The sequence below is a fragment of the Dasypus novemcinctus genome, chromosome 4, assembly GCF_030445035.2.
Source record: "Dasypus novemcinctus isolate mDasNov1 chromosome 4, mDasNov1.1.hap2, whole genome shotgun sequence".
NCBI classification, from domain to species: Eukaryota; Metazoa; Chordata; class Mammalia; order Cingulata; family Dasypodidae; genus Dasypus; species Dasypus novemcinctus.
In genome coordinates this window covers 97,590,361-97,662,449 of record NC_080676.1, presented here as the reverse complement: position 1 = coordinate 97,662,449, position 72,089 = coordinate 97,590,361, and the positions used below count along the sequence as shown (strand labels likewise).

General features: G+C 36.9%; 1 pseudogene; it reads right to left on the bottom strand.

Annotated features, from left to right (window-relative positions):
* Positions 1–27,351: 27,351 nt before the first annotated feature.
* On the bottom strand, positions 27,352–29,466 carry LOC101426699 (PHD finger protein 20-like protein 1; annotated as a pseudogene).
* Between the last annotated feature and the right edge of the window lie 42,623 nt (positions 29,467–72,089).

Genomic DNA, 72,089 nt, shown 5'->3' with positions numbered 1-72,089 from the left:
TGGTCACTTGCACAGCCTCAGAACTGTAAGCTTTTAACCTAACAAATTCCCATTATAAAAGCCAACTCATTTCTGGTATATTGCAACCAGCAGTTTCTAGCAAACTAATCAGAGAGTGAGTAAAATAGTAAAGAGAAGGATGACATCAATAGGGAGATATAAAACATCACCAGGAAAAGTATCCCTTCAAAAACAACTAATGAAAGGACAGATCCCACTTGTGGTGGAAATCTGGAGGATGATGGAAACTGGAGAAGCATTCAATAAATGCTGAACTAGAAAGACTTCAAAACAGGTAGGAAATTTATGTCCCAGACCTGCCAATCAAGACTCCTCCACCTCACTTGGTCGATGAAGCTTAGGAGCCAGACATGGTCTTTGTCCAACCTGCTGGGAATGCAGATAATAGAGCCACACACAGCAAGTTAGAACTCCACACATATCCAGAAACAGGGACCCAATCTGCTAAGGTCCAGGGAAGAACACAAGAAGCTGAGAAGTGCCATATACAAAAGGCCCCAAGGGAAAAAGAGAAACAGACCACAGCAGAATTGTTGGTAAGAAGTACATACTCTCAGTCCAGTCAGTGATTGCTGGATTACCTAAGTGAAAAATGGATCTTTCTGGATGACTCATCAGGGACTGAACTGCTGTAAGACAAGAAGAAGTATAGAATTGAAAAGGGGGAAATAGGTGAGGAAGAGAATTCACACAAGTCATAGGCAATGGTAAAATTCTGCAAAATAAATAAACAGAACAGATAGGATTCTCAGAGAAGGAACAGAGAAAAGTAAGCTTTCTCCTGGAAGTAAAATAGTGGCATATAAAAGTTGTACCACATATATGGGCCAAGAATGGTTGCAAAAGAGCTAAAAAAAATTGAATATTTAAAGATGCTCTAACAGAGCACTTTGAATTGGACAAAGTACCAAAGAAGAGTTTTAACACAAAGCCAATCTGTAATAAAATACTAGACAAAAGGAAGAAACTGACCTTCATAGTTAGTGTATCAATATAATTAGATGCTCAGACATCAGCAAAAAAATTACAAGTCATACAAAGAAAAAGGAAGAAATGACCCAGTCAAAAGAACAAACTAAACTTTAGAGGAGATGCAGATTTTGGAAAAACTACTCAAAGATGTTCAAACTAATCCCCTAAATCCATTAAGGGACATGAAGGAAAACATGGATAGAAATAAACTAATGGTAGATATATAGATAAGGATGTTAAGAAGACAAAGGGTGAGAAAGAGAATAGAAAGTATATAACAAAATATAACAGAAATTATAGGGATGAATGCCACACTAATGGAGATTCAAAATATACCAGAGGAGATTTTCAGGAAGACAGCATTGGAGTAGGCAGGCAGGGCTCAACTCTTTCACAAAAACAGAGAAAGGGCAAAAACCTGGCCAAGGGACTAGCTTTGGGGCTCAGCAGACTAGGACAGTTCTCTGCAACCTCCAGGAGGATGAGGGACATAAAGAACCCAAAATTACAACCATGAGTTATTAAACCCCCATGGTGGCCCAAAAAGGCATGTATCCCACACACCCAAAATACACAGCTTGGGTAAAAACCCATGGTTCACTGTAGCTGACTGAGAGGGGAACAGATGCTTTCCTCATGGGAAGATGGAGGGTGTGGTGGAGGGTAGAAATTGCATTCTCTTCAGTGAATTTGGCAAGCAGAGCATGGTTTGATTCTTGGTTCTGGCCTGAAAAGAATCATGGGCAAGTGGAAGATGGAAGAAACTTCTCTATGGAAAGAATTACTGACAACAAAGTCTGCTAGCCAGCTGGGAAACTGCAGGAAAGAAAAATGGTTTAGATCTTTCTTGTCCCAAACCCTTGACCAATTCTGATAATTTAAACTGGGCAATATTAAAGACTCAGAATAAGGTGAAGCAAAAATCAAAGAAGAATTTGAAACAAAAACTACTAAACAAAAGAGGAAAAATTCACCATCAGAGTTAACTGACCAATGTATTCAGATCCATAGACATCAGCAAAAAATTATAAGCCATTCTAAGAAACAGGAAGAGATGGCACTGCCAAAAGGAACAAACCAAATATCCTAATTAGGTACAAGATTTAAGACAACTGATCAATGAAAATCACACAAATCTCCTAAGTCAATTCAAAAATTTGAAAGAAAATATGACCAAAGAGATAAAGGATATTAAGAACAAACTAGATGATCATGAAGAACAATCTGAAAGCTTGCAAAGAAAAATACCAGAGCTTATGGAAATGAAAGACACCATAGATGAGATTAAAACTTCATTAAGGCATATAACAGTAGATTTGAATTGATTGAGGACAGAATTAGTGATATCAAGTACAGAACATCTGAAATTGAAAAGAGAACAGAAAGAGAAAAGAATGGAAAAAATGGAACAGGGTTTCAGAGAATTGAATGGCAACACAAAAGCATACAAATATACATGGTATCAGTGTCCCAGAAGGAGAAGAAAACAGAAAATGGGTATATATTTGAGGAAATCATTAACAAAAATTTCCCAACCCTTATGAAAAACATAAATATAAATATCCAAGAAGGACAACACAACCTGAACAAAATAAATCGGAATATATCTTCACTGAGACACCTATTATTCAGAATAGCAAATATCAGAGATAAAGAGAGGATTTTGAAAGGAAAGAGGAAAAAAAAAGCAAGCCATCACATACTAGGGAATCTCAATAAGATTAAGTGCCAACTTCTCATCAGAAACCATGGAGGTGAGAAGAAAGGGATATGATCAATTTAAAGTACTGAAAGAGAAAAACTGCCAGCTAAGAAATCTATATCTGGCAAAATTGTCCTTCAAAAATAAGGAGGGGGAATCAGGTGTATCTCAGTGGTTGAGCACCTGCTTCACATGTACAAGGCCACAGGTTCAATCCCCAGGAATTCCTTTTTAAAAAGGAGGTAGAGTTGAAAACCTTCACAGAAAATAAAAAACTGAGCTCTTATTACCAACAAACAAGAATTTAAAAAGATACCAAAGAGAGTCTGCAGTCTGAAAGGATAAAACAAGGGCTAGAAACTTTCAGAAGAGTATATAAATGAAGATTATTAGGAAGGTTAAAGAAAAGAGTGAAAAAACAGACAATAGTAAGATATAACAACAGAAAGCAAAGATAAAATGGACAAAGTAATGACTTTCAAGTAAAAGCATTGAATGTTAATAGCTTGAATGCCCTAATCAAATTCAAAGACTAACAGACTAGATTTTTAAAAAAACAAAACAAAAACCCATGAGTTATGTAATTATTGTCTACAAAGGACTCATCTTAGATACAAGGACACAATCAGGCTGAAATTGAAGAGTGATATTTCATACAAATAGTAGCCAGAGAGAACGAGAGTAGTGATACTAATGTTGGATAAAGTAGGTTTTAAATGCAAAACTGTAATAAGATATGAAAAAGGTAATTATATATTAATAAAATGGACAATTCACCAAGAAGAAATAACTATAGTATAAATTGATGCATCTAATCTGGGTGTCCCAAGATATATGAGTCCCATACTGGCAAAGTGGAAGGAAAAAATAGACATTTCTACAATAATATTTGGAGACTTCAATACACCACTTTTAGCATTGGATGGAACATCTGGACAGGATGAATAAAGAAATAGAGAACTTGAATAATACGATAAATGAATTATACCTAACTAACATTTATAGAGCATTATACCCTGAAACAGCAGGGTATACTTTCTTTTCAAGAGCTCATGGATCCTTCTCCAAGATAGATCAGATATTGGATCACAACGCAGGTTTCAATAAATGTAAAAAGATTCAAATTATACAAAACACTTTCTCTGATCATAATGGAATGTAGCTGGAAATCAATAATGGGTTGAAAAATGAAAAAATTACAAATATATAGAGATTAAACAATACATTTTTAAATAATCAGTGGGTCAAAAAAATAACTTGCAAGAAAACTCAGCAAATATCTTGAAATGCATGAAAATGAAGACAAAACATATCAAAACCTATGGGACTCAGCAAAGGCAGTGCTAAGAAGGAAATATATAACCTCAATGCTTACATTAAAAAAGAAGAAAGTTAAAATTGAAGACCTGACTGGACACACAGGAAAATCAGACAAAAGATGCAAACTAATCCCAAACGAAGTTGAAGGAAAGAAGTAATAAAGATGAAAGCAGAAATAAGTGAAAATGAGAATAACAATGACAAAAAAAAAAGAAAATAGAGAATCAACAAAACCAAAATGTGGCTCTTTGAGACGATCAACAAAATTTTTAAAAAACCCTTACTAGATTGACAAAAAGAAAGAGAGAGAGAGAGAGAGAGAGAGAGAGAGAGAGAGAGAGAGAGAGAGAGAGAGAGAGAGAGAGAGAAGAGGATACAAATAAATAAATTCAGAAATGAAAGGGGAAATATTATGATTGACCCAGCAGAAAGAAGAGAGATCAAAAGAAGATACTATGAACAACTCTGTGCCTACAAAATAGACAACATAGATGAAAGGGACAACTTCCTAGAAACACACAAACAACCTACACTGACTTAGAAGAAATAGAACACATTAGCAAACCAATCATGAGTAAAGAGAATAATAAAGTCATTTAAAAAACCTCCCACAGATGAACAGTACATTGCCAGATGGCTTTTGTGGCAGTTTGATATTATTTATTAATCCCCCCCCAAAAAAAAACAAAGAGATAGATTGTGTTTGGAAATTGGTCTCTTCCTCTTGGTATGATATCCTTTGATGTATTAAAATCAAAGGTTTTAAGTTTACTTGCTTAAATCAGTTTATGGCTTTTGATTTAATCACTTCAGTAGGGCTTGACTCTGGTTGAGTCCCTGCCCCCTGGGTGGGCTGATATAAACAGTCACTCACTCAAGAAGACAAATGGAAGAAGAGAGAACTTGGTCATTTGGTCCTGCCATGTGACAGAAAGGAGAAGGTTCAAACACCTAAAGTCCCAGGGAGAGCAGCCATTTGCCTGACAGTTCACAGCTGAGCAGCTGAGAAAGCCTGGAAAGAAATGAGTCCTATGCCAGACTGCTAGAGGAAGCCTTGACTGATGAGCCGTATGCCAGTCTATAGCTAAGATTGGAAGAAGTTGGGTCCACAGACCCTTAAGAGGAAGAAGGAAGGAAAGACCAGGACAGACCACCTGCCATCTTGCTTCAACACATTATAGCTAACTTTAGTGAGATAGCTACCTTGAGTCAGACTCTTAGGTCCTTGGAGCTGTAAGTTTTCACCCCAAATAAATACCCTTTATAAAAGCCTGTAGATTTCTGGTCCTTTGCATCAGCACCCTTTTGGCTCACTAATACAGCTTTAGATGTAAATTCTACGAATTTTTCAAAGATGATCTAATACCAAACTTTCTCAAACTCCTCCAAAAAAATTGAATAGGAAGAAATGCTACCAAACCCTTTCTATGAAGCCATCAACATCCTAATACCAAAATAAGATAAAGACACTATGAGAAAAGGAAATTATAGACCAATATCTCTAATGAATATAGATGCAAAAATCCTCAGCAAAATACTTGCAAATTAAATCCAAAAGCACATTAAAATAATTATACACCTGCAATCAAGCAGATTTTATCCCAGATATTCAAGAGTGGTTCAAGTTAAGAAAATCAAATGATGTAATAAACCACATTAATAGATCAAAGAAGAAAAACCACATGATCCTCTTGATTGATGGAGAAAAGGCATTTGACAAAACACAACATCCTTTCTTGATAAAAATATTCCAAAAGTTAGGAATAGAAGGAAGCTTTCTAAATATGGTAATGTCCATTATGAAAAACCTACAGTGGGCATCATACTCAAAGGTGAAAGAAGAAAACTTTCCACTGAGATCAGGAAAAGACAAGGATACCTATGTCCCACTGTTATTCAATATTTGCTTGATGTTCTAGCTAGAACAACTAGGCTAGATAGGGAAATAAAGGCAGATGTGGAAGAAAGAGAACCCCATCCACTGCTGGTGGTGATGCAGAATGAGGCAATCATTTTTGAGAATGGTTTGGCAGTTCCTCAGGAAGCTAACTATAGAACTATAGAACTGCCATATGATCCAGGAATCCTACTGCTGGGCATTTACCCAGAAGAATTGAAAGCAGGACTATGATATGACCTAAGCAAATTGAGCAGACTCACAGAGCTAGAGTCTGGAAGATAGGTTATCAGGAGACAGAAACGAAATAGAGTGTGGTAGGCTGATGCTCAATATGGGAAAACCTATGATAAGGTGGAAGGAGGTGGTTTGGCAGTGGATGTGGGTGATAGTGGAGAAGGGATGTGAGCAGAGTTGTTGGTGCTGGATTATGAGGATGAGCAGGGTGGAGGATTGGGTTGGACTATCCATGGAAATTGGGGAGGCCTGGAGGAAGGAAGAGGTGAACTCTGGGGATTTGTAGGTCTGTGGTTAAAACTACAGTAGTGGGAATGTTCTTTTGGCAAACATGACAGGGGAGGGTTACTGGAGCAGGGTATCAGGAGTGAGGGGATGTGTGGGAAGGGGTGCACCTGGGGCATGCCTCTAAGAAATATGAATGTGTTCAAGTGGTCATGGGGTGTTAACTCGGTGGGTGGAGACCCAGATAATAACTGAAAAAAATGTTGAATTCCCACCCTTGGGCATCCTGTTACATTCCTTAATGGAGTGGTAAGAATCTCTAGAGTACACAGGCAGTACCTAGTGAAAGAGAACACACCAATACACCAGGTCCTTGATAATGATGTTTGTATTTATGAACTTCATTCTTGTGAAATTGAAACAGACTAGTATTATGTATTGCCTAAGAGTTACCTCCTGAAAGCCTCCTTGTTGCTCAAATGCAGCCTCTCTCCAAACCAAATTCAGCATATAAATGCACTACCTTCCCCCAGGCATGGGACATGACTCCAGAGATAAGTCTCCCTAGCACCATGGGATTATTACCAAGCACCAACTAGTGATGCATTTGGAGAAAGACATTGAACAAAAAGGAAAAATAGTAAATACTAATGAGTTTTTATAGCTAAGAGATTTCTAAGTGAATCTGGAGGTCATTCCAGAGATTATCATTACTCTAGTAATGGAAGAACTTGTAACAATGATATAAAGACAGTGGTCACCAGAAGTTCTGAGAGGAGGGGGGTAGAAGAATATTTGAAACATGGAGCATATTGGGGACATTGGAATTATTCTTCATGACATTGCAATGACAGATACAGGCCATTATACATTTTCTCAAAACTTATAATATTGTGCACTGCAAAGTGTAAACCATAATGTAAAATATAGACAATTATTAGTAGCAATGCTTCAATATGTGTTCATCAATTGGAACAAATGTAAGATGTTAATGGGAGAAAGTGTGGGAGGGGGAGGGGGGTGGGGTATATGGGAATTCCCTATATTTGAGATGCAACATTTATGAAATCTAAAGCTTTTTTAAAAATAAAAAAAATCGAAAAGTAAATAAAAGCACCCAAATAAGATAGGAAGAAGTAAACCTTTCACTATTCATTTTTTAATATGATCCTATATCTAGAAAATCCTTAAAAGTCCACAACAAAGCTAGATGAACTAATAGATGAGTTCAGCAAAGTGGCAGGATACAAGATTAATACACAAAAATCAGTAGTGTTTCTATACACTACTGATGAGCAATCTGAGAAGGAAATCAGAAAAATGATTAATTTATAATAACAATTAAATGTCAAATATTTAGGAACAAAATTAAGCAAGGACATAAAGGAACTGCATGTGGAACACTACAAAACATTACTAAAAGAAGCCAAATGAGACTTAAATAAATGAAAGGGCATTTCATGTTCATTTACTGGAAAACTAAATATTGTAAAGATGTCAATTCTATGATATATAGATTCAATGAACTCCTAATAGAAATCTCAACATCCTTTTTTGCAGAAATGGAAATGTCATTAACCAAATTTATTTGGAAGGGTAAAGGGCCCTGAATAGCAAAAAAAAAAAAAAAAAAAAAAAAAAAAACCTTAGAAAAGAACAAAGTTGGAGCATTCTCATTTAATGATTTTAAAACATATTATTTATAGCGATAAAATCAGCATGGTGCTGGTATAAAGATAGACATTTTGACCAATGGAACTTAGTCAAAAACTCAGAAATAGACCCTCGCATCTACAGTCAAGTGATTTTTGACAATGCTCTAAAGCCTAGCCATCTCACCAGAACAATCTATTCAACAAATCGTGCAGGAAATACTGTATATCCAAATCCAAAAGAAGGAAATAGGACCCCTCTCTCACACCTTAGACAAAAATTGACACCAAATGGTTCCAGGGCCTTTATAAAAGCTACAACCATAAAACTCATAAAAGAATATGTAGAAAAACATCTTCTAGATTTTGTGGTTGGTGGTAGTTTCTTAAACCTTTCACCAAAAGCATGAGCAATGAAAGAAAAAATAGATAAATGGGAACTCCTCAAAATTAAATGTTTTTTTTCTTCAGAATACTTTGTCAAGAAAGTAAAAAGGCAGCCTACTAAATGAGAGAAAATATTTGGAAACTGCCTATCTAATACAGGTTTGGTACACATGTTATATAAAGAGATCATGCAACTAAATGATAAAAATGTCACAAATGGACAAAGGACTGAATAGACATTTCACCACATTTCAGGAAATATAAATGGTCAAATGGCACATGAAGAAAACTGCTCAACATCACTAGCTATTAGGGAAATGTAGAACAAAACTACACTGAGATACTATTTCACACCTTACAGAAAGGCCATTGTTAAAAAAGAAAAGAAAAGAACAGAAAAATACAAGTGCTAAAAAAATGTGGAAAAACAGGAACACTCCTTTACTGTTAGTGGGAATGTAGAAGGGGGTCGTCTCTGTGGAAGACAGTTTGGCCATACCTCAAGAAGCTGAATATTTAACTGCTGTATGATCCACCAGTTCAATTACCAGGAATACATTCAGAAAAAATGAAAGCAGGTACACAAACTGATATTTGCACAGTGATGTTCATACATAATTATTCACAATTCCTAAAATATGGAACCAGCCCAAGTCCCCATTAACCAATGAATGGATAACATATGGTATATACATTCAATAGAATACTACTCATCTGTAAGAAGAAATGAAATTAGGATGCACAAGACAACATGAATGAACCTAGAGGATATTATGTTGAGTAAGATAAGCTAGACACAAAAGGACAAATATTGTATGGTCTCACTAATATGAAATAAATATGATGAATAAACTCTAGAGGTAAACTCTAGAGTATAGCTTACTAAGAAATAGAATGCGGGTTGAGAATGGAAGCAGATGCTTAATGTATGTTGCATTATATGTTGCAATAAGCTTACTTGTAAAAGTGTGATAATGAATAGGGTTGATAGTAACACATTATAGTTAATATAACTAACACTGCTATTTATAAATGTGATTGTGGCTGACAGGATTAGTCTAGGGATATAAATGTCAATTCAAAGGAAACTAGAGAATAATCTAGGAAATGCATAAGAGTGATTCTAATAATGAATGAAGATTGTGGTTAACACTATAAATATTAGAATGCTCTCCTTTTTACAAAGTGCTAAGGTGATAGATACATGGGAAAATTTCAGCTATTGTAACTTATGAATGATAGTTAACAATAATATTGTAATATTTTGCAGCAATGGCAAGAATTTCCATTGTAAGGGACAATAATAGGAGAGGATAAGGTGCATGGGATTTTTTTTCATTTTTGAGTAATGTAGTCATTCTAAAACTGACTGAGGTGATGACAGCACAACTCATGATGAAAATGAGAGCCATTGAGTGCACACTATGAGTGGCTTGTACAAACCATGGAACTGTGTAACAGTTAATCTTTTGGTGGAAGATGAACTGTGGTTAACACTTAACACCCTGTATTAGTATTATACACTTGTTACAGGCCATGACCCATAGTCCATCATCCACCACAGAGTTCAGTGATTAACAGAACAAATATGAGAACATACTCTTGTGAATGATAACAAATACATAACACTAATGTAGGGTGTTAGTAATTGCATCAGTTGAGGGAAAATATGCCAGGTGTAAGATATAAGCTATAGTTAATAGTAATATTTTGATGATGCTCTTCCATAGTTTGTGACAAATGTTTCACAATAATGCAAGGTGTTGGTGGTAGGGAGATATATGGGAGGCTTGTATGATGATATGCATGGTTTGTTTTGTAAGTTCACAACTTCTCCTATACACTTATTGTTTATATATTTTCATGTATAAATTATATACATCAATAAAATTTTATTTAGAAAGAAATACAGTAGAGGTCTACAATAGCACATTTGACAGAAGAATCAGTGAATTAGAAGACAGGACAATCAAAATCATACAGCCAGAAGAACAGATAGAGAAAACAATAGAAGATATTTAGCAGAGTCTCAGGGACTTGATATGAAAGAATGAAGTGTACAAACATACACATCATAGGAGTCCCAGAAGGAGAAAAATGGGAAAAGGGGTAGCAAAATATTTGAGGAATAATGGCCAAAAATTTCCCAACTCTTATGAAAGACATAAAATACATGTCCAAGAAGTGCAACATATTCCAAACAGAATAAACCCTAATAGATCTATTATGAAACAAATCCTAATCAGAATATCAACTATTATACCAAGATAAAAAGCAACTTGTCATGTACAAGGGATCATAAATGATACTAAGTGGCAATTTCTCATCCGAAACCATGGTGGTGTGAAGGTAGTGGTGTGATATATTTAAGGTGCTGAAAGAGAAAAACTGCCAGCTAAAAATTCTTTATTTGACAAACTGTCCTTTGAAAATCAGGGGAAGTTTAAAACATTTAGAAGTAAACAGAAACTGAGCAAGTTTGTCACCAAAAGACCTGCCTTAAAAGAATTGCTAAAAGGAATTCTTCAAATTGAAAGGAAAAGAATATAGAGGCTGAATTGGAGCAAAGTGAAGAAGTGAAGATCTTCTGTAAAGGTAGCTAAATGGGTAAATGCAAAACCCAATAATACTATATTCTCGATATATAACTCTACTCTTTAATTCCCATAGGAGTCAGAATACAATTGAATAAGAAAAAGTCGTATTTCCTGATAATGGATGTGCAAAATGGAAAGAGGTAATATGGGACAGAAACAATACAAAGAGGAGAAATGGAAGTATATGGGAATAGAGAACATGTATGCTACTGAAGTTAAGTTGGGGTTTTTTCAAATTAGTAGGTTATAGACCTAGAAATAGTTCTTTTCTTCAACAGAAAAGAATATTAAAAATATCCAGAAATAGAATTGAGAAATGGATCAGTTAGATATATCACAAAAGATCAAATATAGAGAGAAGGAAGCTGCATTAAAAAAAAGAGACAAAAACAATATGACATATAAAAACCAAAAGATAAAATGGCTGAAGTAAGTACTGCCTTCCTAGTAAAAATTCTGAATGTTAATAGATATTAATAGATTAAACTGCTCAATCAAAAGACACATGGTTGAATGGATTAAAAAAATATTATCCAAATATATGTTGTTTACAAGAGACTCACCTTAAACCCAAAGATATAAATAGTTAAAAGTGAAAAGGTTTATTACAAAGTTCTGCGAAGGGATGGTAATGATGATAGGACAACATTGTAAAAGTATTTTTTTAACAATGCTGAATTATATAAAAGAATATGGTTAAAAAGGGGGATATTTTAGGTTGTATAAATGTTGCTAGAATAAAAAATTCTAAGAAAACCACATATGATTGTATGAGTCAGTGAACCCTATTGTAAATGATGGACTAAAGTTAATAGTAAAATTATTATTTCATAAATTATAATAATTGTACCACACTAATGCAAGGAGTTAATAACAGAGTGTTATAAGGGAACTCAACTCTGTATTTTATGGATTTTATGCATGGTTTTTCTGTAATCCTATAACTTCTCTAATAAAATAAAATCAAGGAATAAAAAAAAAAGAGTAGAGAGAAGATATTTAGGAAGCAAATCAAAATGATTAAGTGTTATGGTTGTTGAAATACTAGGGATGACTCCAAACATGCTGCCTTAGATAATTAGTAGGAGGACAGTGCCTTCAACTGATATAGAGAATAAAAGAGAAGGAACTGCATAACTAAATCAATATTCTTGGCCCAGGAATACTGCCTTTGAAAATCATCATTGTAAAAAGAACCTTATATGCACTTAACTACTCTTATTCGTGCTATATCATTATACCAGTATTTTGTTTCCCAAAGGCAAAGATCTATTTTTATTCATCTAAAATGCAAAACAATTTGGAACACTTAATGGCAATGTTTCCTCATTAGCTCTACTAAAACTAAAAGACAAAACATATAAATAGCACTTCTTATAAAGCTATTTTGAAAGAACTATAACTCATTGGATTTCTCTCTCCTGCCAGATAATCCACAGTTGATCATTTTTGCACAATTTATCAAAAAATTATATTTCGTATCTGCAATGTGTAGAACATACCCAGTACTTGGCTTTAAGTTTCTCCTAGATATATGTATTTCTACTAAGCCAGTACCCATTATTTTTTCTTAAATCATGTCTGTCTGAACTGAAATATATTCCTTTCTGCTATATCAATCCCCTTAGACTTTTTATCCACTTTTTGATATTTGCCAATTCCACAGTTATATTTTTTACTAATTAAAAAGTCACTTCAATTTTTCTCCTATAAAATCAAAAGAAGCTTTGAATAATAACTTATGTTTAATCAAAATAATCAAATTTTGTGGAAGAAAGAAAAGCATTTTTCTTGGCTTATCCATCTAATTTACCAATAAATTGAATTATGTCAAACAATAGTCAAAAGACTGATGAAACACGGGCCATGTTTATTTCCCCTTCAAAATATGCACAGCACTGTTCTTGTTAGCAAAAACTCAAGTTTAAAACCTTTCTTTGTCTTTGAAATCCTTGTATTATCAAGGCCTCCTAACTGTAAAACAGCAGCAAACTTCCACATACTTCCACGCATGGCATTGAGCACTCCTTTGTTCTCTGAAGACAAATAATTTAAGGTCACTATGACCCACATTGAAGACAAAATACAGATTTCTTATTTTAAAAGAAATTAATTTCAAATTTGAATATAAAGATTGTTTTAAAAATTCACTTAGCTAAAATTAAATCTCTACTTAACAGAGTCATGTAGAACATGTTCTGGCTTTGGTATCTTCAAACTTTTTATTGAATAGATAGCCTTCCATTCACTTTCAACTGTGGCTCAGCATTTTCTACTTTTGTAATCAGCAAACATTTCATTTGTCATTTTGTTTTTCTTGAAAATACAGTTCTTTATTTTAACTATAATTTTCAGCATTATTGTTGTTCACTAAATGAATCTTCACATCCCTTGTTACATGGTCAGGAGAGAATATTTTTCTCATAACTTTTCTACTTTTACCTCTTTGACTGCCTGTCTTGTACACTTCAAATTTTAGATCTAATCTATATAGACATGTACTATTTACCCCTTTCTTATGAGTGGAATTGCTACACAGAAACAAATTTTGTGATTCTCCCCTCTGGCTCTTTATGCCTGGGGAATAGCCTATTAATTTCTAACACTTGACTGAGAATAAATTTATTTGTTTTCTTCTGGTAATGCAGCCTGGCTCTGTGGTTCTGTTTTGCTAGTGGACTCATTTGCCCTCATTGTCCTGATGGCATGCCATTTTTCCTGCATCTTCTCTAAGTTGTATGCTCTGTTCCACTTTCAGTTTCTGCCTCTAGCTAGGTTGTCCACACTCTGGATTCAAAACTTGTCTCCTTAATCACTTGTTGATCAAGGCACCTAATATTATCTCTTAAATTAATTTGAAAATAAACACTTTTCTTATTTTGCAATATATTAATTGGTTTTCAAGAGAGGACATTATGAGTTACAGAATAATGTTTGCCAACCTAATGTTCAATAATGTGAAATGTTGTTTTGGAAATAATAATGTCTATGACTAAGTTTACATATAATATACATAGTAAGTACTCTTGGTTCAGTCCCTGACTTCAACTACGTTGCTTCAGTCATATTCCCTCTGGCCACCATGTGGTTAAAGTAAACTTTATTTTTGGATCCTGCTTATCAAACCTGGCTTTTTTGGTGTTTGCTCATTCCATGCCATCCTCTCTCTTCTCAGGTTCTCTCTCATCTTCCTGCTTTGGCTTCTACTGTCCTGCTGGGTAATCAAACAAATCTCTAGATGCTGTGGTCTTGCTGCTCATCTCAGTAAAGGAAAAAAACAAATAACAGCTGCTGAAATTGTGAACCTTCCTTCCTGGTTGTCAAATTTAGTGAAAACAGATGCTTCAAGGAGTCGTTTGTAATTCAAGCAGGCACAAAGAAGACACCCCATATTTGCCAAAAACAGAGCAGTTTCTACTACATCAACTTAGCTTCCATCTTACACTCTGAAAGAAACACAGCATTCTTATTCTCCATGAAAGTCTCCAGAGCTATATTTTTGAAATAAAATCTTAATTTACACTAATAGCAAAAAAAGAATTCCATGAAAAGTGTATCTCTAGAATATTGTATGAGAAAAAAATTAATGATTGTAATGAAATGAATGAAATATTTTTAAATGTTAAGCATTCCTTCAATCTTCCAATAAGGTAAAATATTTCTGCCTATAAACCAGGGCAAGAATTAGAATGTGTGGGCTGCTACAAAGAATATTGAGCCAGCTAGTAAAAGATGCCAATTCCAGTTAAGTGACCATTGACAAATCATTTACTTCTCTAAACTTAATTTTTTCCTCAATGGTGAAATAAGGGGCATGGAATTTGAGAACACCTAAAGTCCTCTCCAGCGTTAATGTTCTATGATTCAGGGAGTTGCATGCCATTTTTTATATTGTCTTAGCAAATTATTTATAAAATAAAAGTCATTCTAATAAGGCCAAAACTTTAATAATATGTATTAAGAGAAAATGTTATTCAGTTTATCAAAATGTTACCTCTCCCCAGTTTTGTAGTAGCAGACTTTCAGCAGTTGGTTGTATCTATAGTTATTCTTGTCGATAACCAGCTATCTCAGTCTGTCAATACACACACACACAACAAAAACTTGAAACATCCATTCCTTGATTGGTGTCTTAGGGACAGGAAGAAAAAGTTAGCTATGTAGAATTTTATTTTTGTGACTATAATCCAATTAGAGCATTATAAAAGAAGCTATGTGGGACCTTTTGCATTTAGGGATGTGGAAAAACAGAAAGAGGATGACTGATTTCTTGGGATATCAGAGGAAAGAAAAATGCTGGGATGTGAAGCAATCTGAGCCTGGGTAGAAAAATAAGCATTGAAATGACAGAAAGTGAGAGGAGGGTAAATGAGAAGAGAATGTAGGATTACCTCTGAACTATAAGGAATCACAGCTATTAGAAGTTTTGTGTTTTTTTAAAGACTTATTTATTTATTTTTCCCTACACTTGCCCTTGCTCCTGCCTTCACCCCTGCCCTGATATTTTTGCTGTCTGTGTCCATTTGCTGTGTGATCTTGTATATCTATTTCTCTTTTTTGTTTTCTCTTCTTATCTTTCTCCTCTAGGGTTCAGAGGAATTTAAACCTGGAGTTCTCTGATGTGGAAAGAGTTTCCCTGTCAATTGTGCCACCTCAGTCCTGGTCTCTGCTATGATTCACTTTGACTCTCCCCTTCATCTCTCTTTTGTTGCATCATCATCTTGCTGCATGACTCACTTGCACGGGCACTTGGCTCACCAAGCGGGCACTGGCTCACCACACAGGTATGCTTTCTTTTCTTCTTTTTCACCATGAGGTCTCAGGGATTGAATCTGGGTTCTCCTATATGGTAGGCAGAGGTCTTATCAATTGAGCCACATCCACTTCCCAAAAATTTTTTCTTAATTCACATATATTTGTTGAAATATGAGGAAAATTGAAGTCACCTCTAGATTCCCTATCATCCTCAACACCCATTACAGGCAGCAAGATTGATGTGGTTCATCATAATCTATGACATTTACTAAGCTACAGTGTAAAAAATCGAAGCTTACATATAGTTAAATTCTCATGCTTTCATGGAGACATGCTCTTTGAATTTTTTGGGGGATCCAACCCATATGGAATTCTGGAGTTTAGCCAACACCCTAGAATTCTAGATTCTTACAAGATTGGTGCAAGTAGTGGAATCTTAAATCTCCTTTCTCTTATAGAAAGTACTTTCCGTTATTCCACTTCCCATCAAAACTTAATAAAACTGAGTAGGAATCAGGGTAGGCACTAGGTTGTGTATGAATCAAGTACAAGATAGCAGAAAAGTCTTCTTTGATTGAATTTGTATAATATTTTATTTTGCACAAGCAAATATTTTGCTTATACCTCCAAGGATTCTACCTAGATCACAAAGAGACCTTTTGGAAATGGGGGTGACAAACAAAAACAAAACAAAACAAAAAAGAAATGAAACAATATTCTTATAGTAATGAACAGACTTTCTGTCCCTAAAATATCACATGTGCATATTTCCTTCAAGAATCTGCTATAGTAATGCATAGCTGTTTGAAGACCATATACAGCGATCCTGAATGACAGCCAAATGCCATCCCTTTATAACTATCAACTTTAAAAAGGAATAAACAAGCATCTTTTCCTATTGCCTCTCCTTTGATTTACTTAGAATTTATTCAATTCCCTAAAAAAAAAAAAAAGGAATCAGGCTCAACTCTAAGACATGTTTTATACTTTCTGTCTTCAATATCTTTCTTCCATGTCATAGTTAAGCTCCCATGTAATAAGTCTTTTCCTTCCAAAACTCTACTGAAATTCCCATTGTGGGGATCACCAATGGCAACAGCATTGCTAAGTTTACTAGTCAATTCTCAGTTCTTATCTGACATACCCCAACAAGAATATTGGATCTGTTGATTACTCTCTACTAAGGGAAACCTATTTTTCACTTGGATTCTGGGAGACTACTCCTGATAGTTTTTCCTTTATCTTTTATCACTAATATCAATAATCTTTCTTCCTGTACTATTGGTTCATCATTTCCTCCACATCCTCAAAGCACCTCACCACTGAGTCCTGATATCTCTTCTCTATGTACATGTTTTAGTTTGCTAAAGCTGTTGAGAGCAAAACACCAGAAATGGATTGGCTTTTATATAGGAATTTATTATTAGAGTAAATGCTTTCAGTTCCAAGACTGTGAAAATGTCCAAATCAAGACATCATCTCTCACAAAAGGTTAGATGGTGGCAGATCCTGGACTCCTGCCAAATGGCAAAGCAACATACAGAAGATCTCTGCTTTCTCCTCCAGATTCACTTTGTCCCCTAGCTCAGCCATAGTTAATCAGGCAAATGGTTCACTCTTCCAGGGCCTCATCTCTTCAGCTTGGGGCTGCTCCAATGATTCTGGCCTCTGGCCTCTCTTTCATTCTCTGGAGGTTTCTCTGTCTTTCTGCAGCTGTAGGTGATCCTAGAGTCCTCTCTCATGTGACATGATAAAATGGTTCATGTCTCTCTTTATGTGAAACTCCAATAAAGGATTAAGACCCACCCTGGATCCCACTATCTAACCAAAGGCCCTGAAAGCAACCTGTTCAAATGTGATCTAATCAAAAGATTCTTTAGCTGAATGTAACCAAAAGGTCCTGCCACATAGAATAGGTTTACAGGCACAGAAATGGCTTAGCTTAAGAACATAATTTTCTGAAGTCCACAGATGACTCAAACCAACACATTACATCACTCCTTTATTTCATCCAATTACTAGGCTTAAAATATTATACATGCTTATAATGCTCAAATGTATATCTCCATCTGAGACCTCCATTTTGAACTCCAGAACTTTATATTCAATTGCCAATTCATTCTTTCCATTGAGAATTTAATAGACATCTCAAATTTAATGTTTCCAGAGCTGAAATTCTGATACTATTTCCCAGACCTGCACTACCTGTAGCCTTTCACAGATCAGTTAAAATCAATTCTATCCTTCTAGTTGCTCAAACCCAAAAATCTAAGAGTAAGCATTAATTGATTTCATTCTTGTACACACATTCCAATCTCAAGAAATCCCATGGAATTTACCTTCAGGATACATTCATATTCTGGTCTCTTTCAGCATCTCACTGCTATCACCCTGTACCAAGCACAACCATCTCTCCCCTTTATGATTGCAATAATCTTTTAAGTAATCTTCCTGTTTCCATCCTTTCCCTCATCTGGATTATCCTCCCAATATAGCAGTTACAATAATCTTTTTAAAACCCATTTCATATTATGATAAGCGTCTGCTCAAAATCTTTCAATGTTTTTTGTGTTACTCAAACTGAATGACAATGTCCTTACCAAGGACCACAAGACTCTGCAATATTTGGTCTTTAATAGTTCTCTGATCTTAACTCAGTCTACCCATTTTCTTAATTTCTCTTCTTGGAATTCTATTCTATCTACAAGACTCACTTCTTCATCTCCTTCAACTCATTTATAGTTGTAATTCTTTCAATCCTTGCTTTATTCTTCTCCAAAGACCTGAACATTTTTCAGTACACATAAGTGATTTACAGGTTTATTATGTTTATTGGTTGATAACTGCAATAAGGGCAAACATTACTGTCTGCATTGTTTAAGGCTATGGTGCCTCGTACAAAACAGGTACTCAATATTATTATAGAATAAATGAAAGAACAAATGAAGGAAGTGAAATTTCTATGGGGACTGACAAAATATCTGATAGAGTAATACTGACCACATGAAAAGACACATTTCCTGCTTACAACTGGAGTGGTCCAAGAAAATCCTAACTTGCCCCCTTTAAGTTCACTAAGAAGTAGGATTAACTGAATTATTCTTTGCTAACCATTTACTATGTTCCCATGGATACGGTCTGCTTCCTGTCATTCACACACTCATTCAATAATTCATTTATTCCTTCATTTAATATAGACATAGTAGGTACTAGGTCTCTATTTCAGCAGCTTCCTACTTCCCTACTTGGTCTAACATACATTTACTCTTGTATACCAGGCTATCTCTGGCTCCTAATCTATTGTCCATTTCCCACTTAAACTTGCTTTTTCAGCCTGCCTCAGTCTCTGTTTGATATTTCATTTCTTACTTTGTAAGTACATATGATCCCAACCAGATTGAAAAAGACCTTTGCTCAACTTTCTATGGCTCTATTCAGTATCTTTATACATTAAAACCCTTGGAATCTACCCAGGAAGTTGTCAAACTGAGGAAAAAATGAGCCATTATTACTATAATAAACACTCATTTTTAAAGTGACATCTACAATATGGGTTGGATAATAGTATCATCATTTACCAGATGAACAAACTAAGATCCAGGTTTGAACTGACTTTCTTAAGTTTATTTAGTTTGTACCTGCTGTAGCCATACTTCAGTGTTCATTATGCAGTGGTACATTGTCTCTTTAATCCAAATATTGCAACTCACAGTCCAGTATTTTTCCATTATATATGCAACCTTCCCTCATGTTTTAGGAATATACTGCTTCTTCACCTTTGGGCATTTAATAATCATTTATTCCTCACACTTCACTTCAAAATCTATTTCATATTCAGTAGTTTCATTATGCACACAGAACTTGCACCCAAAATGGAAATGCATCCTACCCTCTGCCAATAAAATATGTGAAACTTTCTAATGTTAGAAACAGTCAATCTCCACAATCTCCACAGCTATCTTTCATTTAATTAGTTCCTGACCAGCCCAAACAAGGTCTCACTCATAGCTTTATAATTGTTCTTCATCTGTTTTTGCTAGTATTTTCTTTTCCTCAGTTAAATTATTAATCTAGTTAGCAGGAAGGTAAATATAACAAAGGGACACTCAAATCCAGATAATATTTAAGTCCTCTGAATTTAGATTATGTCTAAGTAGAAAGACTTGTACCTTCTCCCTTTGGCCTCAAAAGAAAAGAAAGAATGCCTAAAAGTTCACAATATTCATACTGTACTTATTGAAAGTAGAATAATCTTTGAATATGTGCCAAGGTCATATTTTCCTTTTCACCTGAAATAATGGAAAGAGGCTCTCTGAATGTCTTTTAGTCTCTGGAGAAAGTAGTTGATTGTCACTTTGAATTTTTGCAATGACTAATTGCCTCACTTCATATAGCTTCTGATTCTGCAAGAAGGGAAATGGAGAAGGGATGAAAACCAAAACTTTTATCATAGTACCTATAGTGGTTGAAGCTGGATGTACCCCAGAAAAAAAAAATCTTAAATCTAATCCATTCCTGTGGGTGAAAAACCATTGTAAGTAGGATCTCATGATCAAGTTACTTCAGTTAAATTGTGTTCCACCTCAATCAGGATGGATCTTAATCCTATTACTGGAATCCTTTATTAGAGAATGAAATTCACACAGAGAGAAAGCCACAGAATTCAGAAGACTGTAATCAATGAGACTTGGAAGAGAAGAAAGATACCAACAGGTGCAGTCATGTGACATTAGCCAAGGATTGCTGGCAATCAACCTCTGGGAAGAAAGCATTGCCTTAATGATGCCTTGATTTGAATATTTTTCCAGCCTTGAAGCCATGAGTGATAAAAATTCTCATTGTTTCACCTGACCCATTTTATGGTATTTGTATTGAGCAGCCTAGGAAACTAAAACAGTGCTTTACTCCAGTGTCATAAAATGAGTCTTTGCCTAAAATGATTTGCTTAAAGTGAAGCTAATTAAATCCAAAATTGCAGGTTTGAAAATTCTGTAGTTTCTCTAAAGATTTCTTCTAAAATTAAATCAAATCTGTAATTTTTTATTTTAAAATTTGCAAACATCTCAACCAGTTAGAGAAGGAACAGAATAGTAAAGCAAAATATATTATAAGGAAGAAAATAATAAAACAAAAGAAGAAATTGCTCAGGGATGTACTCACCAAGTGCAATGTATGTCTCATGATGGAGGAGGTTGTTGCTATGGGGGGAGGAGTGGGGTTAAGAGGGTGGGGGGTATATGGGGTCCTCATATTTTTTTAATGTAACATTAAAAAAATAAAAAAGACAAAAAATAAATAAACCTATAATAGAGGGGATGAGAATAGCCAAAATTGGGTTTTCATCTGATCAAGGAAAATAAGAATAAGCAATCCTTGATAAAATATCAGCAAATCTAATCCACCAATGTATAAACATAATTATAAAGCACAACCAGTTGGGGTTTATTCCAGGTATGAAAGTCTGGTTCAACATTTGAAGATCAATTAATGTAATCCATAACATCAATGGACCATAGGAGAGAAATCATAGGATTATACCAAAGATTCAGGAAAAAAACACTTGAAAAAAATCCAATATTGATTAATGGAAAAAAAAAAAAAAAAAACAACCACACTCAGAAACTGAGCAGAGGGAATTTCCTCACTTAGTAATGAAAACATATACTAAAACCTACAACAAGCATCATACCTGATGGCCAATTTGATGTGTTTCCCCCTAACAATGGAAACAACCCAAGGATGTCCCCTCTCACCACTCCTTTTCAACATCATACTAGAAGTCCTAGCCAAAGCAGTAAGATAAGAAAAGCATAAAAAGTATACAGAAAAGTATGTATAAAAGTATACAAATGTTCATAGCTGTTTTACCCACTATTGTCTAAAATTGAAAGCAACCAAGATGTCTTTCAAAAGGTAAATGTGATGTCATACATCCATACAATGGGATATTATCCAGTACTAAAAATAAATGAGCTATCACTCCATGTAAAGATGAGGAAGCTTAAATGCATATTATAAATGAAAGAAGCCAATCTGAAAAGACTACATACTGTATGATTACAACTACATGAAATCCTGGAATAGGCAAAATTTTAGAGACAGTAAAAGGGTTAGTGGTTGCCAGGGATTCACAAGGAGTAGGGTGGGGAGGGATGACTGAAGTAGAGATGGATATTCTCTCTCTGACTCCTGAAATCATCACTTCTCCTTTTAAGGTCTCCAACTGATTGGGTGAGATGACAATCATTGCTGAAGGCAATCTTCTCAGTTGACTGTAGACATAATCAGCCAGAGATGTAATCAACTTAATGATGATTTAAGTCCACAAAGTGTACTCACAGTAGCAATTAAGCCAGTACTTGCTTGACCAAACAACTGAGCTCCACTACCTGGCCAAGTTGATTCATGAGCCTAACTGCTACACTAAGAACTTACATAATAGAAAAAAAGATATGGTCCCAAATATGTCCCACAAAGAATGTTGCAATTAGTTCATTGGATATAAGCAAAATTTGGAAATAATCCAAATGTCCATAACATATGAATGGTTTAAAAAAGTGTATATCACTTATTGCAGTGATGGAAAGCAAAATATCAAAAACAAAGCTTTTTCATTTTTTGATACGCCAATTTATTTTTACTTTAATTTTTCTAAATTAGTATGTATTCTATATTTAACCTCTAAACCATCACTATATCACATTTTACTATTAAAGGAACCTGGCAATATATTGGGCTTTATTTTCAGGGAGGTTTTGGACCACAGAGGCATTCAATAGTCATGGGGGAGGAATACTGGTGTGGGGTGTTATTGGTGGGGGGTGCATGGTTGGGAGGGAGTTCTCCAGGGCATATATACAGGGTGCAAAAAATGTTTGGATATTTTCATAATGGTTACAGTTGGGAACAATGGCTGGGGGAGTGCTGAGTCCCTGGCCAGGGGAGCTCTGTCGCATTCCCAAAGGAACAGCAACAATCCTCTGAGTGCAATGGCTAAGACCAATTAGGAAGGATGGTCCAACAATGAATTCTTGATGCTAATGACTATGCTTGTCAGCCTATGTGCCTTAAATAAGAACTAGGCCTAGAGCTGCAGGGTGCCTAAGAGTTACCTCCTGAGAGCCTCCATGTTGCTTAAATGTGGCCAGTCTCGAAGCCAAACTCAGCATGTAAATTCCCCCCAGCATGGGACATGACTCCTGGGGATGAGCCTCCCTGGCACCAAGGGATTACTACCAAGTAACAGCTGATGATGTGGATGGAGAACGACCTTGAATAAAAGGGTCAACTCAGACCAGCAGAATATCTCAGCCTACATGTAATATTAGGAGTTAAAAATGCTTTTTGACCCTGAATAAAAGGTGGGAATGGAAAGTACAAATGAGTTTATATGGTTATGAGTCTCCAAAAAAGAACCAGGAGGTCATCAGAGGGGTCACCCTTATGCACACCTCAGCAGAGTCCCAGAGACAGCTAAAGTAGATACAACCCCAGGTATTGGTTCTTCTGAGGGCTACAGAGACCCACAGGTTCTATGGTCATGGCAGATGGACTTCAGCACCATGTCAGTTGACCCTACTTTAGAGTTTGTGGTCCTGAGTGTGATGGAGTTGGATGCAGGTGTGATCTTTGTTCACAAACCTCTCCTGTCACTTTTATTGGACCTGTGGTTGGCACTGGGGTTTAGTGTATACTTGGGGACCTGAATCTCTGGACTGTCCATGTGATAGCCAGGCCCTCAGCCTCAACAGACTTGCAACTCCTACCCTCTGGTTTATTGGACTTACCCCAGCCAGCTAACAGGGAGGTGAAGGTCAACCACCATACCAGGGAGCCAAGAGTGCCTACAACTTCAAACAGAAGAATTGCATCCATCATACAAGTGGAGTCAAGGCACCCTTTCGATACAGGGGTGGAGTGGACATAGCCATCCCAGGGTCCACAGAATGGAAGAATAGAGTATGGACTATAGTGGACTTACTGATACTCTATTCTGAAACTAATGTGATTAGTAGTGGAAGTAAATGTAGCACTGAGATGGAGAAAGTGGACATGGTAGCTGCTGAGGGTGGGAATGGGAAGAAGAGATGTGATGTGGGGGCATTTTCAGGACTTGGAGGTGTCCTGGGTGGTACTGCAGGGACAATTACTGGACATTGTATGTCCTCCCATAGCCCACTGGGTGAACTGGGGGAGAGTGTAAACTGTAATGTGGACCATTGACCATGTGGTGCAGCAGTGCTCAGAGATGTATTCACCAAGTGCAATGAATGTCCCATGATGATGGAGGAAGTTGTGGTTATGGGAGGAGTGGGTGAGGGGGGTGGGGAGTATATGGGGACCTCATATTTTTTTAATGTAACATTAAAAATAAATAAATAAATTTTTTAAAAAGTATATATCCATAAAATAGAATACTACTCATAAATACAATAAGACAAATTTATTGATATATATAACAACAGAGATGCATCTCAAAAACATGAAAAAATCAGTGAAAGATGGTACAAAAGAGAACATATTCTATTATTCAATTTATTTAAAATCTAGAAATTCAAACTAATATATAGTGACAGAAAGTAATTTAATGGTTGCCTGTAGATAGTGGAGGGAGGCAGAGAATGGAGAAATGGGTTACCAAGGGATAACAAAGGGACCTAAAGAAGTTTGGGGGATAATGGTACCCTATTTTCATTTTGAAGATGATTTCATGAGTCTATATATATGCCAAAACACATCAAATTGTACGTTTTAAATACATACAGTTGATTATGTCAATTAAACCCAATAAAGCTGTTTAAAATAAGTGTACAGAATTTTTACCTCTAAAGTTTTATTTTGTGAATCCTGATTTCAACTTAAAATAAGTAATGATGAAATATTACCTATATAAACATAACAGACACTGAAATAAAGCTATGGTAGAGGTAGAGAATGAGAGATCAAGGTTTTTTTTTTTGTTAAGATATTTACATCATTTTACTAGTTGTAGTGAACATGCATTATTTAAAGTTAAGCTGAAGTAAGCAAATGTAACAAAAAAATTCAATAGTTAGGTTTAAATAAGATAGAATATATTCCTTTGTTCATTCTTTGTTCTTAGGCATAACATTTTTCAATCCTACTCACAATATATATGTCATCAAAAGTGTATATTGTCAAAATATTTGGAGTTTTGCAAATCTGTTACGTAAAATTGGTATTTTAGCATTTTTAAAGTTTTATGGAGGCATAAAACTATTATAGATAAATATGCAGATATTCTATTGTACAATATGCTCAATTTTTACTAATTGAACGCATTTGATAAAGTACCCAAATTAAGCTATAACACAGTATCAGCATTCTTCCAGAAGACTGCTTCTGACTCCACTCCCATCCACCCATGAGGACAAACACTATTATAACTTTTAAAAGCATAGGTTATTCTTTAATGTCCTACCCCATCCCCTCCCACACTTTCTCACATTAACAACAATCATTCATTAGTGCGGCATATTTGTTACTTTTTGATGAACCTATATTGAGGCAGTGCTACTAACCATGGATTACAGTTTACATTATAGTTTATGTTCTGTCCCACACAATTTTGTAAGTTATGACAAAATATACAATGGCCTATATCGATCAAGGCAATATCATGCAGGACAACTCCAATATCCCAAAAATGCCCCCATATTACACATATTCTTCCCTCTCCCATCCACCAGAACCTCTGGTGACCACTGCCTTTACATCAGTAATAAGAATTCTTCCATTGCTCGAATAATAATAAGTGTATATATAGTAGGAGAAGAATAAGTCTACTGTAGTCCATTATTCATTCCCCAATCTTGAGGATTTTGGGATGGTGATGCAGTGATGGAATGAACTGCTTCTAAATGAGAGGGGTTTTAGATCCCATGGGGCAGATGAATGGAGCTATCTTACTTGCAATTGCAAATACTCTCTGTTCCTTGGGATGGCCATTGTCCAACATCATCTCCTTATTAGTTGTCCTGGATGAGTCTAATGAACTGGAGAGTAGGTGCTGCATCTCTTGGGTATACACCTATCAAGTCTAGTACTAACTATAGGTTCAAACAGAAGGGGCAGAAGAGACTTGTGTAAGGAAAACACAAACGAGCCCCACTCTGTCACATTGGGGAACATAAATTCCAAAGAACAGCCTACTAGCAGGGTGCCAAACTCCTGAAGTGTCTACCCTGCCTATAGTGTCTGGATGTCTCTAGAACCTCAGAAGCCCCACTATTTGAGGCAATATTTACTGTGGTGGTCAATGAGATCCTGCTGAGAACGTGCATAAGTTTAACCTCTGGAATGACTTCTGGACCTCTCTTAGCCATAAAAACTCATTTGCATTTTTGGGACTTTGGAATTATCCTGAATGATTTGCAATGACAGATACAGGCCATTATATATCTTGTCATAACTTACAAAATTGTGTGGGAGAGAGTTTAAACTATAATTTAAACTATAATGTAAACTATAGTCCACACTTAGTGGCAATGTTCCAATATCTGTTCATCAATTGAAACAAATATACCACACTAATGAAGGATGTTGTTAATGTGGGAAAGTGTGGGAGAGGTAAGGAGTGGAGCATATGGAATCCCCTACATTTTTTACGTATCATTTATATAATCTACCTTTAAAAAACAAGCAAAAAAAAAACCAGTTGATCATAAAAATCAAACAAAAACCACCTCATTTGTATTGACTTTTTCCCCCTTTGGTCAATGCCTCTCTACCTTACTCATATTTCTCATGCTGGATTTCTTTTTCCTACTTTCATTTATTTTCTTGCTGGAGTGCATCCTCCATGAAGCTATCAAGGAAAAGTGGATGGACAATAATTTCTATGACTTGATATGCTTGGAAATATATATATTTTTAAAAGATTTATTTATTTATTTCTCTCCCCTTCCCCCTCCCCCCACCCCAGTTATCTGTTCTCTGTGTCTCTTTGCTGCATCTTGTTTCTTTGTCTGCCTCTGTTGTTGTCAGCAGCACGGGAATCTGTGTCTTTTTTCGTTGTTGTTCTTGCGTCATCTTGTTGTGTCAGCTCTCTGTGTGGGCAGCACCATTCCTGGGCAGGCTACACTTTCTTTCGCACTGGGTGGCTCTCATTATGGGGTGCACTTCTTGCGCGTGGGGGTCCCCTACGTGGGGGGCAACCCTGCGTGGCAGGGCACTCCTTGTGCACATCAGCACTGCGCATGGGCCAGCTCCACACGGGTCAAGGAGGTCCGGGGTTTGAATCGTGGACCTCCTATGTGGTAGACGGACGCCCTAACCACTGGGCCAAGTCTGTTTCCCTGCTTGGAAATATTTCATCCCACACTTTTGTCTTAATGATATGTTATTGGATATAAAATTCTAACTTTATTGTTATTTTCTTAAATATTTGAAGATATTTATGCCATCCTTTTCCTGCATCCAGAAATGCTATTTATAAGACTAATGCCAATCTGATTGTTGTTCTTTTGTAACAGATCTGTGTATTTGATTTTTTTTCCTTTTTTGAGATTTTCACATTAATTTATGTAACAATTTTTAAAATGGTGTGCCTGGCTGAGAAGGCATTCAATAAATTGTTTTATTCTCAGTTACACATTTAAGAACCTTAAGTCTTTTTTTAAGTACTACATGGTTACACATACATTTACCACAACAATCACCTGACAAAATTGCCCTTAGGCACCAATAGGCTATATTTTTCTCTGTAAACATGTTTTACAGTGCCAGAGAATGCCCAGAAGATCAAGGTAGTGGAGAAGAGCACCTTTCCAAAAATTCTAGGGAACTGTCTTTATAGTCTGAATAATCATGTTGTTTAGATTTTTTTTTTCTTCTTCTGTTTTGGTTTGTAGTGATCTGTGTCTCTCTTCTCTCTTCTTTCCTTATCTTTTTATTTTCTCTTACTGAATGTTGAGATTTTTTCTTCCAATTTCATTTTGTTTTCAATAGTCCTGGTGCTGTTGGAGTTCCTCTTCCATCAGTTACTGCTTTGAAAGAAGTGTTTGTCAGCATCTCTGTAGCTTCCTTTTCTTTCCTGGGGCCTTCATTATGGCAAGAGGGATTTGGAGCTAGTGGTGCTGCAACTCCTAAGCAACAATCTAAGAGGGAGGTAGGGTCCCAACCTCTCTAAGTGACAAGTATGCAACATCAGGCACCTCTGGTACTGAACACTCTTGCTAATTTGGCGAAGAGATAGAAAATACTTTCTTGTCAGTGGCTGGAGAGAGAGAAGAAACCTATTCTACAGTATCATCAGGCATAGGCAAGGTAGTTAACACTGAGATCCTCTTCATTTACCATGCTTGAAAAATCTGGGGGTTTCACAGGTTGTGATAAGCATCACATCCTTTACTTATATCAACTCTGGGGAAATTCGTGACTTAGCGGGTTTTATACACCCATACAATCTCCTAATTCAAGTTTGTATTTCTTTCTGTGAGCCTCCATTTAAGGCAGGAGTTCTTAACGAGGGGTCAATGAGCTTCAATTTAAATTTATAAAATAACAACATTATTTTGTGGGGATGTGTTGGTGCAAGTGTGATAGATTTATTAAATAATATATAGTATAGTGTGGACTTAGTAAAGGGTCTGTGGTTTTTACCTGACTAGCAAAGGGTCCGTGAAACAAAAAAGGTTAAGAAACCCTGCCTTAAGACAAAATAACAGTGCAGGTTTCTGATTGTTGGCAGAATTGCTAATGCTACCTTCATTTCTTTTTTCCTGACTTTGAAGTTTAGGTGAAATTGCCTGATCCAATATTGGAGCCATTTCACTGTAGTCTTTTTTTTTTTCCTAGCACCATCCACCCCAACAGCTTTGGATGCCAAAAACCAGTAATCTTATTAAGTCTTGCTCTCTTAGCCTTAAATGAATTGTCTTATTTTTCCTGTTGTTTGACAATGTGCTCTCTAGCTGTGGAAAGACCGTCTTTGGAAAGGTCTCTACATGGAGTCCTATAAATGTTCTCTAGATGTGGGCAGATCTTCTTTCTTCTCAACTTCTGATGTGGCTGTAGAAATTGGAAGTTTCTTCCTTCTCGGAAGGTACTTTCAACCATTTTCTCTCTTCTTTGTTTTTTATCTTTATTGCTGTTAAGGTGGTTCAAGATTTATTCCGTGTTTTATTTTTGGCTGCAGCTGCAGCAGCTGCTTTGACTAAAGCTATCCAGTTCTCACTTCCCATAGACTGGTTAAACGACCCAGCTGAGCAGACAGGACAACACCAGCTTAGTGGATGCTAGGATTTCACCTGTCCCTTAGCATCCTCAGCTATGATTTTAATGCACATTCTTTTAAAAACAACAAATTACTCCATCAAAAAACTGAACTGTAAACGTTCATTGTTATTTGCTTCAATCTTGGCAGTATAATAGCGACAGTCCATCCAACGAGCCAGAACTTCTCCGGCTTTAAAAGCAAAGAAATCTCCCTCATCTCTGAGCCCTTCTTTTCTTAGTGCTAGTCTCTCAAGGAGTGGCAATCTATTGCTATCCCAATTAATACATTCATTGTAACTCTAACGATGGCTCCAGCGCTCAAAATGAATCAACATCTTGCCTTCCTCATTGTCTCTTTCTTCAGTTCGTGATGGGTGCCATTTAGATACATTGTCCAGTGCCTCCAAACGAGTACCCATCTTAAAAAATGATTCCAAGACGATTTGGACGCTTTTTACTCATCTTGAGATCCTGTTCTTCAATGCTCTCTTTTTAAGACTCGGCCTCTTCTCCGCCCAGCAGCCTGGCCATTAGCGGCAAGCCAGGCAGCAGCAGGGCGGCCAGCCTCGGCCTGAGCCTCTGCACGCCGGGAAAGGGGCAGGAACGGAGTGAGGTGAGGCCTCGACGCTGGTCCCGGCGGAGGTGGCGCAGGAGGAAGCCAAGCCCTAACCCGGGAGCCCACTGGCATAGGGTGCACGCCGCTGTCTCCGCTGCGGCCGCCTCAGGTCAGCTCTGATCCGACGTCGGCTCGGTGACGTCAGCAGACCGCGACGCGCCTGAAGACAGCTCTAGTTTTTTTACATGTTGGGTGGAGGTATAAGTTGTTCACTTATAAAATTCTGTATAGAATTCTATATATTATTTTTGAAAATATCTATTTTTTTTCCCCAAACATGTCCCTTCCTTTATTTTTTTTCTTTCCCCCAGGGATTCCTGTTGATTGGTGTGGCTCTTTTACTATCTTCTGTATCCTTTTACAGTTTCCACACCCTGTTTTACTAATATTGCCTAATCCCGTTTTCTAGTTAACCACTTTCTGTAGTTTTATCATATTTGCTATCCAACTCATTTGGTAAGTTTTTTTTTTCAAGAATTATGTTTTGGTGTCCTGATTTCCATTTTATTTTTCTTCATTGCTTCTTGTTCCTGCTTCATATTTTCATGTCCTTCTTTCTCTCTAATGTCTATAAAGCGGTCTTGTTCTTTCCTTATCCATTGTACTTGTATATTCATTTCTTCCTCCCTTCCTTGTGTTTTTCCTTTCTTCCTTCCTTTCTCGCTCCCTCCCGTTTCCCTTTTTTTCTGCCTTTCTGTCTTTTTTTTTCTTTATCTTTTTAGTTTTCTGCATATGCTTCAAGTTGGGTTGATTTACTTGTGAGCTCATCGTATATTCCCTTTGTGCTCTTAGGTTACATGTCGGTTAATGTGTAGGAGGAAGGGTATTGGTGAAAATTTGGTTCTTAATTTATATCTTTCTAGGTAAATACAGATTTAAGTGTCACCAATGTCATTCTCCTTTTTCTTTATACCCCACCTACAAGTGTCCCCTGCTCCCTCCCTTAAGTTACTGCTTTTATCTGATGAAAATGCCCTCTGTGGTATTTGCCCAGAACATGGGGTGGGAGTGGTTCACAAAGAAGCAGGACTGGTATCTGAGCTGTTGTTGCTACTGACTCTTCACCCAGAGCAGGTTCTTGAGGTTACCTTAGATTGATGTTTCTGATATCTAGTCCTGTCAGCAAAAGCGCTGATAATGATTGATCTCTCCCAGATCAGTGTGGGAGAAAAAAGTTTTGTTTAGAAAGACTCTACTTGAAATGAAACCTCTACATCTACTGCTGCAGGCTTCCAGGCACATCCCTCCCTATCCCTGAAGTTTCCATAATGACAAACCAAAATATTTTTCCTCAGTTATTGAGCATAGCTCTAAGATTCATTAACCTCTCTGTAAATTTCATGGCACCTTTAACTTTGAATTCCAGCTTTTCCGGAAACCAAAATTTCCCCAAAATACTATCATTACTTCATGTCCATAACATTTAAAAATTTTCACTTATTTGTCACCCATTAGCCTGTAAGAGTAGGAATGTGTTTTATTAATTTTGCATGTCCTGCATCTATACCACCCTAGACCTTTCCAGGAATTTAATAAATATTTATATAATGCACAATCTATCCATGATTATATGGGGAAATTTTTGCTACAAGTGGAAAAGTATAAATTAAGGAAATACATTTCATGGGTATTGAGTGATATTTCTTAATATCTCAACCTTTATTTAACAAGAACACCTTCATATGAAGAAGGGAATTGAAGAAGATTTCTTTAATTCCCACTTCTAATTTACTTGATCATCTCTAAAGGTTTCTCATATTAGTAACATTTCCTATAGAAATACCTAATTGGTGGAATTGTTCAGGCAAATTGTTTTTTTTTTCCCCTCTTTTTTAATTAAACCACGTAGTTAGAGATTTGTATAGAACCTCTCTGTCTTAAGGGCTAGTTTAATAGCAAATAACTACATTTAATAAGAATATCTAGGAAACTTGTGCAAACTATAGGAAACAATTAAAATTATAAATACATGTGGGTAATTTAATGAATTACTTTGCTTAATAAGTGACAATACCTATGTATTATTTAAAATTGCATAAAACATTCAAGTTACTTAAAGTTACAGAAAATGGAGAGACTAAGCTAAATTAATGATGCTTGCTTATGGCTTAGCTTCCCTAACCTCTTTTTGTTAAGTAGAGTTGCAAACCTAAACCAGATTTTGGAGAAGAACGGGTTATTATGAATTAAAACAAGTTCCAGCAATAAGAGTAGAAATCTTCACACCAACATTATACAGTTCCTCTTCCTTGGAAAAGATCCCCATATTTTAATTTGCCAAGGAAAGGGATCTGCTGCTATATTTAGAAGTGTTTTAGGATGAAATTAGATGGAGTAAACAAGGTGGCAGGTTGGCAGTTTCTTCAACTAAAAAAAGAAAAAGCTCACAACTCAGCAACTAAAGGGAATCCTACCTTTGCTGCTTTCCCAGGCTCAGCTCCCTCTGGGAAAATAACTGGGAGAAATGCTAAGTGGCAGCCACCCAAACTCACTGCTCTATAGACTAAAGGATTGGGCAAACTGCCTTAGTAGAACCACCCAGAGAAAAAGATGGCATATACAAGAAACTCTTCCCTCCCCCATTCATCAAAAGCACAATCCCTCAGGGAAATATTCCTCTTAGGTTAAATGCCAGAACTGGAGAAATAGATAGGCCTACTTAAGATTCAACTTAATGTCCCATTTGAATATGTTGGTATATAAAAAACTGAAAAGGGGAATCTCTCAGAATGTGAAGGAGGGGATAGGAAAACAAAATCAAGGCAGGCAGATACACAGAACAAAAGACCAAATCTAACACTTGGTTTACAAAAACTTTCTACCATTGGCTAATAGTATAGGTTCTATGTAAGGAGCTTCAGGCAGTAAGAAAGTTGTGATTCTTTAGGAAATAAAAAAAGTTTTATTTTATGTTAGTGATGGTATTTCCTGGCCATTTTCATGTGTTTTCCTTGTTTTGCATTCCAACAAGAGACATTCCTTTTAAATTTGCTTTTCAATTAGAGTCCTCTATATTCAGAAACTCTCTATACTTTTATACATGATTTTCTTATGTGATAGGGTTGACAAACTCCTCGTTTTCATGGATTGATTCTAATCTTCTGGAGGAATCTTGAAGCACAGGACTGTAATGATGTTTGAAAGTTCTATTCCACGCCTCACCCCCTGCCCCACACACAACACACGCACAAACATTTTGACACCCAAACCTCTCTGCGGCCAAGTCACAGCCCACTCAGAAAATAGAGGTGTTCCGTTAGTATAGTATGAAATTAGCGGCTTACTTAAAGGAAATTTATTGGAGGAAGTTCTCTAGAAAAGAGTGTGAAGCACTATGTCCTTGAGAAAGACAAAATATTTAGTCCCCTTTCAATCCTTTATGGTACCCAGTTTGATTTCTGCCATTATAGCTCTATTGAGAAATATCCTAACAACAAAATGAGGGAGACACCTAAAAGAGATCAGGTCAAAGTGAGTGTTGATTGCTGATGGGAGCTTGTATCATCAAGAAAATCTTCCTGGCCTCTTCATTTAACAGATAATGGAAAGCATATATTGCATTTGAAGTCTCTCAAGTCTGATACTAGGTTATGTCCTGACTTCAAAGAATGAGGTCACTCCTTTTATCTGACTGCACATGAAGTCTCTGAGCGGTCATAAAATGATGAAAACATCATTTTATGGGGAAAAGGTAGTTTTTTAAAGGTGTTTACAACATAAAGCATATAAGAATAGATTGCATAATTGTGGACAAATTTAAAGGGCTGGGAACTTGCTGCTTTTTTTTTTTTGGTCAGAATCTTCAAATTATTTTCCTACCCTTAATGAGACTGTGGGTGCTGCACCTACTTAGAACAAAAACTGGTTAAATGACAACCTCATATAAATGACAAATTGATGGCAGAAAGCAGTATATGATCCAGGGAGTGTTAGACACCAGGCCACTCAGAGCCTGCCTGTTATTACTATACTCCAATGACTGCATCCAAAATGCTTATGATAGTGTGTAAAGTTCTACTTTAACACTGTAAGGCACTTTCTTATTCATTTTTAATTACCTTATGTAATATTATTTCAGCTTTGTGTTCTGATGACTTCTCCTCAATTGAGGTTATTTTTTTTTTTTGGCAGATTTCCCATGGGAATTACAAGAATATCAAGAAATGGTATACAGATAACAATGCTTAGAGTGATAAGAGTTTAAAGTTCAGTAGTTATAAATTAGCAATGAGGTAATGACATGTATTTACCAGAACAGCCCATGGCCAAATGTTCTTCCAACAATCATTGCATAACTATAGCTCTGGAACTTTGCTTCTGAGATTCAAATCATTTAAAATTATGCAAAATGAACTCATTGAAACAAGAGTTCTGCAGGGCAGAAAGATTGTTCATTTAAGCGGCAAGAGTGGAGAGGTCTGCAGAAAGAGCTTCAGAGCCCAACAAAAGCCCTATTGCCCACAGCCCTGGTTCCCTGGCCACCATAAGACCTATTTCAGTCATGAAGAAAAATACATCATGGACACCATCATGGATCCAGAATTTCTCCGTAAAAGAGGCTTTTGAGCTGCAAATTGCTTGGAAAGGGATTTGTATATGGGGATTAAAGACATGACTTGCAAGTACATGGGTTTTTCTTGTTTTGTATGATTTAAATCAACTAATATAGTGTTAGTAAGGCTCTAGGAAATACAAAAATTATGCCAAAAATACTCTGAAAGTATTATTTACCTGACTGATTGGTTGATGAACAAAGACAAAGATGCAATTATAAAAATATATAATGTGTTTACTTAAAAGGGACACAGGATTTCTAGAATAAGAATATGGGTTGTTTTTTACTTCCTAATGGTCAGATTCTTCTTTGTCCATATTAAGCTGTTAAAACCAATTACTCTAAGGACTTTATATAAATAATTTAGCCATAGTTAAATCGTTTACACCTACTGTAATTATTTTTATTATTTCACTGCTTTAAATTTGACATTGTTTGGGCATTCTATTGCATGCAAAAATATCTCTTATGGCAATAAATGATATTAATCTTAATTCTCATCAAAATAAAATAAAGTACATGAGGAAATGAAATAATTTTTTAAAAAAATTTATTGAAGTATATTACTCATACATAAACATACATAAACAATAAGTGTATAGTAATAGTTGTGAACTTATGAAACAAACATATATAACATCATGCAGGACTCTCATAACTTACCCAATACCTTGCATTGTTGTTAAACCTTTTAAATTAATGATTAAAGAGCACTGTTAAAATATTACTACTAATCAAAGTATTTTCCCAACCCACCATATTATTATTATCTTTATATCAGTTATATATGAACATACATAAACAATAAGTGCGTAGTAAATGTTGTGAACTTACAAAGCAAACAAACATGCATTACATCATATGGGGTACCAGCATCAACCCTCCATGAACACCTTACATTGTTGTGAGACATTTGTTACAAATTATGAAAGAATATTGCCAAAATCTTACTACTAATTATAGTCCTTATCTTACATTTAGTGTGTTTTTCCCCCATCCAACCCTATTATTATTTTTTAAATATATTTTTTTGTGACAGAAGTTGTAAACTTACAAAATAATCATGTACATCTGCAGAATTCCCAAACAACACCCCTCTATCAACACACCATACTGTGGTGGATCATTTGTTACAGATAATATCATCTGATTATTACCATGTCCATAGTATACATTTGGCTCACATTTTCCATACTACCCCATGATCAACACATTACATCTTTGGCATAGATGCAAGAATATTATATTACTACAGCTAACCACAGTCCATAGGTCACTCCAGTTGTTTTCCCCATGCTTCTCCACATTCCCACCACCCTGCAGTAGTAATGTATATTTGTTCTAACTCTCAAAGGACACTCTTGCATCTATACCATCAACCACAATTCTCATCCACCTCTTGATTTAGTAGGCTAATCTGTCCCTAGATTATTCTCTAGCATTCTGTCAATTGGCATTTACATACCTAGACTACCATTTTTAGCCACATGCCCATTTATAAAATAGCTGTTAGTCAGTATTAGTTACCATCACTCTATACATTTCCAAACTTTTACCCTAAAGCTAATCAAAATTTCCACATGGGAAGCAGATTTGGCTCAACTGATAGAGCACCCATCTACCATATAGGAGGTCCAGGGTTCAAACCAGGGCCTGACCAGTGTGCCGAGCTGGCCCGTGCTCAATGCTGACGCACTTAAGGAGTGCTGTGTCATGCAGGGGAGTACCCTGCATAGGGGAGCCCCATGCACAAGGAGTGCACCCTGCAAGGAGAGCTGCCCCATGTGAAAAAAAGTGCAGCCTGCCCAGGAGTGGTGCCGCATACATGGAGAGCTGATGCAGCAAGATGACACAAGAGAGATACAGATTCCTGGTGCTACTGACAAGAATGCAAGTGGATGCAGAAGAACACATAACAAATGGACACAGAGAGCAGACAATGGGGGGGGGGGGTGAAGAGGAGAGAAATAAATAAATCTTTAAAAAAACACTTTATTTTACAAAAAACAACACTTTTATATACATTAAACATAAGTCCTCCTCTTATCTCCTTTAAGAATCCACAACCTACCACCAGGTCTTGAAGATATTTTCCTACAATTTCTTCTAGAAGTTTTATGGATCTTGCTTTTATTCTTAGGTTTTTGATCCATTTTGAGTTAATTTTTGGATAAGGTGTGAGACAGGGTTCTCTTTCCTTCTTTTGGCTATGGATATCCCATTTTTTCAGCACCAATTGTTCAATGGACTGTTCTGCCTGAGCTGTGTGGGTTTGACAGGCTAGTAAAAAATCACTTCACGATACATATGAGGGTCTGTTTTTGAACCATCAGTATGACTCCATTAGTCTATGGGTCTGTCTTTATGCTAGTGCCATGCTGTTTTTACCACTATAGCCAGGAAATATGATTTAAAGTCTGAAGATGAGGGTTTGCTTTTCCTTTCTATGATGTTTCTAGTTATTCAGGACCCCTTACCCTTCCAAATAAATTTAATAATTGTGTTTACAATTTTTTTTAATGCTGGTGGAATTTTTATTGGGATTGCATTGTGTCTGTATATCAATTGAGTATATATAACATCTAATGATATTTAGTCTTCCAATCCATGAGCATGGAGTGTTCTTTCAGTTATTTAGGCCTTCCGTCCCCCCTTGTGGTTTTTTTGCATGCCGTCTGCTCTCTGTGTCCATTTGTTGTGCATTTCTGTGCCTGTATTTATTGATTTTATTCCCCTCCCCCCTTGTAGCTTGCTTGCTGTCTGCTCTCTGTGTCCATTCGCTGTACACTCTTCTGTGGTTTTTTTTCCTTGTCTCCCTTTTTGTTGTGACACCTTGCTGAGTCAGCTCTCTGTGAATTTGTGGGCCACTTCCCTTATTTAGGCTTTTTAAAATTTCTTTTAACATTGAGCCGCAGTTTTCTGAATACAAGTGCATTACATGATTGGTTAGGTTTATTCTTGATTATTTGAGTTTGATCTATCATGTTTTATTTTTACCACTCTTTTGACACTTTTAGTTACTTTTATTGCTATGAGCTTCATTTCTAGACTCTCTTCCAGGCCTCTCTCTCCTGTCTTTCTTGTTAGACTCTACCATACCCTTTAGTATTTCCTTAAAATCTGGTTTCTTGCTTAGACATTCTTTCAGTTTCTGTTTATCTGTGAAAATTCTAATCTTGCCATCATTTTTGAAAGACAGTTTTGCTGGATATAAGATTCTTAACTGGAAGTTTTTCTCTTCTAGTATCTTAAATATAACATACCACTGTCTTCTTGCCTCCATGGTTGCGGTGAAAAATCAGCACTTAATCATATTGGATATCCCTTATATGTTATGCATTGCTTTTCTCTCGCTGCTCTCAGAATTTGTCCATACCTTCCTGTTTCTTGGTGTGGATTGTTTTCTTTTGTTGGTGTCTTGGCATAAGACTTCCTAGAATATTTATTCTGGGTGCACTTTTTCTCTTTAGTTTAGGGCTCCCTGCCCTTTCTCCCTTGCTGGTTGTGAAGTAGGAGTCAAAGATGTAGTTGGTGCTATAAGCCTTGGAGGCTTGAACTGCCCTCACTGCAACAGGGACCAATGAAGCTTTTCCCAACTTTCCCCTTTGCCAGGGGTAGGGACAGAGTCACAGCTGTATGGAAGAATCCAAGTCATGCAGGCCTAGATTGTAGTTGCCCCAACTGATGAATCTTCCCACCCTTTCCTCCCTTGCCTGGAGCAGGCATGGAGCTGCCAGTGTGGGCAGCAATCTATGCAGTGTTGGTCTAAGAATACTGCAGTTGGTCCAGTAGACTTATGATTATTCAGTTTGTGCCAGCCAAAGGTACCACGGTTAGCTGGATAGACTGGTGCAGCTTCCACCAGGCCCTCCCTGCCAGAATCGGGGCTGAAACCAAGGTTAGGGTGAAAGAAAACCCAGTTCCTACCACTACTGTGATTTTCGATCAGCCTGGCTTCCCCTCATGCTGGCGGCAGAGTCAAAATGACATCAACCAGCCTTTTTCTGACTTGGGCAGATTCACACCCTAGGTGTTTTTAAGGTTATACCATAGCCAGCCAAGTCTACTAATCAGTAGTTGAAATCGGGGTCAACTGTCTCCTCCTCCCCTCTTTTTGGGAAATGGTGCTTCCAATTCCAGTCACAGAATAGGTCCTGGGGTGATTTGCACTGCCAAAGTAGGATAATCATGGGCCTCTGCAGCTTGGCCAGTAATCTCCTGGAGAGGCTGGTGCAGGTCCCCCCCAGCTTCCTCCCTGTCAGTGGTAGGGCTGGAGCCTAGGCTAGAGCTGCAATTTGATCTAGATGGGAAGAAATCGGTCCCTACTAGCACTGTGATTTTCAATCCACCCCACTTCTCTTCATGCCAGGTACACAGTTAAGGTGGTGGCTCCCAACTCTTTCTGACCTGGACAGGCTCAAACTTTAGCTGTTCTCAGAATTATACTTTAGCCTGCCCAACCATCTCTTCCTCTCCCATTTTTGGGAAGTGCAGCTTTCAATTCCAGCCATTGAACAACTCCTGCATCAGCTTGTGCCTCCAGTGGAGGATGGGCACTAGCTTCCATGGTATGGAGCACTCTACTTACAGATCTTCTCTGCAGATAGGCCAGTCTCCTCCTTCCATTCCTTCATGAATGTTGCAGGATGCACTTCTGGTCTTCTGGAGCCCCCAAACAGGTGCTTCAGCTAGCTCCAGAGAGCTCTGGGTGTTTACTAACTGCCCTGTAGCAGGAGGTGACTCTAGGAGCTCCTTACTTCACCACCAGCTTGCTGGATGTTTCCCAAAGGTCTATTTTTTAATTTAGTATGCCTGTAAAATAGGATGTTGGTCATTCTAGTGAACCTCAGACATGCAAATGATCCACTCAACTGCCAGAAGTACCTGTTTGTACTGAAATCTTTAGGTTGGGGGAAAAAAACTGGTCTTGAGGAGAAGAATCTACAAGTCCTTGCTAAAATAAGGGAGGAAATCTCTGATAGAAGTAATTGTTAAAGTTCACTCTTAAGATAATTAAAGAGAAGGGCCACAGTCTACATCAATCATCTATAACCAGCTTGTAAGGGGTTAGAAAGAAAGAAGAGTCCACCATTGAAAGAATTTCTTAAGTGTATAATACATAACATTCAAATATTTGTTTATTTTATTATTAGCCATCAGTTTCTCAGTAGAAATTAGTATTAATTTTCTTAGAACTAAAGAATGATGTATTTGCATTTAAGGGAAACATGACAAATGAATATGGGAAGTATATATATATATTCCTGCCCAGTTATGTTTGCCATTTAAAATAAACAATTTTAATGTAAATACAGTGGGAATAGCCAGTGAAAAGGGTTCTTGGGCTGCCTCACAGGTGATGTTAAATATGATTTAGACCTTGTTATTAGGGTGGGACCCTACATTTTCTTATCTAACCTCTTTTCAAATTCTATGCCTTGAAAGAAAATCCTCATAAAAGCAGGGTGTTATGGGGTTCTGGGAAGATGGTGCTGGAGTACATAGGCAGAGCTCAAATCTCTCACAAAAACAATGGTGAATAGCTCAAAAGCTGTCCAAGGGACCTGCATTGGAGGTCAGAAGATCACAACACTGCTTCACAATTCCCAGGTAGGTGAAGGACAGACAGCTGAAGAACCCAAAACAAAAAATATGAGTGATCAAACCCCCATGGTGGAAAAGAGGTGCTCCCCTCCTCCATCCACAAGATATTAAGTTGGGGTAAAACCCTTGTCTCACTGCAGACATATGAGTGGGGAACAAACATCTTCCTCCCTATCAGATATTTCTTCCTATCAGATGTTACAATGGAAAAGGGATGGGGTCAGGGTGGGAGGCTTCATTGAAATTATTTGGCCAACAGAAACCTCTTTAAATCTCAGCTCAGGCCAGCCAAAACACAAGAAAGCAGAGATTGAAAGAAAGGCCTCCATGCAAAAGAGCACTGACAATCACTGGCTGGTCTAGAAATTATACAGAGAAAAAACTTCTTTTAGAGGTATCTCTTAACCTGAATTCCTGGGAGAAAATATGTGCCCATTAGTGAGTCCCTGGTCCAATTTTGATAACTCAAGCTGGGCAATTTTAAAGACTTAGGAAAAATTGAACCAAATATCAAAGAGCGGTGGGGGAAAAAATAGGCAAGAAAGAGAGAAATTGGCCATCAGAGTAAATTCACCAACATATTCAAATGCCTAGACATCAGCAAAAAATAACAAACCACTCTTGGAAAGGTAGAGAAGTCCAAGCCAAATGAACAAATCCAAATTCCTAAAGAGATACAAAATTTTAAAAAATTAATCAATGATAATCACAAAACTCTACTAAATCAACTTAAAGAATTATAAGAAAATATGACTAAAGAGATTAAAGATATTAAGAAGACACTGGGTGAGCATAAAGAACAATTTGAAAGCCTGCAAAGAAAAGTAACAGAGCTTGTGGGAATGAAAGACATGCTGAATGAAATTAAAAATACATTAGAGACAACAACCACCAAGATGGTGGTAGAGTAAAAAGCTCCTAGAGTCAGCTCCTGCTACAGGGCAGTTAGGAAACACCCAGAGCTATCTGGACCTAGCTGAAACACCTATTTGGGGGCTCCAGGACACCAGAAAAGCATCCTTCAACAACCTTGAAAGACTGGAAGGAGGAGACTGCACATCTGCAGAGACAATTCATAAGTAGAGCACTCCATGCCACAGAGGTAGGGGGCCATCCTTACTAGAGGCACAAGCCACCTTGGGAGCTGTTCTGTGGCTGTAATTGAAACCTCTACTTCCCAAAAACAGGGCACCAACTTCAGCTACTATGAGTAAATTCAGCAGACTAAAGTATAATCCTGAGAACAGCTAAAGTTTGAACCTAACCAAGCCAAAAAGAGGCTGGGTAGCCGCTGTCTTAACAACACACCTGCAATGAGGGGATGAGGGGTGGACTTGTGCTTGTGGACGCTGGCTTTTTTCCATCCAGATCAGATTGCAGCTCCAACCTAAGTGCCAACCCCACCTCCAGCAGTGTGGAAGCTGGGGGAACCTACACCAATGTCTCCAGGACATTACCGGCCAAACCGCAGAGGCCTGTGATCATCCCACTTTGGCAGTGCAAGCTGCCCCAGGAGCTATTTTGAAGCTGGAATTGGAAGATCCATTTCCCAAAAACAAAGGAGGAGGAGCTAGTTGGCTGCCAATTTTAGCTACTGATTACTAGACTCAGCTGCTAAGGTATAACCCTAGGAGCAACAGGATGTGAATCTGTCCAAGTCTGAAAGAGTCTGGTGGCTGCCATTTTGACTCCGCTCCCAGTATGAGGGGAAGCCAGGCTGACCAAAAATCACAGTGACAGTAGGAACCAGTTTCTTTCACCCAGATCAGCCTGAAGTCCTAGCCTAGGCTTCAGCCCCACCTCTGGCAGGGAGGAAGCTGGTGGGTCCTGAACTAACCTATCCAGGTAACTGAAGGTACATTTTGCTGGCACAGACTGAATAATCAGAAGTCTACTGGAGCAACCATGGTCATCTTGGACCTGCATGGCATAGATTGCTGCACACTCTTGCAGCTCCATCCCTGCCCTAGGCAAGGGAGAAAGGTGTCTGAAGTTTCATTAGTTTCTTTGGGCAACTACAGTCTAGGCCTGCATGACTTGGATTCCTCCATACAGTTGTGACTCTGTCCCTACCCCTAGAAAAGGAGAAAGTTGGGAGAAGCTTCATTGATCCCTGGGGCAATGAGGGCAGCTTGAGCCTCCACAGCTTATAGCACCAATTACATCCTTGGCTCCTACTTCACAACCAGCAAGGGAGAAAGGGCAGGAAGTCCTAATCTGAAGAAAAAAACTGCACCCAGAATAAATACTCTAGGAAGCCAGATACAAAAACACCAACAAAAAATTTCAATCCACACCAAGAAACAGGAAGATATGGCCCAGTTAAAGAATCAAGATAACCCTCCAGATGACATCAAGGAGTTGAGACAACTTATCATTGATGTTCAAACAAATCTGCTTAGTAAATTCAGTGGTATGGCTAAAGAGATATAAGGATATTAAGAAGACACTGGATGAGCACAAGAAGAATTTGAAAGCATACATAGAAAAATAGCAGATCTTATGGGAATGAAAGGTTCAATAAATGAAATTTTAAAACGCTGGAATCACATAATAGCAGATTTGAGGAGGCAGAAGAAAGGGCTGGTGGGCTTGAAGAAATGGCCTCTGAAAGTGAACATACAAAAAAACAGATGAAGGAAAGAATGGAAAAAATTGAACAAGGTTTCAGGGAACTAAATGACAGGAAAAGATGTCCAAATATATGTTCCATGGGTGTCCCAGAAGAAGAGAAGGGAAAGGAGCAGAAGGAATATTTGAAGAAATAATGGTAGAAAATTTCCCAACCCTATTCAAGGACATAGATATCCAGTCCAAGAAGCACAACATATTCACATCCAGAAAAAATCTGAATACACCAATACTGAGACACAGACTAATCAGAATGTCAAGTGTCAAAGACAGAGAATTCTGAGAACAGTGAGAGAAAAGCAATGAGTAACATATAAGGGATATCCAATAAGATTAAGTGGTCTGTGGTTAGCAGTAATAATATAATATTCTTGCATTCATGTGAAAGATATACTGTCTTGATAATGGGGCAGTATGGAAAATATGTCCTAAATGTACACTATGGATGTGATAACAATCAGATGATATTATTGTATCTGTAATGAATGTTCCACCACAGTGTGTTGTGTTGATAGAGGGGTGTTGTTTGGGAATTCTGCACACTTGCATGACTGTTTTATTAGTTTACAACTTTTGTCATAAAAAACATATAAAAAAACAATAATAGGGTTGGTTGGGGGGGAAACACACCAAATGTAAGATAAAGACTATAATTAGTAGTAAGATTTTGACAATATTCTTTTATAATTTGAAACAAATATCTCACAACAGTGCAAGGTGTTGGTGGAGTGTTGATGTGTGGGATCCCTGTACAATGTAATGCATTTTTGCTTTGTAAGTTCACAACTTTTACTAAGCACTTATTGCTTATGTATATTCATATAAAAATGATATAAAGATATTAATAAAAATAGGATGGGTTGGGGGAAAATACTTTGATTAGTACTAATATTTTGACAATGCTCTTCAAACATTAGTTAAAAATGTTTAACAACAATATAAGGTATTTGTGGTAGGGTGAGCTATGGGAGTCCTGTAAGATGTTATATATGTTTGTTTCATAATTTCACAACTATTGCTATACACTTATTGTTTATGTATGTTTATATATTAGTGATATACTTCAGTCATTTTTTTAATTATGAAAAACAACAAAAACAAAAATACATTAGAGGCATATTAGAGCAGATTTCAGTTACTCAGAGATAGAATTAATGATTTCAAACACTGAAATCTGACCTGGAAAATACGGGAGTACAGAATGAAGAGAACGGGGAAAAATGGAACAGGGTTTCAGGGAATTGAATAACAACATGAAGTACACAAACATATGCATTGCTGGTGTCCTAGAAGAAGAGAATGGAAAAGGAACAGAGAGAATCTTTGAGGAAATAATGATTGAAAACATCCCAACCCTTAAGAAAGGCAAAAATATCAATATCCAAGAAAGACAACATACCATAAACAAAATAAATCCAAATAGACATACCCTGAGATGCCTTATATTCAGTATGACAAGTATCAGAGATAATGAGAGGATTCTAAGAGTAAGAAGAGTAAATCAAAACATCAGGAAGCAGATGTGGCTCAGGTAGTTTGGTGCCTGCCTCCTACATGGGTGGTCACAGGCTTGACTCCAAGTGCCCTTTAAAGAAGATGAACAAAGAACAGACATCAGGAAAAAACAATGAGCAAACAGCAAGCAAAACAATGAGCAGATGAGCAAAAATAATGAGCAGACATCAAACAAAAGGAATTGAGCAGAGAGCAGATGGTTCTCAAGCAGTTGGGTGTCTGCCTCCCACATGGGAGGTCCAGGTTCGGTTCTCAATGCCTCCTAAAGAAGAAACAAATAGACAATGAGCAAAAAAATAATGAGCAAACAGATGAGGGATCTGTCTTGTGGGGGAGGGGAGATGCAAAACATCACATAACAAGGAAACCTCTATAAGATTAAATGTTGAGCTTTCATCAGAAATCATGGAGATGAGAAGAGAGTGGTATGAGATATTTAAGGTCCGAAAGAGAAAAACTAGCAGCCAAGAATTCTGTATCCAGCAAATCTGTCCTTCAATAATGAGTGTGACTTCAAAGTCTTAACAGAAAAACAAAAACTGATAGAATGTTACTAAAAGACCAGAATTAAAAGAGATACTAAAAGGTGTATGCATCCTAAAAGCATAAAACAAGGGTGAAAAACATGGCAAATAGTGTAGAAACGAAGATTATTAAGAAGGGTAAATTGAAGGATTAAAGGCAGACAATTGTAAGATATGACAACAGAAAGCCAAAGAATAAAATGGATGAAGTAAGTAATGCCTTTACAGTGAAAACATCGAATGCTAATTACTTAAACTCCCCAATCAAAAGAAATAGACTGACAGAAACAACCAGGTTAAAAATAAAATGTTCAAAAAGATATTCCATTTGAAAAGTAACTAAAAAAGAGCTGAAGTAACAATATTAATATCAGAAAAAATAGATTTCAAATGCAAAAATTTATAAGGTTTGTAAAAGGTCATTGTATATTAATAAAAGGGGCAATTTACTGAGAAGAAATAAATATTTATGCACCTAACCTGAGTGCCCCAATATCCATGAGGCACACAATGGCAAAGTTGAAGGGAGAAATAGATGCCTCTACAATAAGAGTAGAAAACTTCGACACACCACTCTCAGTATTGGAAAGAACACCTGGACACAGGATAAATAAATAAACAGAGAGCTTGAATAATGTTATAAATGAACTATACCTAGAGGACATCTATAGAGCATGGCACCCCAAAACAGCAGGGTATAATTCTTTTCAAGTACTCATGGATCCTTCTCCAGAATAGACCATATGATGGATCACAAGACAAGACTCAATAAATTTTAAAAGATTCAAATTATATAAAACACTTTCTCTGATTTGATCTGCAAATCAGTAAAGGAAGGAAAAAGGGAAAATTCATAAATAGAGATTAAACAACACTCTCTTAAATAATTAGTAGGTCAAAGAAGAAACTGCAGAAGAATTCAGCAAATATCTGGAAATGAATGAATATGAGAATACAGCATATCAAAACCTATGGGACACTGCAAAAGCAGTGCTGAGAAGGAAATTTATAGCCCTCAATGATTACCTTAAAAATAGAAGAAAGAGCTAAAACTGACGATGAAATTGCACACCTAGAGGACCTAGAAAAAGAACAGCAAAGTAACCCCACACTAAGCCGATGGAAAGAAATATAAAGATCGGGGCAGAAATAAATGAAATCAAGAATTAAATAAATAAAAAAACAGAGAGAACCAACAAAACAAAAAGTTGATTCTTTGAGAAGAGCAACAAAATCAACAAACCCTTAGCTAGATGGACAAAGAATAAAAGAGAGATGATGCAAATAAATAAAATCAGAAATGAGAGGCGGAGCATTACCACTGACCTCATAGAAATAATAGAAGTCATAAGAGGATACTGTGAACAACTGTATGTCCAAAAACTAGACAATGTAGACAAGGTAGACAAATTCCTAGAAACACATGGACCATCTACATAGACCCTAGAAGAAATAGAAGACCTCGTCAAACCAATCACAAGTTAAGAGATTGAAGTGATCATGGAAAACCTGCCAAAGATGAAAAGCCCAGGCCCAGATGGCTTTACAGGTGAATACCACCAATTATTCAAATACTATCTAATACCAATCCTGCTCAAACTCTTCCAAAAGACATTGAGCAGGAAAAAATGCAACCAAACCATTTTATGAACTCAACATCATCCTAATACCAAAACCAGAAAAAAACACTAAGAAAAAAGAAAATTGCAAACCAATATCTGTAGTGAATATAGATGCAAAAATCCTTAACAATGTACAAACCAAATCCAAAAGCACATATAAAGAAATATGCACCAATAAACCCAATATAGTGGGTTTTATTCCAGGTATGCAAGGGTAGTTCAACACAAGAAAATCAATTAGTGTAAAATCACATTGATAAATTGAAGAAGATAAAACACATGATCTTCTCGATTGGTGCAGAAAAGGCATTTGACAAAATACAGCACCATTTTTTATTTAAAAAAAAAACAACCCCAAAAGATAGGAATAGGAGGAAGCTTTCTCAATTTGGTAATGTGCATATATAAAAAACCTACATCTAGCATTGTACCAAATGTTGAAAGATGGAAAGCTTTCCCACTGAGATCAGGAAAAAGACAAGGATATCCAATGTCACCACTATTATTCAATATTGTACTAGAAGTTCTACCTAGGGCAATTAGGTTAGATAAAGAATAAAAGACACCAAAATAGGAAAACTTGCACTATTCACTGATGATTAGATCCTTTATCTAGATGATCCTGAGAAATCAACAATAAAGCTTCTAGAGCTAATAGATGAGTTTAGCAAATTAGCAGAATGCAAGATTAATATGCAAAAATCAACAGCTTTGCCATTTTGCCCTTCATCACTGTAATAGGTGTTACCCTGTATGTACAGTGGCAGGGCAATTACTTTCATTTCTTCCTCAGTGTCCAAATCCTTTCTTTCCTTTTTTTTTCTAACTTTTATTTTTGTCTTCAAAAAAGTTTTAGATCACAGTAAAGTCACATATACAATTTAGGGAACTGCCATATATCCAATATCAAACCATTTTCCCCCTTCCCCAAAAATGATCTTTTTACATGTTCATGTTATATTTTCTGCAGCACATGAACAGATATGTGGTTTGCACTGGGGTTTGTGTGCAACCAGGAGACTTCAATCTCTGGACTGGCCATGTGCCAGCTGGTCTCTGAGCCTCAGCAGAGTTGCAGCTCCCACTCCCTGGTTTGTTGGATTTACACACAGGTAGGCTAACAAGGGGGTAAAGGATGTCAACCACCACACCAGGGTATCGAGAGTGCCTATAACTCCAAGCAGGAGAATCACATCCATCAACCGTGTGAGATCTAAGCCCCCTCTTGATATAGAGGTGGAATGGACATCGCCAACCCAGGGTCCACAGGATGGAGGAATAAAATATGGATTAGAGTGAACTTACTGGTATTCTACTATAGAATAGTAATGGAAAAAACTGTAGCATTGATCTGAAGAAAGTGGCCATGGTAGTTGCTGAGGGCAGGGAGAGGGAAGAAGAGACGAGATGTGGGGCATTTTCAGGACTTTGAGTTTTCCTAAATGATATTGCAGGGACAGGTGCTGGACATTATATATCCTGCCATAACCCACTGAATGTACTTGGGGAGAGTGTAAACTACAATGTAAATTATAATCCAGTGTTCCAAAATGTATTCACCAAATGCAATGAATGTGCCACAATGATGAAAGAGGTTGTTGACATGGGAAGAGGTGGGGGGTGGGAGTGGGGTATGTAGGAACCTCTTATATTTTTTAATGTAACATTTTTTGTGATCTACATATCTTTTAAAAAAGACAATTTAATAAAAAAATTTTTAAAACAATAAGCTTTCTATACACTACTGATATCCAATCTGAGGAGGAAACCAGAGAATAAATATTCCATTTATAATATCAACTAAAAGAATCAAATATTTAGGAATAAACTTTATGGAGAACATAAAGGACCATATTCAGAAAACCACAACACATTGCTAAAAGAAACCGAAGAAGACTTAAATAAATGGAAGGACATTCCGTGTTCATGGACTGGAATATTAAATATCATTAAGATATCAATCTTACCCAAACTGAATTATAGATTCAATGCAATCCCAATAAAAATCCCAACAGTCTTATTTACAAAAATAGAAAGGTGAATTATCAATTTTTATTTGGAAGGGTAAGGGACCCCAAATCACCAAAAAAAGGCTTAAAAAAAGAATGAAGATGGAGGGCCCTCACTTCCTGACTTTAAAGCATATTACTTAACTATAGTGGTAAAAGCAGTTTGGTACTGATATGAAAACCAACAGAGTAATGGAACCGAATTGAGAAATCAGGAATAGATCCTCACATCCACAATCAAGTGATTTTTGACAAGGCTGCCAACCCTCCCAGCTGGGCCAGAACTGTCTATTCAAAAAATGGTGCTGGGAGATCTATATAGTCATATCCAAAGAAAGAGGACCCCTATCTTACACTTTATACAAAAATTAACTCAAAATGGATTAAAAACCTATAAATAAAAGCAATAACCATAAAAATCCTAGAAGAAAATGTAGGAAAACATCTTCAAGATCATGTAGTAGGCAGGAGTTTCTTAAACCTTACACCCAAAGCACAAACTATAAAAGAAAATATAAATGCCTTCTCAAAATTAAACACTTTTGCACCTCAAAGAACTTTATCGAAAGGGCAAAAATGTAGATGACTCAATGTGAGAAAATATTTTGCAGACACATATCCATAAGGGCTTAATATCCATAGTATATAAAGAGATCATACAGTTCAACAATAAAAAGACAAAGGACCCGATTAAAAAATGGTCAAAAGACTAGAAAAGACAATTGTCCAAAGAAGAAATACAAATGGTAAAGAAACACATGAAAAAATGTTCAACATCACTAGCTTTTAGGGAAATGCAAATCAATAGTACAATGAGATATAATTTCTCACATTATACACTGGCCACTATTAAAAAGCTGAAAAGCTGTAAATGTTGGAGAGGATGTTGAGATATAGGAATGCTTACTCACTTTTGGTGGGAATATGGAATGGTAGAGCCGCTTTGGAGGACATTTTGGCAGTTCCTAAGGAAATAGAATATAGACTTGTCATGTGACCTGGCCAATATTATAACTAGGTATATACCCAATGTTCATAGTGGCAATATTCGCTGTTGCCAAAAGTTGGAAACAACCCAGGTGTCCACAACTGACGGATAAACAAATTGTGGTGTATACATATGATGGAATGTTATGCAGCAGTAAGAAGAAATGAAGTTGTGAAACATATGAAAACATGGATGAACCTGGAGGACATTATGTTGAGTGAAGACACAAAAAGGACAAATTCTGTACAATTGTGCTATTATGAGCTAAATATATTATGTAAACTCATGGAGTTAATAAATAGAATATAGGTCACCAGAAAACAGAATGAATGTAGAGAATGAAAAGCTAAGTACTCATCTGTGCAGAGTTGGTTAAAAGATTGTTTGAAAATCTTGGAAATGAATAGAAATAGTGAAAGCACATCATAGTGTGTGGAACTAGCAAAACTATTATATGGGTATGACAGTGATTGAAAGGGTAAGTCTAAGGTCATTTATATTACTAGAAGGAAAGCCAAAAAATGTGACATGAGACTGTGTAGCATAGTGAAATCTAATGTAAAATACGAATATGGGTGATATTACATATATAAGACTTTTTATGCAACATATATACAAATACGGTAGAGAGAAGGAAGCAGAATAGCAGCCATATGTGACAGGGGAAGTACAGCAAGATTGAGAGGTGATGACTTTTGTTTGTTTTTTGGTTTTGTTTTTTTTTTTGTTATTATTATTGCAATAATGAAAATGCTCTAAAAATGATTGAAGTGATGAATGCACAACCATGTGATTATATCAAATACCACTGATTGTACACTTTGAATGGATTTATGCTTTATTTACATATCAATAAACTGATTTGTTTTAAAAAATTAGGCTATTCTTTTTCTTGTCTTCCTCTAAAGGCCTTTGCATCCTGTAGCTGTCTTGGTACTTGAAATGATTAAATTTATATATACATACATATATATACACACACACACACATATTTACAGAAATACATATATAAATATTTACACATATATACATAGAGAGAGAGTTCAACTTTAGCTGCTTTACACACCTTAGATGCTCATAATTTTATATTTTATTTTAAGTCAGAAAAATGTGGAAAAAACAAAATTATTTTCACTTTAGATATGGAAAAACAGAAAAGTAAGACTGACATATATCTGTTATCACATGGCATGGTTGACTTGGATTGAAGTTCATGTCTGTGGGTTCCAGAGACCATACTTGTCCCAATAAAACACCTTCAACCAAAGGCAAATATCATAGAAAAATGATTAAATCCAAGAATTACAAAATATAAGTGTTTAGACATGCTTTATTATTCAATAACTGATGTATATTTTTCAATCAAATATTCATTCATTTATCCATTATTTGCCAAATGTGCATTGAGTTCCTGCTGTCTTCTAGACATTGTCTAGATGATGATATAGAAAAATAAATATATAGAGAAAACAAATATTTTAGTTGTGTATTTTCTAAAAGCAAAGTTAAAACTCATTTAGCATAGCTCTCTATGCACAACCAATGAGACATTAGCATTCATTAGCATTATCGGTCTGGGTGATTAGTATTTTTTGAATTGTAAGCAATGTATCATGTGTTAGAAAAGAAAGTGTTCCAACACAAAGAGTTTGCAGGTAACACCATCTAAACAAAGGACAGCAAGCATAGCAAAACAAAATGAAAAACTTAACCCATGTCCTCTAGAGATTCCTACCACAGTCTATATTATATAAGACTTCCTAATGTTTGTCTTACTAATTGTAACATGCAAAGGTTTTACCAAAACAAACCGGAGAAGAAGTTTTAAAATTGTAAGGATTCTTCAGTCTGATTCTTCCTTGGTGGCACAGTGTCCACTGTTGGAAATTGAATCATGTCCCCCACAAAAGGCATGTTCAGGTCCCAACTCCTGGTCTTGTGGGTATGAACCCATTAGTAAATAGGACATTTGAAGATGTTGTTTGTTAATGTGTGCCAGTCAGGGTGGGTGTATTAGTCAGTCAAAGAGGTGCTAATGCAAAATACCAGATATCTGTTGGCTTTTATAAAGGATATTTATTTGGTTGACTTTTATAAAGGGTATTTATTTGGGATAGAAGCTTACAGTTACCAGGTCTTAACACATAAGTTACTTCTCTCACTAAAGTCTGTTGCCACGTGTTGGAGCAAGATGGCTGCTGACATCTGCCAAGAGTTCAGGCTTCCTGGGTTTCTCTCTTCCTGGGGCTTGTTTCTCTCCAGGCTCTGCTGCTCTGCTCCTCTGAGTGCTTACTTCCTGAGGATTCCAGCAATAAAACCCCTTCTAACTCCTGTGCCTTGTCATTTTCTCTGTGAGTCCCTACCCACCAAGGGGATAGGGAGGCAACGTCCTATTGATGTGGTCCACTCAAAGCCTTAATCATTATTTAATCGACTAAAGATTGAAACCTCTGAATCCAGTAAAATCTAATATATGCAGACCAGTTCACAGACATAATCCAATGTCTATTTTTGGAATTCATAAATAATGCCAAAGTACTACAGTGGTCCTTAATCCAATACAGTATAAGCAAAGGAAATCTGACACAGAGAAGGAAAACCATGGGATTCAACCAGAAGCTGGAAGTTAACAGAATATGGAAGAGAAAGAAGATGCTGCCATGTACATTGCCATGCTATGAAAAAGCCAAAGTCCAAGGATCCAACAACAGTCATCCCAGAATGTCACAGTCTTTGGGGAGAAAGCATTGCCTTGCTGATGCCTGGATTTTGAGCTTGTCTTAGCTTCAAAAAGAAATGAATTTATATTGTTTAAGCCAATCCATTGTATGGTATTTATTTTAGTAGCTAGGAAACTAATATATCCATCCAACAATGGACTCCAACAGTATACATATACAAAATTCCTCAAAACTTATATTTTTGAGATGCTAGGAACTTACATTCATGCCTCCTCAGAGGCCATAAAAATCCTCTGAGCTGAAATGCCTGAAAATTGATTATTCCAATATGAAATTTATCTTTATTTCTTTCTAAAGTGTCTGGAAAACTGTTCTTTTTGCTTCCATACACTGGGAATATCTCACAAAAGTTTTTGTGATCTCTCAAATGTGAATTAGTTGGTGATGTAATTTATTAACAACAGGCTGCTGACCTCAAAGTCTGAATAACTAGCACATCCATTTCCTGTAAATAATTAAGAGTCATGACACTTACCAAGTAAACTGAGATCTGTGCATCAAAGTCAGAGAAGGCCCAGAGCAAGGCCTGACACTTGTATCACCATGAATACTTACTAGAAGTTACTTGAAAAAAAATTTTAAGGATGATTTTAAAAGTGAAATGCCCATGATTACTATCAGAGTGTCTGATAGTATTTTATTTTCCCCAGATTTTGGAATTATTTTACCACTCACAAATCTGATAAATTGTCTCATTTTATGTACACAGTGACCCTTTAGGGAAGAATAGATGCTAGTCTTTATTTTCCCCATTCAAAAGATGAGATAACACTCAATGAGATCAAGAGACTTGTCCATATTTGTTACTGATATGGACCCACAGCTGGAGCCAAGCCTGGGCATGCTAGGGCAATGGTGTCCCTGAAAAATTACCCTGGGGGATTTACCTTCAAAATGCCCTTAGGAAAATGATGAGGCATCCTAGTTTTCCGAAAGACTTCTAGCCAGAGTATCCATTACTGCTGGGAGAAACCAGAAGGTAAAAAAAGCGAAACTTCTGAGTATACCAAAAAGAAACTTCTTGAGGAAACTGAAATAAGCAGTGAGAACTTTCAACAACAGTTAGAATATTTGTGGAGCACTGAAATGCAGAGAAGCTTGCCAGAAATTTGGGAAGGGATTATGAAATTGTAAACCTAATCATAGTCCTCTTCTAAACAAAAAACCGAGACATACATTATAGATTTGGAAAACAGAGATGGGAGAAATCAGAATACAGGATCAGGTGGAACTTCAGATCTTCTCCTCCCACCTCTTCATTTTTATGGGGAGCCACCCGCTGTAAAACCTATTTACAACCTCCAACAACATGGCGGATTTCACAACCCTGCCCCACCATTTCCTCCTTCTTCTTCCTCTTTGTTTCTTTGTTCTCCCCTTCCCGCCACAAACTCTGGTGACTACAGCGATACACATGCGCAAGGCGCGAAACACTGCAGACCCGGCACGAGCTTTCAGCCAATTCCCTTCCTGGACGTCTGCCACATGCAAGACCAACCTATCACCTGTGGACACGTTCCCCTCCCTCAGTATATATTGTACTGCCCTACCCCCAATAAACAAGGCTTGATCAGAATCCTGTCTTGCCTCCATTCTTCTCATCCCTTACCCCCACTCCTTCCCACAGGTCCTAGAACTCGCCCCCACCAGTTCGGAGCAAGTGGCGCCCCACGTGGCTGGGGCCCAGGACAGGAGCAAGTCGACACTGCTATAAAAGCCAGCACTGGTGTTCTGAGACTACACTGAAGACCTGGGAATTCTTGGGCTGAAGACCTGAGCGACCGCCTAGGGCAGAGGCCCTGCGTGACTGACTTGGGCAGAAGACCTGAGCAACTGACTTGGGCAGAAGACCTGAGCTTCAGCTTGGGCACGTGTGATAGAGACCCTCGGGAGACCGCCTATCTTCCGAGGCCTCTGTAAGTGTAGACTTTACCATGGGGCAGGGCTCCTCTAGTGAGTGCTCCCTTTTCCTTCAAGGCCTTAAGGCTGCGCTTAAGACAAGAGGAGTAAAGGTTAATTTTAAAGAACTCTCTAAATTCTTTGCCTTCCCAAAAAAAAAAAAGTTTATCCCTGGTTTCCACAGGAAGGGAGCATTTACAACTCATAAAGGAGCTATAGCAGCTGAAAGGATTACAACACCATAAATGCAGAAAGGCAGTTAACCACAATCCTTTTATTGACTTCCTGCCCACCTGCGCCTGCTTACGAATGCCACCCAGGCATGTATCCCCTGCGGTGATAAACCATCCCCCCCCTTTTTTGCATAACCGGTCACCGAGAGGCAAACTGAGGGGCAAAACAATGAGGCAGATATTGAGGCAGATGGTGAGGTGAAGGTACTTCGTGTGCATTCCACTTTCCCCTTTAAATCTTTAAAAGAGCTTAAAACCACCGCCCCCACCTATGGGCCCACTGCTCCGTAACAGCCTCGGGAGATTATGAAGGCACTGTACAGCATATGAATTATAACCCTGGCCTATTCGCCCAAATTTAAACTGCAGCCCTTAGGGCCTGCAAAAGGTTGCCCACAAAAGAATGCTCTGCCTCCTCCCTCACTAATATTAAGCAGGGGCCAGAGTAACCCTTTTCAAATTTTGTAGGCAGATTGTGCACGGCTGCAGAAAGATTGTTTGGCGATACCAACACAGAAACAGACTATGTAAAGCAAATTGCCTTTGAAAATGCAAATGCGGCTTGTCAGGCCATGGTTAGACCTTATAGAATGAAGGAGGACTTCTCTGGTTACATCAGGCTTTGTCCTGAAATTAGCCCTGCCTACCAACAAGGCCTTTCTATGGCAGCCACTTTAAAAGAGGTTTTACAGCTGCAGCAAAAAAGAGCTTGTTTTAAGTGCGGTGATCCTGGCCATTTCACCTGAGACTGTCCCACCCCTGGTATTTAACACAAAGCCTAGTAGTGCCCCTAGAGTCTGTCCTCGTTGCCAACATGCAGGGCCAACCTCTCCCTCCCCATCAGGGAAATGGGAGGCAGGGCCAGCCACAGGCCCCAAAACCAAAACAAGCTTATGAGGCAATCAACTTTCTTCCAGCAAATGCCAGTCCCTTTCGCAACTCTTCAAACTCCCTGCTGTCTACATGACATGGGCTAGTGAGGGCTAATATAGTTCAGCCACTGGAAAGAGAGAAAAATGTGGCAACATTTGTGTTTTTTGTTTGTTTCCATGCTAATTCTAATTGGGCTTACTTAACCAAGATAATAAAATTAGTACCAAGTTTTTATCAAGGTCTAAAAGGAATTTTCAGTTTTAAATCAATAGTTTTCTCCAGAACTTCAAGTTTTAATATGGTCTTACAGTAATAATCCAAAAATGTGTGTTAATGGTCTGTCTAAACTGCAAAATAAAAACTTAACTACATTTATGCTGCTCAAGTTATTTTAATTGATTGCTGATAACTAATAAAGTTTCCAAGCACAAGCCTGCATATTACAGGTGACATGAATTCCAGAAGAAATCTTAAGAGGTACAATCTAAGATGTGTTATATAACAGAGGATTTAAAAGCAGCTATACCAAGAAAGTAAAGAATTATGAGTCAATTGTAAATACATTGTATGTTTCTGTTAATGTGTTGTAATTGTTTTGTGTTTGTCTGTCTGTTCATTCAATGTCAGTGTATATTGTGATACCTCCAGATGGTAAATATAAATTAGTAGATATTTTAAAAGAGGTCTATTCAAATGGCCAAAAATTAAATAAGCACTTATATTAATACTTAAGTTTATTATATTAATACATAAGTTTAAATGTTAATAAGATATCTACAATAATAAAAATTGTAAGTCTTGATTAACAAAATTACTATGCCTTTTCATAAAAAATGGTTCTTGCCTAGATTGAAATGAATAACTTATTTTTCTTCCCAGGATAATATGAAGGATGCAAAACTTAAATGAATATTTAAAAAGTTAAAAGTTTGTGACTATGCTACCTGAAATTTAATAAGTTTTGCAAAAAGGTGTATTTTGTCCTAAAGTAGGATGGCTAATTTTCATAAACTCTTGGAACTTAATTTGCATGTGGCAAATTGTAGAAGGTATTGTAATAACTTTAAGTAAGGGAATGTGTTCTGTAAAGGTAAAAATTTGTCTTAAAATGATATAATTATAGTCTATATGGTTATAAATAATTATAAAAGGTCTTAAGAAGCATCTTTTACATTAAAGTGTTTAAGTGGCTAATTCCAAAAGGTCATTATTAAACAAACCTGAATTAATAATTATAATAAAAGGTAATTTTATTACAGGAAAGATTGGCAGCAACCAGCCTCCCCTGCCAACTTGCTTCTAGAAAACTGTTTCTGATATTGCATGCTACTAAGTATTTAAAGTAAAAAGAAAAGTTCATTATTTTGATAAGCTTGTTTAGTGTTCACGGTATTATGTTATAACAAGTTTGCTTGATAACTTCATATGTGGGCTATAGTAAATGTGTTTTTATTATTAAGGAAACAGGAAATGATTTTGTCCTAAGATAAAATGATTGGTTATTAAGAAAGAGTAAAATATGGAACAAAACCTGAGTGAATACTAAAAGTGCAGAAGGTTCGTGAAAAAAGGAATTTTTATAGTTAAAGTTGAATAAGATTTGATGGGTCTATCTATAAAATTTTAAAGGCTTTAATATCAAGTAGTATGCTGATGCAAAGTTGAAAATTTTTATTCTTTCTCAAGGTCTCTCATCATTAATCTGTTTTGGTAAAAGTTCTTATCCTCAATAATCAGTATACAAAGAAAGTCTGTCTTGTCAAGATAGCTTCTCGTGCTTCTTGTGCTTATCGTTTCCTTGGTGTTCCAACAGGGGAAGGTTTTGTCTCTTTTGAAGGAACGTAATGTTCAGAACTGCTTTCTCAAAACCTAATCCTGAACAGTAGCCTTTTATTCCAAACTAATTATAAGATATTTGTTCTTTTACCTTGAAAAAAAATTAAAGTAATAATTGAGTTCATTTAATATGTTATAAGTTACATAAAAGGTGTTTTACACTGTTATAAAATTAACAAGTTTTTCTTTCCTTAAACCCTCTATTAATTAAAGTCATATGAATGAAAGGTTTCTATAAATGCTTAAGAGTGTATAAAGTTACCAATATTTCAGCATAATATTAAAGAAAAGTACAATATGGTTAATTATGGTTTTAATTATTATGAAAGAGTATGTGTCACAGAAACAACCTCTTATCATAGATTAAAGTGACAACACTAGTATGCAGCAATCCCAAACACTGCTAGTTTGTTGCAAAAAGTTAAAGTCCAGCTGTATTGCTATCACTTTGTTTTAAAACTTGCTAAGACTCTCTTTAGTGTCTTCTTAGACAATCAAGCCAGCTGCATTCCCCTATCTGTAAAAAACCCAACAATAGACTTCTGCAGTGCTTTTCAGGGCTGTGTGCATAGCCCAGTCATCTTGTACAGTATTTACAGATAGCAATAGTAATAAAAAAGCAGCATACATTATTTCTCAAAAAGAACAGGTTTAGCAAATTCCTTATCCATCTGCTCAATGCACAGAGCTTTCAGCCATCATTAAAGTTTTTACAAATGTTTTAAGAGCCCTTGAATGTTGTCTCTGACTCTAAATATGTAAGTCTTACTGTCAAGCATATTGAAACAGCTCATATCTTTGCTGCTAATGAGTTATCTCAACTTTTCGCTGACTTGCAACTTGTCATTAGGTTAAGACCTATTTACATTACTCATATATCTCTCATACCTCTTTGCCTAGTCCTATGACAGCAAATAATGCTCAAGCTGATTTATTAGTAGGGTGTTTACAAGGTGCTCATGCTCTAACTCACATTAATGCTAAAGGCCTGCGAAATAAATATCAAAAGTTAATAAAACTACAGGCACAAACAATTATTCACGCTTGTCCTACTTGTGGACCACTAACAGCGGTGCCTTTTCAGGCTGGAACTAATCCCAGAGGCCTGACTCCTAATCAATTAAGGTAGATGGATGTTACTCACATACCATCCTTTGGCAAACTACAATATGTTCATGTTTATATTGACATTTATTCTCATTTTATGTGGGCTACTGCTCAAAGCGAGGAATGGTTTCATCATGTTCACTCACACCTCTGGTCTGCTTTTGCTGTAATGGGATGCCCTTTGACAATTAAAACTAATAATAGACCTTCCTACATTAGTAAATCCTTTGAATCTTTCCTTTTAAAATATGGTATTCAATATGTTGCTAATATTCCTTATAATCCTACAGGTAAAACCATAGTTGAATGCAGCCATCATACCCTAAAAACTATGCTTTTAAAACAAAAAGGAGGAAATAATGGTATTATGACACCAAAAGATTAATTGGCAAAAGCTTTACTTACTTTAAATTTTCTTAATGTTTACAATTCATTAACACCTGTGGAATGTCACTTAGAAAATGTCAAACATCTACAGTAGACACAGGAAATGAAGATCAACCAATATTCTAGAAAGACATTTTAAGCAATGAATGGAAAAAAAGGCAGGATTAAAGTAAGGGGGTGAGGCTATGCTCTTATCATTTCAGAAAATGGAGAACAAATTTAGTTATCTGCAAAAAGGATTAAACCCCAGAATGAAGAGATGGAGTCTTCTACAACTTCTGATGATGATAATTGTTAAGTAATAAGGAAGCTGTCAGTAATTACACTTATTAGGCCTATATACCTAACCCCCCATTACTTAGAGTGTTAACCTGGAAAAATCCATTCTTTCATATATATCTAAATAAAACCCATATATTCCCTATACCAATTGATAATCAATTGCCAATTAAACCCTATAAAGAAAAAGAATCGATAATCTCATATTATCATTTGATTATCAATGCTTATGCATTGGTAACCATCCTTCCTGTATGTATGTTAAAAATTGGGCCATAACTATCTTTAAAAATAATAATACTCAGTTTATTGTGACTTTATTTCCCTCTTATGATTTAATCATGACTAAAAATCCTACTTATGATTGTCCGCAAAAAGACAGTAGGGATAAAGAAGGATGGCAAGAATGCCATATAGGAAGAAAATCTGTCATTTTTAATGATTCCTATGGAATAGTGTGGGAAAGTGCCCCTATGGGGAGTCCCATTGAATATAATGACAGATTTATTTGGCATGGTCTAAATAGTAAAGGACAACAAAAAATAATTTTTACTAAAAATAAGTGTTTGGAAACAGAAAGGGAAATGGATCCCTTCTCCATGGTGTAATATTACATCTATACACAAGCAGAAGAATCTGTGGAAAGTTTTTCTAGGAATAGCTCCTCCTATAGAATGGATTGGGAATAATAGTAAGAATGGTCAATATCTGCATTTAACTCAAATTCATCTTCAGGCATGTGTAAGAGATCCTTATGTGTTTGTGGTTGGAAAATTAACTATAACCCAAAAATGCTCTATTCTATAAAAATGAGGCCTTACATCCTAGTAGCCATTACCCCGCAACTAACATACTATGGAGAAGGCAAACTAAAAATTTTTACTATCCCCATCTGTGTCAAAGAGAGCCGCCTTCCTCCCTATATTGGTAAAAACTTAGCCTCACAGGTTCAGTCACTGCAGCTGCCACAGCAGGTGGTGCTCTTGGTCATGGCCTCATCAGCTTGCAATACTTTAAACAACAACGACAAATTAGCCTAGAATCCAGAGCACAGTCTCTTGACTCTCTGCAGCAGCAACTAACATCCCTTGCCCAAGTAGTCCTTCAAAACCGCAGGGCCCTTAACTTACTCACAGCTGAAAAAAGGGGGAACTTGCCTTTTCCTCCAGGAGGAATGCTGCTACTATATAAATGAATCTGGTATTGTTGAGCAAAATGTTAAGAAGTTGCGAGAATTGCGGGAAGGAATACTGCCCTCCCAATCAACCTCCTCCTTATCCTCCTGGCTCACTTCCCCTCTCGTGACCTGGCTAGGTCCCCTCCTCAGCCCCCTAATCACTTTCCTTTTAATCTGTACATTTGCGCCTTGCCTCCTTAAATTTCTCCAAGAAAGGATGAAGCAAATCTCTGTCCACATGATGTATCTTGTCGCTGTTCATCAATACCAGCTTATCCGGACTGGAGAACAAACAACCAATCTTTGAAAATGCAAATTTCTTATGTTACCTTATCACCAGCCTGTATTCTAATAGTGTTTCCTTTCCTTGCCTGTTTTCCCTGCCCATGAACACCACGGCCCCTATCACGGCTTAACCTTCTCTGTTTAATTGATATCGCTGAATGGCTTCAGTAAGGGATTTAGCAGCTCATAAGGGCAGCGGGCACCCTGGCTTAAACAGACCAGGGCGGGTGTGGCCTCACCCACTAATCTCAGTATGTCATGCATGTCATGCGTGGTATAGAGCTCCCTGTTATAGCTTGCTATATTTGCCAGTCGTTTGTCGCTGAGGTGCTGGTCTGGTTAGCCAATGATGGGCAACTGGGCTGACCCATCAGTCAACCTAAGACAGGGACGTGCCCTTTTGCTGCCACGATTCCCAATGACAGGTAAGACTGATCACTTAACGGGTGCAGCCCCGACCTAAGACAGGCACAGCCCCCCCCCAGTACGGAGGCACCTTGCAGTCGCACGTCACCACTGAGTATAAGCCCTGCCCTAACTGAGCCATCGCCAGCTGTTCTTTTCTTCAGTTCATAGCACATTAAACAGAGAAGGGGGACCTGTGGGGAGCCACCCGCTGTAAAACCTATTTACAGCCTCCAACAACATGGCAGATTTCACAACCCTGCCCTGCCATTTCCTCCTTCTTCTTCCTCTTTGTTTCTTTGTTCTCCCCTTCCCGCCACAAACTCTGGTGACCACAGCAATACGCATGCGCAAGGCGCAAAACTCTGCAGACCCGGCGCGAACTTTCAGTCAATTCCCTTCCTGGACGTCTGCCACACGCAAGACCAACCTATCACCTGTGGACACGTTCCCTTCCCTCAGTATAAATTGTACTGCCCTAACCCCAATAAACGAGGCTTGATCAGAATCCTGTCTTGCCTCCATTCTTCTCATCCCCTACCCTCGCTCCTTCCCACAGGTCCTAGAACTTGCCCCCGCCAGTTCGGAGCAATTTTACAGGTGAGGAAAATAAATATAATAGTAAAAGTCTAAGCAGATTGCAAAATTCAGACCACAAGTTAGTTAGTAGCAGAACTCAGCCTGGAAACCAGATCCTCTGAGTTCTAATCCAATGCTCTTCCTACCACTCAACCCTATCTTCCTGCCACATACAGGAAGTTAATTAATATTTCTACAACTTCTTCCCAGGTCCCTAGATTTTCAGCCTTAGAGATACTGGGGGGGGTGGAGGGGGGGTCTTTCATTTCTGTCCTTCTCAGGACTGCCATGCTTAGGACTGAGGATTTTTAGAAAAAGTGGAATAGCCTAGCATTGATGTATAAAATAGCCATTATCCCTACACATTTGAAAGGTGACAAATTCATATCTCTGTTTTATTCATGACTTAGATCAAAAGAATAGAGTTCTTACAAAGCTTCTTCACAAGAAGTAGTATATGTCCAAAAAATTATCTGTTCTGCTCACTGACTAATCAGGTAAAGCATCCATGAATATATAATTCAAGGGAGGTAAATTTTATTATGTCTTGGCAAAAATACAGTGATTTTGGCAGATATATGGAATTTCAGGGGTTTTCCCAGTATCAAATAAAGGGTTGTTTTCTTGGTAGAAAAGAGGAATGGCAGGTATTTTTGTGATTTCCCTCTAATTTATTTATCATTTCATGAGAAGATCCAAAAAAAAAAAACAACTGAGGTGCCACAGAAGTTGCCATTAGTAATCATATAAGCATGTATACTTTGATAACAGAGACATAAACATTATAGAAAATATATATTTTAAATGCTCTACATTGTTGCTGAGGGAATTTGGCAAATTAACTTAATTGTTGCCCTGAGAACACAGCTGGAATGAAAAATGAAAATCAAAGACCCCCCATCAATGACTCAGTTCAGAAATGCATCTCATAAAAAGAACCTTTGAAATGAAAACTATAAAAATAATAGTCTATAGAGAAAAGTTGCATTATATAATTATGAAGTAGGTACAATTATGTGTAAAGGGAGTATTTTTTGTTTGTGACATAGTGCTATACACTCAGTGGGTGCTCGAGAAACATTTGCAGAATAATCTAAATGAATCTGCAATAGCAATGAAAATATATATTGCCAGGAAAATAGTTAGATACACATAGTTGTAACATCTGTTGAGTGATTATTCTGTGCCAGCTACTATAGTAGTGTACTTAAATGTACATTTAATGTACATTAAATATTAAACAGATCAAAAGAATAGAGTTCTAATGTTTAAATGCACTATCCCATTGTAAGTCTGTAAGGTAGATACTGATAATTATACTTATTTTATAGCTGAAAAAAAGGAGATTCCGAGAAAATAATAATTTGCCAAAGTTTACTGAAATAGTGTTAAAGCTGCAAAGTAAATCCAAGCCTCAGAACTCCAAAGACCGTCTCAACCACTAAACCGTACTCATTTCCTTCATTCTCCATACTTAGGTAAACAAATTTCAGGCATGCTTCTTTCTTAGTAGCTTTAAAAAGAAATAATTCTTGCTATTTTCATTTTAATAATATATGCAAACAAGTGTCCTTTGCCATTCAAAATTGCCAGGTATAAAATCTAAAGGAGACAAAATCATGCATGGTCAAACAAGCCTATAGTTTCACAAATACATTAAACTGTGTAATTTGTTATATCTGATTATTGCATTATTAGACATATTAATAATATGAATAGTCCAAGTAAAGTGTCATCTCCAGACTATGTTGTCTCTTGTTTATTCTCAAGCTAGCCTCTCTATACTGCACCAAATGTTTCATAATTTAGACCTTTAGAGAAGCTGAATGTAACTAAAACATGAAACAGTTTTGGCATATTAAACTAATCAGACTTTTCTGCACCAGATAAGCAGCCAACCTGCAGAAGCCACTGTGATGTCTTCACTCTGACGGCCTTACCATCACATATTCTCATCTTCAGTTCCTGAAGGAATCATCTTCGTCTTGAGATAATGTGCTCTACAGTCATATAAATCACAGGGAGATACTCTTGAGATTACCTATTGGTTCTGTTATTGTTTCTTAGACTTAGAATTGTTTCCTTGGTGACTTTTTCCATCTTTAAAAAATTTAAAGTAAAACTGAAAAGCAAAAACCAGTGTTCTGACTCAGATACACATTAAATTTATTTACAATAAATTACACTATAATTAAATTTATTGAAAGGTTCTTTGGTCTTGAGAAACTTCTGAAATTCTGTGAGAAATTCATTCATTAAAAAAACTTAATTTACCAAAGACCTACTGACTTTCACCCATGTGCAAAATGCAGAGCTGGACTTTTGTCCTTTTGTTCACTGATCACTATGTTTAGTTTCTTTTTTGCCTTAGATATCATTAAAATGATATCATTACTAAAACATTTTAAATATATAGAATATCTATAAGGAAATAATTTTTAAATCACCTATTATCTCATGATTCTAAAAGAGTAATAGATATTTCATTGAGAGTCTTAATGCAGGTGTGTGTGTGTATGTGCATGGTCTATAGCTAAACTGAAATGACATTGGCATTACTTAGAGTATGTTTTCCTCACTCATCTATGTAGCAAATCACTTTTGCATGTTTTCTTTCTATAACTGCTTATAAAATTACCTGAGAACTTAGCAGCTTCAGACAATGGACATTTATGATCTCACGGTTTCTGTGGATCAAGAACATGGGTATGACTAGATTGGTTCTCAAGATCATGGTGCCTCACAAGGCTGTGATCAAGGTGGCATAAAGGGCCGTAGTCATCTCAAGGCTCAATTAGGGCACGATCTAAATCCAAGTTCTCTCAATGGGGGTTGACAAGATTCAGTTTCTTACTGGTCTTTGCCTGAAAGTCACCTTCAGTTCCTTGGCTCATGGGACTTTTCTTTTTTTTTTTTTAATTTTTTTATTTTTTATTGACTTTGTAATAATATTACATTAAAAATATATATGTGAGGTCCCATTCAACCCCACCCCCCCACCCCCCAACAACACTCGTTCCCATCATCATGACACATCCATTGGATTTGGTAAGTACATCTTTGGGCACCTCTGCACCTCATATACATTGGTTCACATCATGGCCCATACTCTCCTCTATTCCATCAAGTGGGCCCTGTGAGGATTTACAATGTCCGGTGATTACCTCTGAAGCACCATCCAGGGCAGCTCCATGTCCCGAAGACGCCTCCACCTCTCATCTCTTCCTGCCTTTCCCCATACCCTTTGTCCATTATGTCCACTTTTCCCAATCCAATGACTTTTCTTAAAGTGACTCAAAACATGGCAGCTTGCTTTATCAGTGCTACATAGTAAGAAGAGTCAGAGAAAGAGCACAGGCAAGGTGGACATCACAATCTTTCAAAACCTAATTTCTGAAGAGATATACTATCACTTTTGTGACATTCCATACATCTGAAGCAAATCACTAAGACCATTCCACACTCAAATATTATACAGGGTTTGAATACCAGGAGGAGTTCATATGGGGAGCATATGTAGGCATGTAAACTTACTTTTACATATATTCTTTTACACACTGTTATTTCCTTTGGTTAAATTCCTTTTAGATAAATTCTGACAAGAATTACTTGTTAAAGACAAGTACAAAATTTAAGGCTTTTTAAGCATTCTTCCAAATATCATTCCAGAATTATTTGCTAATATACAATCGCATTAGCAACACATGAGAGGAAATCCCATTTCTGAAAATCCTCACCAATACAGGATATTATCATTGCTTTAACCACTTCAATACTTTGATGAAAGTGTCTTGTTTTAATTTTAAATTCTTTTACAACTTAAGAGGTTGAGGCTTTTTCATATGTTTATGAGCCATTTAGTTTTCTTCCATTATGAATTGCTCACATCCACTACATATTTTCTTGTTGAGTTAGTGGGGTTTTTTTTCCCTTGTTAATTTGTAAGAGGTTTTTATATACTAAGGATATTATAATTTTTCTATCTTGCATAAAGTTCATATTGATTTCATGTTTCTTATTTGCCTTTTTAGTAAATAAAAGTCTGTCTTTATATACTAATGCATGTGTATGTCATTGAACTATAATAAGGCAGAGTATTACTCACTAGAATTCCAAAGATGCTGTTTCCTACAAAACAACCACAACATAAGAACAACAAAATACATTTAGAGATGGAAACATTCAGTTCTTGCAAAGGACCCATAAAAGCAGAACTACACAGAAACTGAATTTATGAAAGAGAATGGAGAGAGAATGATGCACCTAGAAGCAATCTAGCATAAAGGTGAGGAGTCTGTGGAGTGAGAGAGAAGAATGGTTTGTGTAACTGCCACACAATGTGAAACTTTGGAAAGAGAGAGGAAATAGGAGCAGTAAAATTACACTTATTACTGACACTCTAAATAAAACCTATAGTACAAGCTACATTATTTAGCAAAGATTCTAGAGTTAAATCTGTATTTTTTTTGATGCAACACTGAATTGAGAATGGCTAAAAGTGAGCTAATGTTGTTCAGTTTAAAGGAGATTTTAATCAGAATGTCAATTTGTCTATCCTATTTGTTACAAATATTGACCCAATTACACTAGACAATATTGGAGGATACTATTTATTCTCAGAATTAAAGTTCCAATTAGCCAATTTGATACATAAATTGAATTTCATTAATGGAGTATACAAGTAATTAACCAAACTGATCAACTCTTTTTCCTTTAAATATTGTAATCACCTTAACAAATACATGCCATTCTTCTCACTATTTAGAGAGAGCTTTTGTTCTTTTACACATTTGTCCAAGGCACAATTTCAGTATCATATTTTTAACCTTTAACTAAGATAAGGTTTATTGTAATTTTAATTGTTTTATTACAGTTTAAAATTATTCTTATTAGGAATGGAGCTGTGTTTTCAAACTTACAGCAATTTATTTCACCTTGAAAGCTAATATAAAGTTTCAACCCAAAGCATAAGGCAATTTAACACACTCAGAAAAGATGGAAGATTGAACACATATACCCATCTTATCTCCTTCCAAACTGTGAATAAATGGTGGTATAAACACGTGATGGAATACTAAACAGCTATCAAAATAGGGAAAGATTATTGTTATATATTGTTTTGGACTGATCTATGTAATAAGTGAAAAAAGCAAGGGAGAAAGAGGTATATATATGGCATGATAATTTATTTAAGGTAGGAAGGTATATAAGTGAATATATATATATATAATTTTTTAAAATAAATAAAAGAATAAACCAAAACTAATGAACAATGACTAACAGAGGAGATAAAAGGAACAGAATGGGCAAGGAAGTTATATTCTTAGAATATGACTTATTTTGTAGTTTTGGATTGGAACCGTATAAATGTTTTATATAAAAATAAATAAAATTAAAAGCAAAATGAAACAAAAACACTGAATACAAAATTGGTAGTATAACAACACAGAAATTTAAATTAAAATAATTTCAAAACAGCAATTTTACTTTGTATACATAATAGGACACTTTCTAAAACAAAATAGATAAGAAAATTTCTTAAAATGCTTCATTGTTATGCAGCATTCATATTTTATAAAGTAACACATTACTCTAAAATATACACAAATGCACTCATACACACACACATATACATATATATGTATAATAAGATTGAGCAAGTAAGTAGGTGTGTTAATGTTGATAAGAACCAGTATTTTCAGAGTAGAGGAAAAGAGATACCAAGAAATTTTTTAAAAGGTAAGTAAAAATCCAGTAATTCTAAATTTACATTGGAAATATCAATAAGAATTCAAGATAGACCAACAAATTTCCAGTACAGATACAGATATTTACAGATACTCCAACCAAAATACTTTATAACTGGCTTACAATTCACTTCTAAGAATTTATTTTTCCTGCTCAAATACAAAAAAGTACAGTTTTCAAAATTATCCATGGTAGTATTATGTATAACAGCAAAAGATAAGAAATGACTCAATTGTCCAACAAAGTGAAACAGATGAAAACAACAAGAACACCAGGGTATGTCTACACCAGTGGTTCTCACCTAAGAATTTTTTTACCTTTTGGGGATATTTGGCAATGTTTGAAGAACCCCAAAAGTGGAGATATAAAGTGTGACCCATGAAATGGTGCACCTCACTCCAAAAGAACAGCATGATTTTTCATAATTGTATAGGCGGAAATCAGTGGAATATATGTATATATGGGTATTAGGTGTATGGAATAAAGGTGGAAGGAATGAATTTGGATCAGGCTGAAATTATTGATATGGGCTCACTCAGCAGAGATTCTGGATTCAGTGTTGTAGCGAGGGGTTAGAAAAGATTCTAACTGTTTGGGTGGCTGACTGAGGCAGGGAACAGAAACATGGCCTATATTAACTGAAGCTGAAATGCCAGAATTGCCCTTGTTTAATATAGATGAGAGGATCCAAAGGCTTAGAGAGACTGGAATGTTAGAGTGAATTTGTCATATAAGACCTTCTCACACAGTCCAGGAATGTCCAGAGGACATATCTTTCATGAAGACTGCTAGATAACACATGCACACATGTGTAGTGGCCATCTTCCAGCCTTTGCCTACCCACTCCTCCCCTCCCCCTGCCCCCTCTTCTATTGTGTGACAATGCTTCAGTTTGTTTCCATTCCATAACCTGGAGGAGATGGTAGTCTAATGAAAAGGACTGACCAGACTTTAAAACCTGGGAGTGGGAACAAGCAGCCCCAGATGTTTATCAGGGCAGAAATTCTTAGAATCAGGGGCTTCTTCTCCCAAGGTGGGTAAATACTCAGCTTTGAAACACATGGATTTGTTTCTCCTCTCTGACATAAGGTGGGGCATGTGGACCTGCCATCCATCAACACTAGACCAAGTACTTTGTTCTCCCTGAGAGAATGGCCATGATGGGATCTCTTCCACTGCTCTTTTGGACACATTGTTGCTGTGTAAGTAATAAAGCCATCATATGCTGATAATTTCTGTTGTGTTTGAGCCTGTGTTCCCAAGATTCACCATGTAGAAACTTGCTCCACAACAACTTTGAGGAATAAATTTGTGAGAGCACCTCCATCAACCCTGAAGAGCTCTATGGTAGATCTTCCCTAGAGGTAAGATATTATTATGGGATCTGCTGTCCCTGACCTTGGAACCTTAAACACAACAGAGATGATTGGGTCCCAGGTTGGCAGAAGCCAAGCAGTAGCACTTAATTGTGAAGGAAAGGGTAGTCATGGTTATCATAATGGATAGTAGAGTTAAAGCAGTAATCAGAATAGTTTGTCTCACAGAGACCTATGGTGTTGGCTACTGGATCATGGGGTACTTAAAAGTGAAATAAATGGGTAGCATACTAAACTTTTACTTTATCTCTATAATCAGAAATTTCCAGGTCAAATGAACAAAAGGGTTTAATCACAAAAGCAGAGATTCATGGTCCCTCAATCAATTTCTAGACTTGACACAGTTAACAGACCCAGAACCCCTTGATTGCAGGGAAGGCCAGATCCCCTTGGAAGGCCCTGTTACACTGCCAAAAAATTTATGCTGTTAAATCTTCCTCCCAGCCATCCCCAAAGGGCCTGTGACCTTTTACTAGGGTGACTAAACACTAGGGGAAAGAAAATGATCAAATATTTTGGGGGATTATTAGGCACTGGCTCTGAACAGGCATTAATTCTGGGAGACCCAAAATATCACTGTGGTCCACCAGAAAGAATAGAGGCTTATGGAGTTCAGGTGATCAATGGAATTTTAGCTTGCATGACTCTCACAGTGGATAAAAGGATCCCTGAATTCATTCTGTGGTTATTTCCCAAATTCCAGAATACATAATTGGAATAGACATGATCAGAAACTGGCAGAATCCCAACATAATAAAGGGTTATTATGGTAATAAAGGCCAAGTGTAAGCCACCAGACTTGTCTATATACAACAAAATAGTAAACCAAAAGCATACCTCATTCCTGAAGGGATTACAGAGATTACTGACAGCATCAAAGACTTGAAGGACTCTCACCACATCCCCATTGAACCATGCTATTTGGCCTATGCAGAAAGCTGATGGATGATGGAGGATGATAATGGATTAACATGAACTTAACCAGGTAACGACTCAAACTGGTGCTGCTCTTTCAGATGTAGTATCATTTCTTTAGCAAATCAATACATCTCCTGGTACCTGATATGTAGCTATTGATCTGGTAAATGACTTTTTATTGAATAACATTAATAAAGGCCACCAAAACAGTTTTCTTTCAACTGGCAAGGCCAGCAATATACCTTCACAGTTCTACCTCTGACATATACCAACTCTCCAACCCCAAGTCATAATCTAGCCTGCAGGAGCCTTGACTGTCTTCCCTTCCACAAGACATCACACAGGTCTGTTATACTGATGGCTGATTGGAACTAATAAGAAAGAATAGCAATGAATCCAGACTTATTGGAATGGCATTTGTGAGTCAGAGGGAGGGAGATAAATCAAACAAAAAGTTAGGCACTTTACACTTCAGTGAAATTTCTAGGTATCAAGTGGTGTGGGGTATGTTGAAATGTCCCTTCTAAAGCAAAGATAAGCAATTGCATTTGAACAGCAACAAAAAGAGAGAAACAAGACCTTGTTGGACGCTGGAATTTGGAGGCAACATATTCCTCATTTGGGCAAGCTATACTGGCCCACTTGCTGAGTAATCAAAAACTGCTAGGCTTGAGTAGGAACCTGAATAAGAGGAAGATCTGAAGTATGTCCATGCTTAGATGCAAGTTACTTTGCCACTTGGGCCATATGATCCAGAAGATCCAAAGGTGTTGGGATTTAAGTGGCAAATAGAGATGCTCCTTGGACCCCACGACAAGCCCCTATAGGAATATCACAGCTCAGAACTTTAAGATTTCGGAGCAAAGCCTTGTCATCCTCTATAGATAATTACTCTCCTTTTGAGAAACAACTTTTGACCTGCTACAGGGTCTTATAGGTGTCTCAGTGCTTAACCATGTGTCACCAAGTTACCATGAGACCTGAGTTGCTCATAATGAACTAGGTGTTGTCTGACTCAACAAGCCATAAATTGGGGTGTGCACAACAGCATTCCATCCTCAAATAGAGGTGTGATATAGGAGATAGGTCTCAAGCAGGCCCTGAAGGCACAAGTAAGTTACAGGAGAAAGTGCCTAAATGATCATGGCCTCCACTTCTGCCATTTTTTCTCCTCTTTCCCAGCCCACATCTGTGGTCTTTTGAGGAGTTCCCTATGATCAGGCCTAGATTGCCTATGGTTCTGCACTATATACAGCTAGCTCCCCAAAGTGGCAGTTCCAGCTCTATAATCCCTTTTTTGGATGTAGAAGTTTTATATTATTGGTGAATTCCAAAAAGAAATATTGGATTATGTTTTTAAACTGATTTTTAACCCTGGGCATATTAGAATATATTGGATTCATTGGTTTACTCGATAAAGTAATTATGTAAACCTCTTGTGCCAGTAGGGCATTGAGTTCCCACCCTTTGGTGGGTGGGGACTCACAAATAAAAGACATGGCAAAAGACAGAGTTAAAGGTTTTTGATATTAGAGTTTTGATATTGGAGTTTGATGCTGAAGCCTTAGGCTGGAGCCCTGGGAAGAGAGGAACCCAGGAAGCCTGAACTCTCATAGATGTCAGCAGTAATCTTGCTCCAACACAAAGTCTACTGAAAACAGACTTTGGTGAGGGAATTAACTTTTGCTTTATGGCCTGTTATCTGTAAACCCCTACCCCAAATAAATATCCTTTATAAAAAACAACCAATTTCTGGCATTTTGCATCAGCATCCCTTTGACTGACTAATATATTGGATATCCCTGGAGAAACAGTGGTGAAAGGAACTCATTGGGCAGAATATTGAGCAGTGCACTTGGTTGTTCACTTTACTTGGAAGGAGAAACGGCCAGAGGTACCTTTGTATGCTGATTTATGGGCTGTGTTCAACGATTTAGCAGGAAGGTAAGGGACTGGCAGGGAATATGATTAGAAAATTAGTGACAAAGAGGTCTGGGGAAAGGTGTGTGGATAGACATTACTGAGTAGGAAAAAACATGAAGATATGTGTATTTCATGTGACTGCTTATTACAGGGTGACTTCAGCTGAAGAGGATTTTAATTTTAGGTGGATAAGATCACCTATTCTGTGGCTACCAATCAGCTTCTTTCTCCAGCTCCTCCTGTTATTTCTCACAGGACTTTTGTACTAAGTGACCATGGTAGTAGGGATGGTGTCTATGCATGGGTTCACCAATGTTGATGTGGATAAATGTTAATGAGTGTCAAATATGGCAACAGCAGAGTCCAATACTGAGTCCTCAATACGACACCATTCACCAAGGTGATCACTCTGCTACCTGGTGATGGCCCACTTACATCATGGATAGAACAGTGTTTTGTTCTTAATGAAATAGCCATTTACTTGATACAGATTTGACTTCCCTGCATGCAATGCCTCTGCTAAAACTGTGATCCATGGACTAACAGAATGCCTTATCCACCATCGTGGTATTCCACATAGCATTGCTTCAATCACAGAATCCACTTCATGGAAAATCAAGTGTGGTAATGGACACATGCTTATGGAAGTCACTGCTCTTACCATGTCCCCTAGCATCCTGAAGCACCTGGATTTATAGAAATGTGGAGTGGCCTTTTGAAGACTCAAGTACAGTGCCAACTGGGAGGAAATACCTTGGAGGGCTGGGCAATGCTCTCCAGGAAGCTATATATGCTTTATTTCAATATCCACTCCATGGTGCTATTTCTCCCATAACCAGAATTCACAGACCCAGTAATCAAGGGGTGGAGATGGGAGTGGCTACCACTCCCTAACATCCCTAGTGATCCACTAGAAAAAGTTTTGCTTCCTGTTCCTGCATCCTTAAGCTCTGCTGGTCTATGAGTCTTAGTTCCAAAAGGAGGAGTGCTTCCAATGGCAGACACAGCAATAATTCCATTGAATTGGAAATTAAGACCACCACTAAGTCACCCTGGGCTCAACAAGCAGAGAAGGGAATTTTTGTACTAATAGGGTGATTGATCTTGATTATCAAAGGAAACAACGACTGCTACTACACAATGGAGGCAAACAGGAGTTTGCCTGGAATACAGGAGATCCCTTAGGGCATCTCTTAGTACTACCATGCTCTGGATTAAAGTCAATGGAAATCACATTACTCAAATGAGGCAAACT